The sequence below is a fragment of the Melanerpes formicivorus genome, unplaced genomic scaffold (genome assembly GCF_026170545.1).
Source record: "Melanerpes formicivorus ecotype bairdi unplaced genomic scaffold, bMelFor1.0.p_v2 SCAF_712, whole genome shotgun sequence".
NCBI classification, from domain to species: Eukaryota; Metazoa; Chordata; class Aves; order Piciformes; family Picidae; genus Melanerpes; species Melanerpes formicivorus.
Genome location: NW_027143064.1, coordinates 1 through 70,694, shown reverse-complemented (window position 1 = coordinate 70,694; position 70,694 = coordinate 1). Strand labels below are relative to the sequence as shown.

At 51.5% G+C, this 70,694-nt stretch overlaps 1 protein-coding gene across 1 annotated transcript; it reads right to left on the bottom strand.

Annotated features, from left to right (window-relative positions):
• Nucleotides 1-37,745: 37,745 nt before the first annotated feature.
• LOC137460693 (nectin-2-like) lies at nucleotides 37,746-65,187 on the bottom strand (the record flags this gene model as incomplete). Its single annotated transcript, XM_068170874.1, has 7 exons — nucleotides 37,746-37,887; nucleotides 43,455-43,499; nucleotides 45,852-45,961; nucleotides 50,667-50,777; nucleotides 51,300-51,387; nucleotides 53,633-53,780; nucleotides 65,130-65,187. Coding segments are annotated over 7 exons (609 nt in total), but the record flags the coding sequence as incomplete, so codon positions are not given.
• Nucleotides 65,188-70,694: the final 5,507 nt, after the last annotated feature.

Below are 70,694 nucleotides of genomic sequence, written 5' to 3'. Positions count from 1 at the left end.
ATCAGTGCTGGAGGCAGCTTGCTTTCCAACAGGCCTCTAAGCAGCAAGGAGAGAAGAGGAGGGAACTGAGGTCTTTGAAGCCTTCCACCTCTCTTCTTCCCTGCCCCCTGGAGTCTGAGTTGCAGGCCCAGCAACACTGCAGGGAGATCATAATATCATAGTATCAGTATAATATCACAGTATCAGTCAGGGTTGGAAGGGACCACAAGGATCATCTAGGTCCAACCCCGTGCCATGGGCAGGGACACCCCACACTAGATCAGCCTGGCCAGAGCCTCATCCAACCTGGGCTTAAACACCTCCAGGGACAGGGCCCCAACCACCTCCCTGGACAACCCATTCCAGGGCTGCACCACTCTCATGGGGAAGAACTTCCTCCTCCCCTCCAGCCTGAATCTCCCCACCTCCAGCTTCATTCCATTCCCCCTAGTCCTATCACTACCTGAGATCCTGAGCAGTCCTTCCCCAGCCTCCTCAGCTAAACATAGCTCTGCCCCAGCTCTTGCCCTAAAGCCTTCAGGAGTCACAATAGCAGAGTTTGAAAAGAAGAACCACTGAAACTGGGTCACTGTTAGACATGCAAGGGAGGATTTTCAGAGCTGTTGGAAAGATCTGGGGGCCCTGTTCCAGTTCAGGAGGGAGCCAACCTCCCCCTTTGCCTGCCCACCCAGGTTCCTGGGCCCCACCAGATGCCATTAGCTCAGCTTTGATGCTGCACTCCTCAGGGGGCTGTTTTCCTGGCTCTGGAGGGAACAAGGGGCTGTATTTTGATGCAACCTGCTAAGTGCCCTGCAACACTTAGGCTGGAAGGCTCTGTGCAAAATGCCAGCCATTAGCATTAATCTTTCCTCTGTGTTGCTGCTGCCTTTTATGTGGCAGGCAGTGCACTCTACAGAAAGCTGCTGTCGCTGGGAAAAACATTCCTGTACATTTGTGGCTGAGCTGGAGGGCAGATCAGGAGAAGGGAAAAGAAGAATTCTATAGAATCATAGAATTAGAGAATGCATTGGGTTAGGAGGGACCCTCAAAGGTCATCTTGTCCAGCCCCCCCCCTTGCAGTGAGCAGTGATATCTCTAACTAGATCAGGTTGTTCAGAGCCTCATCAAGTTTGACCTCGAGTGTCTCCTGGGATGGGGCCTCCACCACATCTCTGGACAACCTGCTCCAGTATTTCACTACCCCCATTGTGAAGAACTTCCTCCTGATGTCCAAGGTGCTGAGCTGCAGATGCTCCTCAGGGAACCAGCAGGCAGGAATCTCTCCCAGGGGCGGTGGGTTGGCCTCTTCTCCCTAGTGCCAGATGATAGAAGGAGAGGAAAGGGCCTGAAATTGTCCAGGGGAGGGTTGGGTTGGAGAGGAGGAACAATTTCTTTGCTGCAGGAGTGGTCAGGGATTGGCACAGGCTGCCCAGGGAGGTGGTGGAGTCCCCATCCCTGGAGGTGTTCCAGGAACCTGTGGCCATGGCACTTGTGGCTGTGGTGGTGTTGGGTTGATGTTGGGCTGGATGATCTCAGAGGGCTTTTCCAACCCAAACACTTCTGTGTGTCTAGGAAACAGGCTGTGGTGTGTTCCATAGGCACTGATGGTGTTATTCATCCTGTGGTAATAAACTCTGCCTTCCCTATCCTGTGACTCCACAATCAAATAAAGAGCAGACAACAATAAATTAATATCTTTTACTAGGGGCTAGACAAGGCTCTCATTCTAATGCTGTTGTCAGTCTTGTAGGCAGTGAGATGAAGGAGGGAGAGGAGGAGGAGGGAGAGGAGGAGGAGGGAGAGGAGGAGAAGGAGGGAGAGGAGGAGAAGGAGGGAGAGGAGGAGGAGGAGAAGGAGGGAGAGGAGGAGAAGGAGGGAGAGGAGGAGGAGGAGGAGGGAGAGGAGGAGGAGGAGGGAGAGGAGGAGGAGGGAGAGGAGGAGGAGGAGGGAGAGGAGGAGGAGGAGAGGAGGAGGAGGGAGAGGAGGAGGAGGAGGGAGAGGAGGAGGAGGAGGGAGAGGAGGAGGAGGAGAGGAGGAGGTGAAGGGAGAGGAGGAGGAGGAGAAGGAGGGAGAGGAGGAGGAGGAGAAGGAGGGAGAGGAGGAGAAGGAGGGAGAGGAGGAGGAGGAGAAGGAGGGAGAGGAGGAGAAGGAGGGAGAGGAGGAGGAGGAGGGGAGGAGGAGGAGATGAAGGGAGAGGAGGAGGAGATGAAGGGAGAGGAGGAGGAGGAGAATGAGGGAGAGGAGGAGGAGGAGAAGGAGGGAGAGGAGGAGAAGGAGGGAGAGGAGGAGAAGGAGGGAGAGGAGGAGAAGGAGGGAGAGGAGGAGAAGGAACTTTTGAGGGGAAGGGGGGGAGGGGGAGAAGGAAAAAAAAGAGAAAGAAAGCATTTAACCTTGCTTGTTAGACATGCGAATCCCGTGTCTCATTTCCTGTGGCCTTACCCCATGTGTAAGCACTGATAAGGGCTGTGTGAAATTGACAGCTGGGGCCGCGGCGTCTCCCTGCCATCAGCCGCTGCTTTATTGCGGCGATAAGGCGGCGAGGCTGGCGGAGCAGCACCGAGCCCCGCAGCCGCCAGCCAGCAGGGAGAGGTGAGGAGAGCAGCACGCCGCTGGGAAGGCTGCTATTAGTTAATGAGCAAGTGTGTCGCCCGTCTGTGTGCTGCTGCTGGGTTTGCACGCCCAGCCGCGCTGCTGCCGGGCTGTGTGCGAGAGCAGAGCAGAGGGCGGGGGGGAAGGTGGAGGGGGCAGGGGAGGTGTGAGTGTGCAAGAAACTCTGCCTGTGTGAGGAGCAGCCAAGGAGGCAGCAGTCCAAGGGCAAAACACATTTGGGCACGTTCATAAATTGCTGGAATGGTTTGGGTTGGAAGAGACCATCCACTTCCAAGCCCCTGCCGCGGGCAGGGACACCTCCCACCAGCCCAGGTTGCTCAAGGCAGCACCTGCAGGGAGGGGACATCCACAGCCTCCCTGGGCAACCTGTGCCAGTGTCTCCCCACCCTCACTGGTGAGAATTTCTTCCTAATTTCCAGTCTCAATCTGCCCTCCTCAAGCTTTAATCCATTCCCTCTCACCCTCTCCCAACCAGCCCTTGTCCAAAGTCTCTCCCCAGCTCTCCTGTAGCTCCCTTCAGGTACTGGAAGGCTGCTCTGAGATCTCCTTGGAGCCTTCTCTTCTCCAGGCTGAACAGCCTCGACTCCCTCAGCCTGTCCCCATAAGAGAGCTGCTGTGTTTGTGAGGACAAACACGAGGAATGCTTAGAGGAGCAGGCCATGCAGCAGCTGGGTAAGAGCACAGTGCTGCTGCTGCCTGCTGGAGGGGCTGGATGATCTCAGTGACTCTCTGAGCCCAGCTGTGAAGATTTTCTGCTTTGGGTATTGAAACTCTGACAGCTTTGCTGGGTGGGGTTACAGTGCCTGGCATGTGTCCCTGAGGGTGTTCCCTGCACTTCTGATGCTGCTTTGCAGACATCTCTATCCCTGGTGTGCTCCTCAGCTAAGATCACTGGTGATGAGTTGAAAGGGGAGAGATGTGCATCCCTTGGGCTCTTCCAGCTATGGATTCCTCTTCTCCATTCCCCAGCCAGGGGAGGTCCCATCTCAGTGATGGAGAGTGGACTAACACAGCACTATCTGGCAGGCAGCAGTGTGCCCCTGCCCTGTCCTCACTGCTAGTGGAAGCCAATGTGCTAGGCAGGAGGGAATGAGTGGCCCAGAGGGCTTCCAAACACTTGGACCAGAGCAGGCCTGTTAAATCAGAGCAGATGGCCACATTAGCCCTGCAAAAGAGCAGCAACTCTCCCTGCTCATCTCTGGGCCCCCCCACAACCCAGTCCTCAGCCTTCCAATTTTCTCTACAAGCTTCTGACAGCTGCTCCTCAGGAAATTGCACTTGTGTGGTGAGCCAGGGCGAGAGAATCCTAGCCCTCACCTCCTTTTCATTACCAATAAGCACACAATCCCTTTGTCTTCTAAAGCAATTTCATAGCCAGTGCACAAATAGGGATCCATCAAAGGAGCCTTTCAGTGGGCTGGCACGAGAGACAATGGGAAGCAGAGACACCTCCACCAACAAAGAGCTGCATTTCCATTTTGATAACCAGCGTCCCTGGCTCCCTGTTCAGCACCAGCACCTTGTTTTCTCTCTCCCCTTCCCCAAGCCAGGGAGAAGAGCCTGCCAAGCAGAATGGTGGCTACAATAGCATCTCCCCTTCCCTCCCCTTGCCAGTTGTCCTGCTGACAGATCTGATGGGCCTGCCTGCCACCAGCTGCCTTTTCTTCTACACAGGACACAGAGAGAGAGAAAAGGAGGCCTCATAGCCCTCCCTTCAGAGCTATCTTCCTCTTTCATGCTCTTGTTACGTTGCCACCAGGGTGAACCATGGGTTGATAGAGTGGTTTGTGTTGGAAGGGACCTCAAAGATCATCCAGTTCCAACCCCCTGCCATGGGCAGGGACACCTCCCACCAGCCCAGGTTGCTCAAGGCCTCATCCTGCCTGGCCTTGGACACCTCCAGGGGAAGGACATCCACAGCCTCCCTGGGCAAGCTGTGCCAGTGTCTCCCCATCCTCACTCTAAAGAATTTCTTCCTTATCTCCAGTCCCAGCCTCCCTTCCTCAAGCTTCAATCCATTCCCTCTCCTCCTATCACTACAAGTCCTTGTCAGAAGTCCCTCCCCATCTCCCTTCCAGTACTGGAAGGCTGCTCTGAGGTCTCCTTGGAGCCTTCTTTTCTCCACTAGACTTGATGACCATGGCCCTAACAATGCAAAGGCAAGCAAACCCCTATCATCACTAGAGGGCTTCAGCCATGTCTGACTTATTTACCTGTTTAATCTCCTTCCTAAAAATGATTATCTGGAGCCACTGCAGAGCAGCTCTCAGGCTGTGTTGCAGAAGGTGCACAACATTGGTTCCTCTTGCTGTTACCAAACTGAAAAAGCAGGACACTGAGTTTCTGAACCACCTCCCCACCTTGGCCTGATGCTGTCCTGTGCTTAAGGTGCTTTCAACACTGCCTGAGCAAGGTCAGCAGCTTGTGGCTTGTCTGCACTGCTGACAAGTTGGTAGGCATTGTGTCACAGAGGGAAATTAGCATAGACAGCCCTTCTGGTTTGTCTGCTGCCTCCCAGGCCTTGCAATATTCATGTCCCCACAGCCAGAGGAAATGTAAGCAGGTTCCCCTATGAGCAGCTCCCAACTGGGCAACTCCTGCCAGAGGAATACATCAGAGGCAGAGTCAAAGCCACTGGGCACAGGAGGAGGTGAACTGGGAGAGATTCTGATCTGAGAATTCAGACTCCAAAACCACCCTACCCTGATGTCACCACCGTGGAACACAGCAACTGAGCTCAGCCACTGGGGGCTCTGGGAAAGGCAGGCGAGGAAATGAGGAGCTCCAGCTCGCTGCCCTCAGAGGGTCTGTGATGGAGCAGTAGCTGAGCACAGCAAGGCCGAATTGCTCCTTCCAGACCTCTGGGAGAGGATCCTGAAAGGTGGCTGAACAGATGCAGAGTGCTTTAGAGGTTCCTCTCTTTGCTGCTGTCCAGCGTCAATGCAGAGCAGGGCGCTGGTGCAGGAGCTGGCCAGAGTGCTGCTCACTCCATCTCCTTCTCTCAGGAGCAGGAGCAACTCCCTCTTGTGATGGTGAAGACCACACGCATGCACTTACTGCTGGTCCTCGGAAGAGGGCTGGGCTTTGTCCCCCGGAGGTTGGTTTTATGGTCGTTATCTCACCAACCAGCATTGCTTGCTCTGGCCAAAGCTCCAGCCTCAGCAGAGGAGCATTGTGTGTACTGGGCTCACCCTCAGAGGATGAAGAGATGCCTTCTTTCACTGCAGTGCCTCGTGGTGACAGGACATGGTGCCTGGACTGAGAGAGAAGCAGGGGTGAAAGGGGAAGCCGATTTGGAAGGCAGAGAGGGAGAAAGAATGGGTGACAGGCAGCCTGGAGTGGGCAAGGAAAGATGGAGGAGATCTTTTTAAAGGTGGGAGGGAAGGAAAGAGTGGGGAAGTGATGAAAACAGAGAGGCAAAGCAGTGTAGCATAGGATGGATTGTGCACCAGGAACCCAGGATCAAAATGCCAACTAAATCAGGATATTACAGGTCACTGAACACAAACTGCACAATGGCTGAGTCTCTAACAAAGGTTAAAACATGAAACAGAGGAAAACAGTGACACAATGCAGAGGCAGTGACCACAAGCTCCAGCCAAAAGGGAGGGTGTTGCAGAGCTGCTGGGAAATCAGAGGAAAGCACTGCTTGGAATCAGTGCCTGAAATGCAAAGGTGCTTTGCACAGCTAGCAGCCTGGGTGCCAGCACAGACACAGCCTGGGCAATGCCTCTCCATGAAAGTCATGCACTTGAGACACTTGGTAGGCATCAGAAGCCAACATAGCTTAGGGCAGGCAGAAACATGCTTAAAATGAAGGAAGGGATTGGGAAGGAAGGAAGGGAAGGAACGGAAGGAAGGGAAGGGGGGGAAGGGGAGGAGGGAAGGGAGGGAGGGGGGAGGAAGGGAAGGGGGAAGGGGGGGAGGGAGGGAGGAAGGGAGGGAGGGAGGAAGGGAGGAAGGGAGGAAGGGAGGGAGGAAGGGAGGAAGGGAGGAAGGGAGGAAGGGAGGAAGGGAGGAAGGGAGGAAGGGAGGAAGGGAGGAAGGGAGGAAGGGAGGAAGGGAGGAAGGGAGGAAGGGAGGAAGGGAGGAAGGGAGGAAGGGAGGAAGGGAGGAAGGAAGGAAGGAAGGAAGGAAGGAAGGAAGGAAGGAAGGAAGGAAGGAAGGAAGGAAGGAAGGAAGGAAGGAAGGAAGGAAGGAAGGAAGGAAGGAAGGAAGATGACTCTGTTCTGATGAGGAAAGAGCCTTGGAATCTCTCTGGCACACATACTCCTCACTGCCCAGTGAAACCCAGCCTGCTCCAGCTGTAGTCCCTGTGGTCTCACACCCTCCAGCCTGGGCCCAGGGACCCAGAAATCTTGACTCCCCCTAATCTTATCCATAAACCACCTCTGATCTCCCAGACAGGCTGTCCTCTAGGTGACTTTTGGGGTTGCTATGGCAGCAAAATTGATAACTCCCATCTAAGAAGGCAATTCAGTGTTGCACAGGCAGAACAACAGCATCCATCATGCCTGCACCCCATAGGTGCTGCAGTGTGTGACCACCAGATCTGCTTCAGCTGTGATTTCCAGAAGTCCCTGTAGCCACATGCTGTTAGCTGGACCATCTCAGGAAGGGAAAGCTGCTGCCCAGGCTGTGGAAGGTAAGCAAAGCCATGCAGCACTCTGGCTTGTCTGCAGCTGCTTTGCTTCACCTGAGATAGGTCCCAGCAGAGGGTGGCTGTGCTTGTTGGATGTTCAGTGGTGCAGTGCTCTTGGAAGGGATGCTTTGAGTTCTGCTCATGGGGATAGATGCTCCTTCAGCTTCACATTTTTGTTCTGCTGGGAGTCTGAGCTCTGCTGGATTTCTTCAGAGTATTCCTTTTTCCATGCCTCAGATGGGCCCAGCAGCCAATGGAGTTGTAGAAACAGAAGGAATCTGGGGATGCAGAGGATGGAAATGTAAGCCAGGTGGTCTGTGACAGAAACTCAGGCTATTATCTGTCTCTCCAGACTGAGGGCAGAGCTGGGAGTAATCCATCCTGCAGCTATCTTCCAGCACAGGCTTCAGATCTCAACCTGACAACTCTGTCTGCAGATGCAGGGCCAGAGAGGTGGTGTCTGAAGCTGCTCATTTTCCTTGCCTCTTCCCACAGATGCTGAATTTGGCTCAGGGAATTCAGGAGACAAAGACATGAACTTCTTGGACAGACCCAGAGAGGAGACAGAGCCCTGCACCCTGGCTCCATGGAGGGCAGCTGCAGTTCACAGTAGCTCAGCAGCACACAAAACAGCTACACTGAGTGGGGAGGAAAGAAGTGGAACGAGGAAAGACACATGGCAACGCTGAGAGCACAGTCTGGAGGGAAAACCTCCTGGCTGCAAGAAAAATCGGGTAACAAGAGGATGTGTGAGATCCCATGGCTGGTTTAGACATTTCTAGGATCACCATTCCTCACCTTTATTCACTTTTGGTTTGGTTTTGACACAGTTGTGTGTCTGGGAAATAACATTGAGAGGGAACCCTGAGAAATGACACTGAGAGGAAACCCTGCTTGTCCTCCCCTCCCTAACCCCCAGCAGCCCAGGCAACAAGACAGTGGATGAGATCCAGCTGCCTGTGCTACAGCACTCGAAAAAAATGCTGACATTTGTACAAAGAGAACTCCCTGAGTGTTTTATTGGCCTTAATGAGATCTCCCCAGGATGAACAGGATCTCCAAACCTGCATATGTGCCCTTTTGGACTCGGTTATACCTCCTCTTCCCCTTGATGCCGAGATGGTGCAGCAGGGAAGGGGTTCAACCCCTCACCTGGCACCTCCTAGCCCCCTCCTTGGCAGCAGGGGGATGCTGCCCTGCTCCCGTGCTGAAGCAGGCGCTGTGCCGCTCGGCTCTGCTCTCCCTCCTTTCCCTGCCGTATTCTCAGCTGCTTCTCGCAGCTCTCTGAGCTGCCTGTCTCTGCGGCTGTGATTGTAACAGCCGAGGTAGCAATTGCAAGTGCAATTTGCAGGCAGTGTTTCATGGACAGTTTAGAATCAGCCCCTCAGCGTTATCCTGAGCAGCCTTCACAAAGCCCCTGCTCATCAGGCACACTGACTGCACTCTGCCTTCTCCCCCTCGCCTGCAGCACTCACTCACACCCTTAGCTGCGCCACACCGCCAGGCATTAATGCTTCCTGCAAACAAACCTCCCCCTCGGTGGCCCTCCAGAGGAAGAGAACCATTGCTTTGTGGATCACTTTCTACAGCTGCCTAAAAGGAAGTTGTAGTCAGGTTGGGGGTCAGGCTCTCCTCCCAGGCAATGTGTGACAGGACAAGAGGGAGGTTTAGGTTGGACATTAGAGAGCACTTCCTCACAGAAAGGCTGATAAGGCACTGGGATGGACTGCCCAGGGAGGTGGTGGAGCTGCCATCACTGGAGGGCTTTAAGAAAGGATTGGAGGTGGCTTTGGTGGCATGGTTTAGCTGATGTCATGGTGTTAGGTCATAGGCTGGGACTTGATGATCTCAGAGGTCTTTTCCAGCCTCAATAATTCTGTTGGTCTGGTTCAGCATCTCTCACCAGCAATGCTGCTGAAGGCTTCTCCTCTCCAAAGTAGCTGGTCATCCTCCATCCCACAGGGATACCACACATCAAGGTCCTGTCTGCCAGAGGCTGTGCTACCTGCTAGACTGCTCTTCTCCACACTCAGGGACAGGCACCCAGGCGTTCCTCTGGCAGCCGTCCCTGCTTTGTGAGAAGGCAGCAATCAGCTCAATCAAGCCCAGCTGTGCACCAAGCCTGCTGCCGGGTAGAGAGGCTCCAGCTGAGGGCATGAACTCTAAATCATCCCTTACACCTCCGAGCACCTTCCAGCCTGCACCTCCGCTCTGCTCCCTGCACCTCCGCCCTGCTCCCTGCCTCTTTTCAACAAATGATCGCCACAAGACACCGGATGCTGAGGGCAGGTCCTCATTCCCTCCTCCCAAGACCCATCCCTGGTGCGGATGCAGTCAGCTCTCTCTCCATTAATCCCACTGCAGCTCTGCAAACTGCTGCTCAGCAGCCCCATCAAGGGTAAATCTCTCTCGCTCGCAGCTGTTTATTCCCGGGCTGGAGCAGCTGGGATTCGCAGCTCTCTGAAAGTCTCTGAGCACCACTGGGGCCCCCCAGGCACCCTCATGAATAACACTACTCAGTATGGAAATGATCTGTCTGAGGAGGAGATCAGGCAGAGCCCCTGGGCTGCCATTGTCGTCTCTCTGCTGAGAGGACCTCCTCGCTCTGGTGTCCCAGCCTGAAGCCTGCTGCCTCCACCATGGTTTTGTGCATAAAGCTTTCTCCCAGCTCACAGGGATGAAGGAGGCTTCCCCCGCAGCCTCCTGGCTTCTGTGCAAGCCTTCTCCTTCCCACCTCACTGCGTGCAAAGGTCCCAGCACCCTGCACCTGGAGGCAGAGAGTTCAATCTACTCAGCAGCATCGTTTTCAGGAAATTGCACCTCCAGCTGAGTGCTTCAGGGTCCCCCTGGCAACTGCTGCAACCCTGGGGTGAGGTCTGCACTGCCAAAAGCCCTGCTGATGGCATGCTGAGGCACAGGGAGCTCATGTAAGCGTGCAGGTGGAGACGACAGCACAGGTTGCAGTCCTTCCCTGACCACCTGCCTCCATCTCTGCACGACCACACCACCTTCCTTTGTCATCCACTGCCAGCCCTGCTCAGTGCACAACTCCTGTAATTCTCAGCAGATATCTGTTAAGTGCCCAAAAAAGAGAGGTCTTGCTTCCCCAGGTCACCCAGAGCCCGAGGGAAAGCTCTGGGAGAGCAAATTCCAGCCCCCTTGCTCCGACACCTCCTTTCCTGGCCAGCCAACATGCCAGCCACCTCCCTGAGCTGAGTTTAGCAACCAGCTATTCTCAAGTGGGTGAGCAGGGAAGGTTTTAGTCCAGAGCCTATCAAAGCTGGAGTCAGAGAAACAGTGAGATCTGCACCTTGTTAAGTGGGGCTAGGAAGTGTGATGGTGAGCTCCAGGCTGCTGGACACTCGTGTCCTGCAGGAGAAGTCTTGCAAGCCTTGAAAGCAGGGAGAGGGGGGAAGAGAGGGGCTTTGTGTTGAGGAGTGGAAAGAGAACACAGATAAAGAGCAAAGGCAGCTCCATCCCTGCTTTCTAAGGAGCTCTGTGCAATTCAGGCAGCCTAGGGGCTTGCAGCTCTCTCTGCTAAGGGTGGCTCTGGCACCCAACCACCTCTATGGTCATACAGCTTGTCCCCAGAGCAGTGCAGCTGTCCCAGAGGGCTTCCTTAGTACTGCTGCTGTGTTGCTGCATCTGTACTGCTCCAGATCCCAGGGTCAGAATGGTTTCTGCTTGCTCAGGAATCTCTGCCTGCCCCAGGGACCTGTCTCAGGGTCAGGCTGATGAGCCCTCAGAGCAGCTGCCCCCAGGGCTCCTGAGGCCTCTAGCAACACCTTTGCCATCACAGGAATAGAGGTCCTGCCTCAGAGAGGTTGTTCTGTGCAGCTCCAGTGCCTGAGACATTGGGGCACAGAGGCTGCTGGGTGTGCAAAAGGGAACCTACCAGCTGGCAAGGGGTTTGGGCCAGATGGTGAGCAGGATTAGAGGCATTTGATTTTTCAGAATGCAGCAGAAACCTAGAAGATCTAATAGTGCTCCAGATGTGAAATGCCTTAATCCACAGGAAGGAGATCTCTGGGTTATTTTTGGGGGGGTGGGGAGGGGAATGGACAGTGTCTGCCAAGTCCCTTCCTGGAGAGCCATTCTCTTGCCTTGGGGGGGGGTGGTGGTCTGGGAGAATGTTAAAGAAATGACAGCATTTAGCTGGCTCACCTTCCTTCACTGCAAGCCCCACAGGGAGCCTGCCTGCACAGCAGCTCCCATACCCCTCCATGCAGTCATCTGGGCTAGGAGATTTTTTTTTAACTGCCTTTATTACAGGGATTATTGCAGTAAGTAGGTTAAACCATCATTGACAATGCCAGCGATGCTGAGGAGAGGAAAAAAAAGCCCAGGGACTCGGAGAGTGGTGGTTTCAGGCAGCTGCCCACCTCCCCTCCCAGCCCCATTCTGACTAATCCAGACCTCAGGCAGATGCCTCTTGGCTGTGATCTGCAATGCACAAAAAAAAGGCCTTATAAATAACCACTACTGTTCCAAGAGTGCCAGCTCTGCCTCTCACTCCTTCACCCACTCCCTAAGGCAGACTCTGAGGCCTCCAGCGAGAGATTAGGCTGGAGAAACATCCCTGGGTTGTAGGTGCTTCCCTCTCACAGGCAATAAACCCTAGCAGCCCCATGTCCAAATTAACTTCATCCCTCCTGGCCTGCACCTCAGGGGAGAAGTGGGGAAGGCATGGAACACACCAACACCCACAGAGCCCTGGAGCACGCTGCCCGGAGAGGTTGTGGAGTCTCCTGCTCTGGAGGCCTTCCAAACCCAGCTGGATGCTTTCCTGTGTGACCTGTTCTAGGTGATCCTGCTCTGACAAGGGGGTTGGACTGGATGATCTTTCAAGGTCCCTTCCAACCCCTGTCCTCCTGGGGTTCTGTGACAGCCTTGTTTCTTCATGGTTGATCATGGCACAGGGAGAGCAAAGCAGTTTCCTCCAGCCTGCTTTCTCTGATGGGGGCAAATTCAGAGCCAGGGGTTATTTTCCAGGGAGGCTTTCCAGAGAAGGGAAGAAGCAGAGCGTTCCCTGGGGCTGCTTTATGGTAGTTCTCACACTTAACAGCTGTTTCCACATGAAATTGTTTCATGTGATTGGGCAGGTAACAGCACCTCTAAGCCCTGTGTCAAATATTATTATGCAATAAAGTAAGAACCCTGAAGGAAATTGCCTTGACACCCTCCCTGATTTACACCCTGCACCCTGGAGATAATTACATCTCAGCTTGAGATACAAAAGGCAGCACAGGAAGCTTGGGAAGAAGGGGCAGCTTTCTGCAGTGCCTGCTAAGTCAGAACTGTCCTGGTAGTCGTTGCTCTGGGTCCAGTTCTGGGCCCTTCAAGTTAAGAAGGTCATTGAGACTCTTGAACGTGGCCAGAGAAGGGCAATGAGGCTGGGGAGGGGTCTGGAGCACAGCCCTGTGAGGAGAGGCTGAGGGAGCTGGGGTTGCTTAGCCTGGAGAAGAGGAGGCTCAGGGGAGACCTTCTTGCTCTCTCCAACTCCCTGAAGGGAGGTTGTAGCCAGGAGGGGGTTGGTCTCTTCTCCCAGGCAAGCAGCAGCAGAACAAGAGGACACAGTCTCAAGCTGTGCCAGGGGAGGTTTAGGCTGGAGGTGAGGAGAAAGTTCTTCCCAGAGAGAGCTGTTAGCCACTGGAATGTGCTGCCCAGGGAGGTGGTGGAGTCACCATTCCTGGAGGTGTTCAAGAGGGGATTGGATGTGGCACTTGGTGCCATGGTTTAGTAGTCAGGAGGTGTTGGGTGAGAGGTTGGACTTGATGATCTTTGAGGTCTTTTCCAACCTTATTGATTCTATGATTCTATCTTCAATTCTATGATTGAGACTGGAGATTAGGAAGAAATTCTTGACAGAGATGGTGGGGAGACACAGGAACAGGTTGCCCAGGGAGGCTGTGGATGCCTCCTCCCTGGAGTTAGTGTCACAGTGTCCACATAGTGGAAGCGACCTCCATAGCTCATCCAGTCCAACTCCCTTTGCAGCCAGCAGGGACATCCTTCACTGGATCAAGCTGCCCAGAGCCCTGTCAAGCCTCACCTTTAATATCTCCAGGGATGAGGCCCCAACCACTTCCCTCACCAACCTGTTTCAGTGTTGCACCTCCCTCACGGTGCAGAACTTGTTCCTGAAGGTGTGTTTTCAAAGTGCAGCTCTGTGGTCTCTAAGCTGAGCTCGAGAGGGTGATCAGGACCCCCACAGCCTGCAGCGAGCTGTGCAGGGTATGGAGCACTCCAATTCTCAGTGGTTCATAACCCTTCAGCCTTGGCAGCCCCTGCAATTCATCACTTCATGCAACAGAATATGTATTAGGAATGACAGGCAGATTACACTCTGGGCAGTGCTAAACCTTCTTCGTTTGGCTCTGGAATTGGGTTTGGGCTGCAGGGGACCTTGACATTGATAAATAGTTGGCGTGGTGGCCACTGCTGCCTGCGCTTGCAGCTCCTGGAGTGGAGTGGGTATTTCATTAACATTATCTTATTAACTTCCCAGTGATGAGAGGCATCAGCCATCAGCTTGCATTTTGACCACAAAGACAAGCCTGAGACAGGGCTGAAGGTTCACAAGGTGCCTCCTCCAAGCTGCCTTCGCTGGCGCGCACTCAGCGTGGCAAGTGTGGCATTCGGGAGAGGGATCAGCGGTGGGGGGGAGGTGAGGGGGTGGGGGGAGAAATGTAAAGCAAGAGAGTGTTGGTTGGGAGGAGAAGGAGAGCCAGAGCCTGGAGCTGCACTAGCAGGTCTGTGAGCTTTGCAAGTGAAGCCTGGGATGGGAGGCAGGCACGGGATGGGGACAGGGAGGCTGTGACAGCTGCCGGTGGTGGCTGAGGAGAGCAGGCTGAACTCTGGGGTTAAATGGATGGTGCAGCTTTGAGCTGAGTTCTGTTCTGCTCTCACATCTTTGCTCCTTTTATTTTGTATTTTGCCTGTGTGAGCAGAGGCAAAATCAGCACTGTGATTAGAAAGAGAAGAGAGGAGAGGGGAAAGAAATTAATTACTCATAAGAAACTTTTAAGATCATGGCTTCTTAAAAGTCTCCAAATCCCCACGAAAAGCCAGGTCCATGCAGTGCACTTTACATACTAACAGAGTCTAATTCCCTGACTGATAACAGCAGAAAGGAAGATAAAAAAGCCTGAAGGCAAACAGGATTAATTGTGTGTCAGAGGTGTCTAATTAGAAGGAATGATGGATTGAAAGGCAACATGCAGGAGGCACGAGCCAGCCTCAGCTGCTCCTCCTGGCCTCCTCTATATCCAGCAGCATCAGCTGGATGCAACAGAGAGGTTCTAGCATCAATGAGTTCCCTTTTGGGGGGGCTGTCCCTTCACTCAGGGAGCTGGGAAGCCCTTCTCTAGTAACTCTCCTGTGTCAGTGTGGCCCTGGGAAGATGCTCTTCAACCACAAGTTTATTGACTCCGTTGACATTTCCCCTGGAAACTCAATGTGTTAAAAGAACTCTGATTCCTCCTTCCCTATCCCTCTACATTTCATTGTCTGCCCTTCCTAGCCTTTTATCCTGCAGGTCTTTTGAGCATCTTGTTGATGCCTCCTCCCTGGGGGTGTTCAAGATGAGGCTGGATGAAGCCTTGAGCAGCTGAGTCTAGTTTAGAGATGTCTCTGCCCATGGCAGGGAGGTTGGAGTAGGTGATCTCTGAGGTCCCTTCCAACCTGAGCCATTCTATGATCTTCAGTTTCTGGTTCAAATATTCCTCCTCACTCTCCACCTCAAGGGACTTCTGAATCTTGAGTCCCCTGTGAGGACAGAGTTGGCTATGTTAGATTTGCCCCAATCCAGCAGAAAACCCAAGCTGCTCAAGGGAGCACATAGTCCATGGGCAGGTGACAGAGATGTGGAGAAAAGCCTTCACCACTGGGATTCTTCCTCTAGTGTGGAGCAGGCAATGCTGCTGCTCTGACTCTCTTGGCTCCACAGCCCTACCTACACCATTCTTGCTGGTCTAAGAGAAAAAGAGGAGTCCAGCTGACACAGCCAGCAGAGATATCAATTGGTGGCTGCACCAGAGATGCCTCCTGGCAGGGTCCCATGGCCCATTAGGAGAGATGCTGGCCAGGGAGAGAGAGTCAGTTGCCACAGTGAATGGAAATAAATGGCCAGCAGGGTTGCACTGGCATCTCCCATAAAGGAGAGCAGCTGGAGAGGACCTGACTATTAGAAGTAGTGGGCAGGTTCCTGCTTGAGGGCTCAGAGAGAGTGAGTGGGACTAATTTCATTTCACCTAAAGCGTTCAGCGAATCCCTTTCACCATGTAAAATCCATCGTGGTTTTCTCATTAATCCTCCAAAGTACAGACACTTACTCCAGGCCTAATCCCACTCTGCTATTGTGTTTCTCTGCTGCTGCCTTCCCTCATCAGCTTAGCAAATTCCCTCTCCTTCAATAGAATATCCAAAGCTGAACATGCCGGGCATTAAACTGAAACCTTCTCCCAAGGGCTGCTGCAGCTTCTTCATTTCCCCAGCAGCTCCATTTTCCTGGCCTGGGCAGGGAAGAATCCTGAAAGCAAACAGGAGAGGTGGAGGTCATGAGCTGTGACATTAAAAAATTGCTTTTCTGAGCCTGAGTCAGCTGAGACAAAAAAAAAAAAGTCTCATGGCCCAGGCAAATTAGAATTGATCACAGATTGGTTTGGGTTTGAGTCTGTTGTGTGGGTTTTTTTCCCCCCCTCTTTGTCTCTCATCTGGGGCTGACTCCAGCTCAGGTGGGGAAATTTATTGAAAGTCCATGCAGGTGATAAGGCACAGAATCTAATTAAAGACTTTGTCAAGGAGCTTTGTTCCAGAGGCTCAGCTCTGCCTGCAAACAAACCTCTCCATCCATCAATTTCAAGCAGGCCCTTGCTGTGCACAGATACTGCAGCCCGAAGGGGCAATGTGCTGGGGACCTCTTAAACCCTCTGCAACTGGCCCTCAGCCATTCTGCTCTCAGACTAGCAATGACCTCAGCACAGAGCTGCTCTTGGGAAAGTTCCTCCAAGGACTTCAGTTTCTTCTAGCCTGGGTGCCTCTTGGCCTTCCTCTGTGTTCATTTGGCTTCCCTTTCCTGTTTCCATGCAGAAGCAAGACTTCAGCTTCCTCCTTTGCCTTGGCTGTTGACTCAGGGTTAAGCTTTTCTGTCACCTCTGAAATGAAGGATGCCAATCCTTCCATATCTGTGGAGACCATAGAGTCATAGAGTGATAGAATGGGTTGGGTTGGGTTGGAAGGGACCTATGAATGCAGCTCTTGCTAATCCCAGGTTAACCAGGGAGCACTTCCCACCAGCTGCTGCAGGGCACCTCTGGCAGAGGTGAGGAAGCATCCAGGACACCAACACTTGCCTACTCCCTGCACCCTGAGTCATGGGGTTTAGTGGAGTGTGTGATGAAGCAGGCTTCATAGATTGATAGAATGGTTTGGGTTGAGACCTTAAAGATCATCTAGTTTCAACCCCTTGCCATGGGCAGGGACACCTCTCACCAGCCCAGCTTGCTCAAGGCCTCATCCAGCCTGGCCCTGAACACTTCCAGGGGGAGGACATCCACAACCTCCCTGGGCAACCTGTGCCAGTGTCTTTGTGGCCTCCTCTGGAACCTTTCCAGAAGTTTGATGTCCCTTTTATGTTGGGGGTACCAGAATTTGATGCAATGCTCCAGGTGGGGGTCTCAGGAGAGCAGAGAATCACCTCCCTGGCTCTTGATGACACATATCCTGAAGGAAGGGCTGAAAGCTGGCTGGACCAGTGTTCTCAGTTCCAACTGCTGGTGCTTTCTTCACCCATGTAATTTGAGCAGCTCTTTTCTTACCTTACAGCCTAAATTTGTGGTGTTTCATCCTAGTCCAGCCCATGGCTCTCTTTCTACCCCGTGGGCACAGGGAGGTGCAGCACAGCAGTGTTGCTTTACCTCTTAGGCAGTTCCCCAGATGGGGTGGTGATCACACAAAGGATTGCAAGCCAGGAAATGACACAAATCTCCCTGACCCAGCATCTGTCAAGTTCTAGGCCACAAAGGGCCTTCTCTAGATTCTTCAGATGGAGACCAGCTACGTAAATAACCAACAATAATGATTCAGGTGCAAGCTGCCATTTCTCAGCTCTCCACTCCCACTGCACTGGAGGCCTGAGGTGACCCCACACAGCTCAGCCTTCCCGCTCTACCTGGCCCTGCTTTAGCTCTCAGGGTGCACATAACACCCAAAGAACTTCCAGAGGCACATCTGACCTTAGACCACTTGCCAATAGCACAGGCTCAACCTATTTGCTGTGTTTCCATTTGTGAGGCATAATTCCCATGTAAATGTTTCATTTGCTTCTGAAATGGCTTTGATCTCTTCTGAATTTTTTATCTCTTTTTATTGCATTCTGGGGATCATAATCCTGCTTTATTTCCTCCTCTCTTTTGGGTAGGCCAAATGACTGCCTGCATTTGTTGGGGTTTGGTTTTTTTTTTCCCCTTTCATTCCAGGCTGGCATTTTCACCATGCAGTTGCTATCTGAGAGCACACTTCTGAGAGGAAGATCCACAGTGGAAATTAAGCACAAAAGACAAAAGGCTGCTGCTGGAGCTAGGAGCTGTTGTGGGCTTTTGTTAAAATTTTAAGAGTATTTTCATTTGTTGCTGCTTTAGTTCTCATGAATCTCCTCTGAGGAACCACAGCAGCATTCTGGGATGTGCAGGAAAGACTTCTCTGTTCTTCTTGTTTTTTAGTAACAGTGAGAAGGGGGAAAAACAAATTAAACCCAGAAACAGCTTCATATCCCAGCAGCACCACAGGCATCCTGTCAGAAGTAGCTTGGGAAATGGAGCCAACAAGAGGGATGTGGAGGTGCTGGAAGGTGTCCAGAGAAGGGCCAGGAGGATGAGCAGAGGGCTGGAGCTGCTCTGCTATGAGGACAGACTGAAGGAGTTGGGGCTGTTCAGTCTGCAGAAGAGAAGGCTCTGAGGTGACCTCATTGTGGCCTCCCAGTATCTGAAGGAGGCTACAGGAAGGCTGGGGAGGGACTGCTCAGGATCTCAGGTAGTGATAGGACTAGGGGGAATGGAATGATGCTGGAGGTGGGGAGATTCAGGCTGGACATCAGGAGGAAGTTCTTCACCATGAGAGTGGTGAAGCCCTGGAATGGGTTGTGCAGAGAGGTGGTTGAGGCCCCGTCCCTGGAGGTGTTTTAGGCCAGGCTGGATGAGGCTCTGGCCAGGCTGATCTAGTGTGGGGTGTCCCTGCCCCTGGCAGGGGGGGTGGAACTGGCTGATCCTTGTGGTCCCTTCCAACCCTCACTGATTCTATGATTCTATGATGGTGGAGCATGCACAGGAATGGAGGAGAGGCTTTGTGTGTGAGCAGACATGCTCCAGTGACACTGTTGGGTTGAAAGCTGATCAAACAAAGTCCCAGGCAACCAGAACAAGAGGACACAGTCTCAAGCTGCACAGGGGGAAGTTTAGGCTGGAGGTGAGGAGAAAGTTCTTCCCAGAAAGAGGAACTGCCCATTGGAATGTGCTGCCCAGGGAGGTGGTGGAGTCACCATCAGTGGAGGTGTTCAAAGGAGGGTTGGATGTGGCACTTGGAGCCATGGTTTAGTTAGTCAGGAGGTGTTGGGTGACAGGTTGGTCTTGATGATCTCTGAGGTCTTTTCCAATCATATTGATTCTATGCTGTGATCTCATAGTTTTTTTCTGCCAGCACAGCATTGAAGTGCTGAACCCATGCAGTAGGGGGAAAATGAGGATCATTGGTGTGAGGCTTTATCTGAGAGAAAATACAAGGATTAAGGGGGGAAGGAAGGAATATGGCTGAAAAACAGGTATGGATGAGATGGTGGAGTCACTATCCCTGCAGGTGCACAAGAAATGTGTGGCTATGGCACTTGGGGCCATGGCTTAATGGCTATGGTGGTGCTGGGCTGGTGCTTCGACTGGATGATCTTAGAGGGCTTTTCCAACCCAAACAATTCTGAGCTTCTGTGACTACAGTGCAGAAGGGAGAAGGATCATTTGGCATACTTTGTGTGGCTGGGCTGGGAGAGAACAAGGCCTTGTTTTCCATCTTTATCATAGTAGGAGTCATAAAGTAAACTCACCCAATTAAGAGGTAAAAAAAGAATCCAAATAAACCAAACCAAACCAAAACCAAAGCAAAGCAAAGCAAAGCAAAACAAAGCAAACCAAACCAAAGCGAACCAAAGCCCAACAAACCAAACAAAATACCAACAAACCCCAGGTCTAAAGATTCCAATATTAACTTGACTCACATTGCCATGCAGGATTTCCTGTGCTTTGTTTGCTTGCATCAATCAGCCACTTCTGCTGCCTTACACCCAAGGGGGATTTAACCTGCACATGCATGAGTGCTTGGTGTAAGGCCAGCTGAGGTGTCTCATCTGCCCATTACTCATGCATCTGATCTCAGTCTGTGCCCTGAATGGGTGCTGAATTTATACAGTCAGCCTCTGATCAGACGGCCCTCGGGCATTACTAAAACATAAAGAGCAGGACAGGTCCTAGGGACTCCTAACAGCACAGGCTTGGCATGATCAAACCCACCTGTCCCTGCCACACTTCAATCCAGCCTTCCCGCAGCTCTTTCAAAGCAAGGCGCCGGCAGCTCAGGCAAAGCAAGGCACAGACGATCATGTTCTTAGACAGACAAAGCTCTCTGTGAATAAAGCATTTGATGCTGATTGCAATATTTAAAGAGAAACCACTCTTCCCAGCCCTGCCTGCAGCCTGCTGGCTCTCCCCTCTGGCAGAGGAGGCTGGATGCCTCTGATTCTCCTTCACCTCCCTCCCTGTCGCTGCAGCAAGGGGAACGTTTCCAGGGCTGTTTGTCTGAGCTGGTTACAGACTTATGGTTGCTATTAAGTTGGGATATTTTTATAGACTCCCCCACTTGCAATACACAAGGTTGCATACACAGATGACTTTTTTCTCCCCCCTCCCCTTCCTTGCTTTAATTTAGCTCTCTCCTTTCCTGCAGCCCATCAAAGGACTTCCAACAAATGACTGAATAAATGCATTCAGATAGTGCAGTAATGGAGAAAAATTCAGCCTTGAATGAAGAGATTGTTTGTACCCCGAGACTGTAAAGATGAATGGTGGTGCCTACAGTTTGAAAACTCCTTTTAGTTTAAAATATTGCTGCTTGGTGAAGGGAAAAAAAAAAAAAAAGAAGAGAGAGAAAGCACAAAAGGATGAAACAAAACAAACCAACAAGCCTGTGTAGTTTTCACCGGGAAGGAGCTGAGAGCACGCAGAACAGAAGCCTCGCAGCCAGAATTGCTTCATATATCACAGCCACCAGCACCAGGCTGATAATGGCAAACAAGTCCTGATCAGGGAGTGATTATTGCTCTGTGCTCCAAGCCCTGATGTGTAGGCAACTGACTGCAGCTTGATTTTCTTTAACTGAGCTGACCTTTTGAGGTTGAAATTAAGAATGTGATCACAGTGGCTGGCTAGATGAGGTGTCAAGCTGAAGGAAAAGTCTTCAAAGGAGCCAGCCCTGCCTCTCTCACACTTCCATTTTCTGAGTGAAATGGGGATTGTCTCTTCCCACCTTGTAGCTGTGTGTGCTTGTGCTTAAAGGAAGAACATGAAAAAACACCCTGACCGGCTCTTCTCTTCCTGACCTGTTACTGGCAGGTATCAAATCATCCCCAAATCATCTTCCATCTGATAGAAACCTGTGGCTGGATGAGTTATCAGATTTCAGAGCCCGGCAGAAATAAGAAGCAGAGTGGGGGGAATGACGATGAGATCGTTTAGTTCGGAATCAGTCTGCTCTCCCCAAGCTCTGCTGATGCGGTGCTCAAGCACCCATCATCTCCAGTGCACTTGCAGCTTGTGTGTGTTTGTTTTGCCAATGCGGGAGGAGAGTTGTTCACACAGAACAAAAGGCAGGCTGCTAGGAGTGATTTCGGGCTGGAGGGTCATGCCAGGGGATGGAATTGCAGCCAAGGCACAAGGCCTGTTAGTGCTGTGTCCACTGGCTGGGAACATGTAAGCCGTGCTCGTCCTTCTGGCCAGCCTTGCTCTGCCCCACAGGTGCTTTGGAGGAGATATAAACCTCAGCAGACACCAATGGACATCTGCTCGATGCCATCTGCTCTGTTACACCCCTCTGGTCATTAGCTCTATTTCCCTGGGCACCACTTTGTGCTCTTTGCTTTGATTTGCCCTGGCTGCACTGCTGGTGCTTACAAACACAGACTCACAAAGGGGACCATGATTAAATGCTCTGGCACTGGAGCAGGGGAGATGCAATGGCAGGTCCTGCTCCATGCCACCATGATCACTTGGGATCATCAATCAGCCCATTTGGCCAGGCTCAAAACTCTTCCCTTCTCCCAACATTTTGATGTGCCAGGGGCTTTGGGTTGAAGTGCTGGGCTGCAGCTTGGCTGTGTGGTCCAGCCTGGTGCTTCTGCAGGGCCTGGAGGGGACACAATGTCTCAGCCTGGGTAATGATGAGGTCAAGCTGTGCAGCTTTACTGCCTGGCTGTGAGTGGCAGAACAGGCTGAGCTGTGAGCTGTGGGTGAAGGGAAGCTGCCTGAGTCTGCCCATCCTGGTATCACTGGAGCTTGAGACTCTGGTGCTAATCTTTTGGTCAATACTCCAAGGGAAGAAGTCAAGCTGACCAGGACTTTTCAAAGGTTCCAGGCTGTGTGTCACTGTATTTGGCTGAGCAGTCCCAAGAGGGGAGTTCAAAGGAGCAAGCAAATAATACAACAAGAAAGGAGTCAAACTTTCACCTTTCATGCCTGAGAGCACATTAAAATTAATTGAATGAGCCCCCACTTTGATGGAGTAAATGCTCTATGCTTGCTCACCTGAATCTTTGCTTCCCTCAAGGATGCTTTTGTACCATCAATCCAAGCTTGCTGCACATATTCTTTCTGGTTAAGCACAGTGAGAGACACACAGAGACACACACACAAAGCTCAGGATCTGTCACAGTTTGTTATTGAGTTTGTAATATGCAATTGTAGAAGGATTATAATATCACCAACTGCATTTCATCTGTCCCCACACATTCAAACATGCAAGCTGAAATGAACAGTGACAGCCAAAATGCTCCTGTTTGCACACAAATGCTTTAATAACCAGCAATTTCAGGAGGGGGGGAAAGCAGGAGAGGAAAAGCTGAAGGACAAAGAATTCACTTCTTCAATTCCACAGACAAGTTAACTCTTAGTATCAGTAAGTCTGCTGAGGTTAGGGAAGCCTGGCTAAGAGCAACTGAAAGGGTTCGTTAGAATCATAGAATCAATAAGGTTGGGAAAGACCTCAGAGATCATCAAGTCCAAGCTGTCACTCAACACCTCATGGCTACTAAACCATGGCTCCAAGTGCCGCCTCCAATCCCCTCTTGAACAACTCCAGGGACTCCACCACCTCCCTGGGCAGCACATTCCCATGGCCAATCTCTCTCTCTGTGAAGAACTTTCTTCTCACTTCCAGCCTGAACCTCCCCTGACACAGCTTGAGACTGTGTCCTCTTGTTCTGGTGCTGCTTGCCTGGGAGAAGAGACCAACCCCCACCTGGCTACAACCTCCCTTTAGGGAGTTGTAGGGAGCAAGAAGGTCTCCCCTGAGCCTCCTCGTCTCCAGCCTAAGCAACCCCAGCTCCCTCAGCCTCTCCTCACAGGGCTGTGCTCCAGACCCCTCCCCAGCCTCATTGCCCTTCTCTGGCCACGTTCAAGAGGCTCAATGCACTTCCTAAATTGAGGGGCCCAGAACTGAGGCTGAGGGAGCTGGGATTGTTTAGCCTGGAGAAGAGGAGGCTCAGGGGTGACCTCATTGCCCTCTACAACTACTTGAAGGGAGGTTGTAGCCAGGAAGGGGTTGGTCTCTTCTCCCAGGCAACCAGCACCAGAACAAGAGGACACAGTCTCAAGCTGTGCCAGGGGAGGTTTAGGCTGGAAGTGAGGAGAAAGTTCTTCACCGATTGAGTCATTTGTCCTTGGAATGTGCTGCCCAGGGAGGTGGTGGTGTCCCCATCCCTTGAGGTGTTCAAGAGGAGATTGGATGTGGCACTTGGTGCCATGGTCTAGTCATGAGGTCTGTGGCTACAGGTTGGACTCGATCATCCTCGAGGTCTCTCCCAGCCTTGGCGATACTGTGATACTCTGTCTCCCCCTCCACCCCCCAAAATCTCTTACCTACCAACTGCTACCTTCAATGCCTTTTAAGGCAGCTAGGAAATGAGATTAATTCCTCTAATGTGTGCAATGCCATCAGTTCTTGCTCGAATTATGATGATCAAAATATTGCTTAAAATGAAAGGCAGCTGCGAGCGCTCCTGACGGATATCCTAATTGCAATTGTAAATGGGGGGAAGGTAACGTTTCCTGCTGCTGCTGTGAGTAATGGCTCTGGAAGCAGCACAGAGAGGGAGATATAAATAAACCAGGAGATCTGTGGAAAATAGAGCAAAAGCAATGTAAAAGGCTAATTAGCAGAGCGGATGGGAAGAGAAGAATCCAGGGCTGTAATAATAATAATAATAATAATAATAATAATAATAATAATAATAATAATAATAATAATAAAGAAAATGAAATAAATCTGAAGTTTCTGTGGAGTTCTGTGGCTGTAGAATAGAATAGAATAGAATAGAATAGAATAGAATAGAATAGAATAGAATAGAATAGAATAGAATAGAATAAGACTACACTAGAATAAGACTTGACTAGACTAGAATAGAACAACACGAGACTAGAATTAGATTAGACTAGAATAAGATTAGACTAGAATAAGACTAGACTAGAATAGAATAAGACTAGACTAGACTAGACTAGAATTAACCAGGTTGGAAAAGACCTTTGAGATCATCAAGTCCAACCTCTCACCCAACACCATCTAATCAACTAAACCATGGCACCAAGCTCCCCATCCAGTCTCTTCCTAAACACTTCCAGTGATGGTGACTCCACCACCTCCCTGGGCAGCACATTCCCATGGCCAATCTCTCTTGCTGGGAAAAATTTCTTCCTAACATCCAGCCTGAACCTCCCCTGACACAGCTTGAGACTGTGTCCTCTTGTTCTGGTGCTGCTTGCCTGGGAGAAGAGACCAATCCCCAGCTGGCTACAACCTCCCTTCAGGGAGTTGGAGAGAGCAATGAGGTCTCCCCTCAGCCTCCTCTTCTCCAGGCTAAGCAACCCCAGCTCCCTCAGCCTCTCCTCACAGGGCTGTGCTCCAGACCCCTCCCCCCCAGCTTTGTTGCCCTTCTCTGGACACCTTCCAGCATCTCAACATCTTTCTTACACTGAGGGGCCCAGAACTGGACACAGGACTCAAGGTGTGGCCTAACCAGTGCTGAGTACAGGGCAGAATGACCTCCCTGCTCCTGCTGACCACACTGTTCCTGATGCAGGCCAGGATGCCATTGACCTTCTTGGCCACCTGGGCACACAGCAGGCTCATGTTCAGCTGCTGTCAACCAGTACCCCCAGGTCTCTTTCTGCCTGGCTGCTCTCTTTTCATAGCCTTCAGAGGAAGCAATTCCTCCCCTGGAGATATTCAAATGCAAATGCCACAGGTAGTGCTCTCTTCCTCTTGGATTGCTCTGCCCCTGAGCAATGCCTGCACATGGTGCTGACTGCCCTGCTTCTCCCCGGGGATCAGCAGGTGGAAAGGAAGTGGTCCTGGGGCTCTGTAGTTGCCGGTGGTGAAAGAGTTAGGTCAGCTCTTACAAAGCAGCAGAGAGGATGATCACAGAGTCACAGGATGTTAGGGTTTGGAAGGGACCTCTGGAGATCATCCAGACCAACCTGCCTGCCAGAGCAGGATCACCCAGGGCAGGTCACACAGGGAAGCATCCAGGTGGGTTTTGAAAGCCTCCACAGAAAGAGACTCAACAACCTCTTTGGGCAGCCTGCTCCAGGGCTCCAGCACCCTCACACCAAAGGCTATTGAGGTAGATCAGCTCCCACTTTTCACCCTCTGCTCCCGAAGAGCAAACATGAAGCCAGGCTTGGGCTCCTTATACATAGATTCATAGAAGGGTTTGGGTTGAAAGGGATCTTGAAGATCATCCAATTCCAACTCCCCACTGTGGGCAGGGACACCTCCCACCAGCCCAGGTTGCTCTAGGTCTCATCCAGCCTGGCCTTGAACACCTCCAGGGAGGGAACATCCACAGCCTCCCTGGGCAATTTGTTCCAATGTCTACTCCAGAAGGCTGTCACTCTCTGAGGGAGGGGTGGAATGGCTCTGCACCCTGGAAGCATTTCTATGCCATACAGCTACAGAAGAGCTGAAAGTATTGAGAGAAGCCCTGAAACACCCAGCAAGGTGCTGCTGAGCTCTTTTTGTGTACCTGAACGACCTCCCAGAACACAATGAGGCAGCCTGCCTGGCTGTAACTCCAGAGACTTCACTATACATCACTCTGAGCCATGGGGGAGAAGGCAAAGAACAGCAGAAACAGCTGTAAAAAGTGTGCCTTGTGTTTGCCCTACCCAACACCTATTCATCTGGACTGTGAAGGAAAGAGAGGAAAAGGTAAACCTGATCTTTATTTTGAAGTCTTAGGTTCTATTTTTTTTTAACATGTTTTTTTTTACAGGACCAGGGAAAAAAAATGAAGGTTTTCTGACATTGTGGCCCTGACAGCTGGCAAATGGCCCTCTTAGCACTGACATCTATCAGCAGCCTCTGAGATCTGACAAGCAATCACACTTCAGCAGGTTTGTCATCAATAAGCAGGGGCGGAATGGTAGTGACAACCCTGCAGGGTTTAGAAGGTGAATCCTGGGGGTGGGGGAAGAGTAGCTGCAAATGGGAGATCTCAGCCTGGATTTCCTGGTCTGCTAATCTCACTCCTTGGACAGCTGCAGGTGGTGCTGCTGTGTAATTGCATCACAAAAGCGTGGAGTTCTAGAATGGTTTGGGTGGGAAGGGACCTCCAAAGGCCAGCCAGTCCAACCCCTGCACTCAGCAGGGACATCCTCCACTACAGCAGGTTGCTCACAGCCTTGATCTTGAATATCTCCAGGGATGGGACTTCAACTACCTCCCTGGGCAACCTGTTACAGTGTTCCAGCATCCTCATGGTGCAGAACTTGTTCCTCACATCCAATCCAAATCTGCTCTGCTCTCATTTCAAACCATTGCCCTTCATCCTGTCCCTGCAGAGCTTTGGGAGCAGTCCCTCTGCAGCCTTCTTGTAGCTCTCTTCAGGTACTGGAAGGCTGCTATTTGATCTCTGTGGAGCCTTCTCTTCTTGCTTCCTTCTGGAGCTAAACCCTCCCATCATGAGAACCACCCTGGCAACTGCAGACTGAACTTGTGTCTCATTGAGCAGAGAAACAGATGGAAATGGGAAAGCAGTCAGCAGCTTGTGCAAGCAAGCCCCTGGAACATCCCCAGATGGAAAGAAACCATTGCTGGACCATGACCACAGGGCTAGAATTGCTCCTAGCACAGGCAGAAAGAGCAGGCTGCAGAGACCTCACCCAGTCTTGAAGACATTTGCTGCAGATAAAATTAGAGGCATAGGAAACTGCCAAAAAGCTAAACCAAATCAAACAACAAAACCAAACTAAACAACAAACCAAACCAAAGTAAACCAAACCAAACTAAACCAAACCAAACCAAACAACAAAACCAAACCAAACTAGTCCAAACTAAAACAAACCAAACCAATCCAAACCAAACCAAACAACAAAACCAAATCAAACTAAACCAATCCAATCCAAACCAAATAACAAAACCAAACCAATCCAATCCAAACTAAACCAACCCAAACTAAACCAAACCAAACAACAAAACCAAATCAAACTAAACCAATCCAAACCAAACCAAACCAAACAACAAAACCAAACCAAATCAAAAAAACCAATCCAATCCAAACCAAACCAAACTAAACCAATCCAAACCAAACAACAAAACCAAACCAATCCAAACTAAATAAAACCAAACCAAACCAAACAACAAAACCAAATCAAACTAAACCAATCCAAACCAAACCAAACAACAAAACCAAATCAAACTAAACCTCCAAACCAAACCAAACAACAAAACCAACACAACCCAACCCAAATTAAACCAAACCAAACAACAAAACCAAATCAAACCAAACCAATCCAAACAACAAAACCAAATCAAACTAAACCAATCCAAACCAAACCAAACCAAACAACAAAACCAAACCAATCCAAACTAAACCAAACCAAACCAAACAACAAAACCAAATCAAACTAAACCAATCCAAACCAGACCAAACAACAAAACCAAACCAAATCAAACTAAACCAATCCAAACCAAACCAAACCAAACTAAACCAATTCAAACCAAACCAAACCAAACAACAAAACCAAACCAATCCAAACTAAATAAAACCAAACCAAACCAAACAAAACCAAATCAAACTAAACCAATCCAAACCAAACCAAACAACAAAACCAAACCAACCCAACCCAAACTAAACCAAACCAAACAACAAAACCAAATCAAACTAAATCAATCCAAACCAAACCAAACAACAAAACCAACCCAACCCAACCCAAACTAAACCAAACCAAACCAAACCAAACCAAACAATAAAACCAAAGCAAACTAAACCAATCCAAACCAAACAACAAAACCAAATCAAATCAAACTAAACCAATCTAAACCAAACCAAACAACAAAACCAAACCAAATCAACCCAAACTAAACCAAACCAAACAACAAAAGCAAACCAAAGCAAGCCAAACCAAACAACAAAACCAACCCAACCCAACCCGAACAACAAAACAAGAACCCAACCCAAGCAACTAACCAAACCGAAGAAAAAACCAAACCAACCAAACCCCCAAACCACCCTTGTAGAGCTGTGATGCTCTGGGCCAGACCAGGCTTGGCTTTTATTGTCATGCCCACAAAACTTGCAAGCACAAGTAGAGCTGAAATGATTTGGCATCTGCTGAAGAGCTGCATGTTCTTGCATGTGGAAGAAGCCACTTTGACCTTAACTGGAGGAAAATCAACCCCCAGAATTTGCCTAGCCAGTCAAAATTCCAGTCCATGCCATGAAGCTGATTAGCAAGAAACACTTTCCATCTACTGGAGGCAGAGTGAGAAGCCTGAAGGCTTCTCAGGGTTCATTAGAGAAATGGGGATCATTATTTTCCCCCTCTCCAACTCCTAGAATCTCACCCTGAAAGGATCTTTTGGCAGCCTGAAACGAACTTAACGAGGACACTGAGCGATTGGAGAGCCTTTGTGGGCTCTGTAAACTGTATTGATTTCCACATTCACCAAGCAATGAATTAGATGCCAATTGTATCAGCACTGAGCCCTTGTCTCTCGTACACTCTGGGTCTCACTAAGTGTGGGAATAGAGAAGGAGCTGCAAAACACTGGGTGCCCTCACGGGGAAGGAGAGAAGATTGGTTGAGGAGGGAGGGAGTGCAGCTCTGGGATAAAGAAGGCTGCCTCCAGTTTAGCCCTCTGCCATTTCTCAGCTAATCAGGCTGCTGTCTGAAGCCTTAGGGAAATAGATTTGAATTCCATGATTACTGTGGTGCTGACGTAGGGAATAACCTCGGGAGGGAGAGGAAATGGTGGCTATCAAGTGAATAATGAGGAACCTGACTCCCTTCTGCTCCACAGGACTTTCAGCTTGCAGAAATGCAGCTGGGTGTTTATTCTCACACTTGACAAATAACAAAATAAATCTGGAAGCATCAAGCAGAGCTCTCCTCTTTCATGCCAGCCACAACAGCCTTTCCCTTCCAGAGCTTCAAATGTCTTCAGGATATGGGACCCCCAACACAAGAGAGACACAGACAGGCTGGAGTGGGTCCAGAGGATGGCCACAGAGATATGAGGGGGCTGGAGAACCTCCCCTGTGAGGACAGGGTGAAGGAATTGGGGCTGTTCAGCCTGGAGAGAAGAAAGCTTCAAGGGAGACCTTAGAACAGCCTCCTGGTACCTGAAGGGGACCTACAGGAAGGCTGGGGAGGGACTCTTTAGAAGGGCTTGTGGTGACAAGATGAGGGACAATGATTTGAAACTGGAGCAGGGGAGGTTTAGGTTGGACATCAGGAGGAAGTTCTGCACAAGGAGAGTGGTGAGACACTGGAACAGGCTGCACAGGGATGTGGTTGAGGCTCCCTCCCTGGAGACATTCGAGATCAGCCTGGATGTGGCCCTGGGCAGCCTGATCTAGTTGGAAGTGTCCCTGCTGCTTGCAAGGGGGCTGGACAGGATGACCTTTGAGGGTCCCTTCCAGCCCACTGCAATCTGTGAAGCTGTGATAATTGTCCACCCTTGGGAGACAGCAGGAGGCAGAGGCCCCTGGGAGTAGATGAGATATGAGTGCTGTGTCCTCCCCTGTGCTGGCCATATGTGACAAGGGCAGACCTGGGAGCCATGACAAATTACATGACCTCATGTCATAAAGCTCTGTCTCCTACTCTAATCTTCATCAGGAAGAAGAGCTCAGACACTGAGAGCTGGAGCTGGTTTAATCTTCTGCAGTCCTGTAATGACTCTGAACCCTCTGTCTAACATCACTCAGCATGACTGCTTAATTACAGTAATTAGGGAGTACAGTGGAAACCTGCCCAGTGTGAAGGAGGCATTGCACTCGGGAAATCTGTGCTCTGTCACCTGGGTCCACAAGGAGGTCACCTTGCCTGGCACTTCCAGCACCACTGGCAGCCCATACTCAAGTCTGGAAGCTTGGGAGGCCTGACCCAAACATGTTGGGCTGGACCCTGTCCCCCTAGGCAGGGGATGTGCAGCTTCTCATCATTCTTCCTTTCCTCCCTTTCCCAGGAGTCCTTTTACACTCCAAGACCAGGCTCAGTGAAAGACCTCTCCTGGATACCCCTTAGAAGAGGACAAGGGCAGTGCTGGTGAGTTAAAGAGCTATGCCTGGGTGACTGTGAGGGCTCCTCTCTTACCATCACCCCCCATGAGTGTGGAAGTGCTCCTCATGGCCTCAGCACCGAGCCACAGGCAGTCTAGGTGGGATTCTACAGCTGGCTTAGCCTCCCCCCCAAGAAAAGGCATCTGGAGAACTGACATGAAGGAGGGAGCACTGCAGTGCAATTGCTCTCATCCCAAATGCCTAAGCCAGGATCCAGTCCATGGCATTAGAGCTTGCCCTCAAAGGAGGTGGTGTGTCTTTCTGGAGAACTCCTGGTTCTGTCCAGCCACCTAACCAGTTTGTCTCAGGTCAGCCAGCATAAATCCTGCCTGCCCTGTGCTATGAGTGGCTCCTTCAGGCTCCCAGCAGCTCTGTACCAGGCTTAGAGCACTGGTACAACCCTTTTCCCACACCACCAAACATGTGCTTTTCAGAGCCACCCTGGCATGTAGCCCACCTGCAAGGATTCCCTGGGCTGTCCTCAGGCTGCTAGTCACACCTGAGCTTCTCTGACCTGGAACAAAACACACTTCACACTGGGCCTGCACCAGGGCTGTTGACATCTCCAGTCCTCCTGTGGTTCAGAAACACCTTCCCTGCTGCTGTGGTGGTGCCCCTGTACAAGCACACAGAGCTTTGCTCACACTGGTGTGGCCAAGGGACATGGATTGGAACCTGCCCCTCTACAAGCACACAGAGCTTTGCTCACACTGGTGTGGCCAAGGGACATGGATTGGAACCTGCCCCTCTACAAGCACACAGAGCTTTGCTCACACTGGTGTGGCCAAGGGACAAGGACTGGAACCTGCCCCTCTACAAGCACACAGAGCTTTGCTCACACTGGAGTGGCCAAGGGACAAGAATTGGAACCTGCCCCCACCCAGGACAGAAATAATCCTGGCCCCACAACACCACCACCAAGAAAGAACTCTGGCTCTGAGTTAATGAACCACAAATTCCAGCTTAATGAGTTTTATACTGAGGAGAATAATTAATGTAATTAGTAGTGATATGAAAATGATGGTACTCGAGCCTGGATTACAAGGAGGAGGGGAAGAGCTGGGGTGGGAGGAAGCTTGAAGAAAGTTCATTCTGTCTGTGGTGCTGTTCCCCAGAGGAAGAGGGCTGGATGCATTCTTGGCAGGCTTTAATACCTCACCTCCCAATCCACCACAAAAGGAATGAAAACAGAGCATGACAGTGGAGGAAAAAAAGGAGCTCAGCCATGCCAGGCTGCAGCAGAGGTGGACAATCTCTCATGCAGCTCTCTCCTGGGCTGTCCTTTAAACCTGCAGCTCCCTCATTCCACTCCACACTTGCAGTGCCCTCCACAGTACCTATTTCATGCTGCTGTATGAAGAGCTCTTTTAAAAGGTGCCTGGCTCGAAGGGTAAAACAACAGCTCTTTACCCAGAGAGGTATTTTGATATGCTTTATGTATTTGGTGCAGTCCAAGGGGCAGTGGCACTGATATTTTAGTGTTATACATAAGGACTGATACATAAATGTCTGTACAGGCATAAAGTGACCCAGCAGGAGCTACTCTGAGCCAGGCACTGATGACAGCACCAGAGAAAGACGCCTCAAAACCCATCATAAATGCTGACCCTGCTTGTAGACCTGAGAGCAGTGGGGAAATAAAGCAAGCAGCAGGAATGGATGTGTTCCATAGCGCATTTTTTTCACCTTCCCTGTGCAAAGTCCCTCTGGTAGCAGCCTGGGTGTTTGTGTGCCTTTTCAACTCGGATGAGCAAAGCTCTACCTGGGCACTGGCAGGAGCCTCTGAGCAAATGGCACTTGTGTTATATATAAAGTGCCACACAGGAGGTAAAGCCAGGTTCTTTTTTCCCCTGCTCTGAAAGTAAATACAGGCCTGGGGGGGAGCTAAATGCAGGCTAAACTTTTGTGTCTGTGCAAAGCAAGGGCAGCACTGCCAGCAGTTTGCTTTGGCTACCCTGTGCTAGGGCTGGGATCTGCAGCTGTGACTCTCCTTGAGCCATCCTGAGCAACCACCAAGAGCAAAGCTGAAGTTCTCAGCAAAATGTACTGTGGTCTTGGCAGTTCATCTCCTGCAATCCAATAAACACCGACCCAGCACTAACCAGCTGTGGCTGCTGCTGGGGCAGACGCTGCTCAACCCACTGCCTGCAAACCAGACACCTTTTCACCCTCCCTCCGTGCCCCCTCCCTGCTCAGCCCTCTGCCATTTGCCAGCCCAGATCTGTGGCTAAATTGTTCTGAAAGGTCTCTCTGCAGATGCAGAGGCCTCAGCCTTGGGCAGTGGAGCTTTTTTATTAAAAACATATCCCGGGGATTTTTCATTCTCAGAGCCAGTGGCTTGTGCTAAAAATTCTCTAATGGTGTATTGATCAAATCTGTCTGACAGGGCAGCTCCTAAGTAAGCACAAGCTTCACGTTCAGCTGGCCTGGGCTCCTTCCCCATCACTTCATGTGTGCTCGCCTCCAGTGTCTCTGCCTGCCTATGGCTACATTTACTCTGCTGCCTCTTTCTCCTATGAATGCAGCTCTTGCTGATCCCAGGTTAACCAGGGAGCACTTCCCACCAGCTGCTGCAGGGCGCCTCTGGCAGAGGTGAGGAAGCATCCAGGACACCAACACTTGCCCACTCCCTGCACCATGGGTCGTGGGGGTTAGTGGAGTGTGTGATGAAGCAGGCTTCATAGATTGATAGAATGGTTTGGGTTGAGACCTTAAAGATCAGCCAGTTCCAACCCCTTGCCATGGGCAGGGACACCTCCCACCAGCCCAGGTTGCTCAAGGCTTCATCCTAACTGGCCTTGAACACCTCCAGGGAGAGGGCATCCACAGCCTCCCTGGGCAACCTGTGCCAGTGTCTCCCCACCCTCATTATCAAGACTTTCTTCCAAATCTCCAGTCTCAGTCTGTCTTCCTCAAGCTTTAATCCATCCCCTCTCATCCTGTCACTCCCAGCCCTTATCAAAAGTCCCTCCCCAGCTTTCTTGTAGGCCTTTCAGGTACTGGAAGGCAGCTCTAAGCTCTCCCTGGAGCCTTCTCCTCTCCAGGCTCAATAACTCCAACTCCCTCAGCCTGTCCTCATAGCGGAGGTGCTCCAGTTCTCTGATCATCTTCGTGGCCTCCTCTGGACCTGCTCTCTCAGGTCCATGTCCTTCCTGTGCTGAGGGCTCCAGAGCTGGGCATAGCTCTCCAGGTGAGGTCTTACCAGAGCAGAGCAGAAGGCAGGAGTGTGTGTGCACGTGTTGGGGTGTGAATGTACAAGGGATGCTGGATGTAGTGAACAGCTTGGGAAGAAGGCAGCACTGGGAGCAAGGAAAAGGTGAATCACCTCACACCAGTTCCACAGCTGAGAGGATTTGGTACAACTCTTCAGTTCACTTTTATTGAGGTTCTGTGATCAGTCTTGCCCAGCTCATGTCGGTGCCACCAACACAAATCAGGACATGCCACCCCAGCTCCATGTCTCACACCAGGAAGACCCAGAAATAAACCACCAGCTCCTCCCCTGTGCTGCCAGCCCCCTGGAGGCATAACCCCACTCCACCAGCTGCCTGCTCAACTCATTCAGCACCCCACTCCCAGCACCACTGCAGGATGGCTCTCTTCTCAGAGATCTATTGAAACCACTTCTCACCATATCAGGAGGGGAACAGCTCTCCTTAGCACTGCTGGAGCAGGAGTTCTGTGCCTGCAAGGTCACTGCAGACAGGAGTGGCCTTATCATGGAGCAAAGCCCATGGCAGGCAGATGCAGCACAGTTTGGGAACAGCCATTAGGCAAACATTGTGCAGCTGGTTGGAAAGAGAGGGAGGAATGAAGAGCCCTGGATCTGAAGCTTTTCTGCATGCAGCTTTGTAAACCTGAAACAGTGGACTTAGAATCATAGAATCAATAAGGTTGGAAATGACCTCAGAGATCATCAAGTCCAACCTGTCACCCAACACCTCATGGCTAACTAAACCATGGCTCCAAGTGCCACATCCAATCCCCTCTTGAACACCTCCAGGAATGGTGACTCCACCACCTCCCTGGGCAGCACATCCCAATGGCCAATCTCTCTTTCTGGGAAGAACTTTCTCCTCACCTCCAGCCTAAACCTCCCCTGGCACAGCTTAAGACTGTGTCCTCTTGTTCTGGTGCTGCTTGCCTGGGAGAAGAGACCAACCCCCACCTGGCTACAACCTCCCTTCAGGGAGTTGTACAGTGCAACAAGGTCTGCCCTGAGCCTCCTCTTCTCCAGGCTAAGCAACCCCAGCTCCCTCAGCCCCTCCTCACAGGGCTGTGCTCCAGACCCCTCCCCTGCCTCATTGATCTTCTCTGGACTTGATCCTCATTATCTCTTTCTTTAGGTGTTTTAGTTTGGGTTTTGTTTGGTTTTCCTTAGGGGTTTCCCCCTTTCCCTAGGGTACAAAGGAATTTGGTGGAGTGTGGAGACTCTCCTTCACCTTGCCTTTATTTTTTGCAGACCAACCCAGTTCTTAAGGAGAAAGGAGAATGTGAAGAGGCAGAGGGAACCAAGACAGACATGAAGTTAACACGTGTGCTGGCAGAAGTGGAACTGCTGCTTTGAATGTAGGCTTTTCTTGATTTTTTTTGTTCCCCCCTTCCTAAGGAGGATTGGAATCCTTTTGTTTGGCTGCAAAGTACAGCAAACCCCTTTGTGCTGGTCTTCTGGGGACAGCTGAAATGCAAAGCCGCACAAGGCGAGCAGAGTTCCTTTGTAACGCCACAGTCTGCATCTCTCCTCCCTCCTCAAAGCTTCATCCTTCCAGCCACGGGCAGCAGAAAGAACCAACCACCTGCAACATCTTCTCCTCTGTCAAGCAACCATTTTGTCTGGCTTCTTTCCTGATGTATGGCAAGATCTGACTACCTTCTACTTTGCATTTAAATGCTCAGATCTGTCTGGAAGTGCATCAGGTGAGGGCTCCAAATCAAATCTGCTTTAATTGCCACTGTGCAGGCAGCATCCTGCTATTACAGGCATGCAAATGGGGAAGCAGGTAATGGGAGGTTTTTTTTTTGGCTTGCTTTTCCTCCATGGGAAGTAGAGCTGGGTTGATTCCACGATGACAGAGACCCTTGGGTTTTCCAGCCCCTGATCACCTTGCCAAACAGAGAGACCAAAGGCAGATTTGGCAGACTCCAAATCATGGTTCCTTTGCTGAGATGAATGTGTTGGCTGTGGCTTCAGTTCAGAGCACACCCAATCTCCAGCTCTGTGGTAGCCAGAAAGTACCCCAAGGTATACTGAGAAGAAAATAAGAGAGAGAAATACATGATCTGAATCAGGACACATGGCACTGGAGCTCGGTGCTGTAAAGGAAATAAGTGGCTGAATTCTGTGGAGGCTGGCAGAGGAAAGGTGAATCCAACTGGCTCCAAAAAGGGTTCCATCAGGTCTCAGCACAGGGATGAAATCTTGTCCTTGTGACCAGCTACCATGATGCCTCCACAAAGCACAAAGTGGCAACGAGCACCAGGGGAGAAGGGAAAGAGGAAGGGGAAGAGTTAGCTCTCCGAGGGTGCCCTGTGTGCTGTGTGAGGGCCCAGGGGGACCCATGTGTGTGGCATCACCCTCACAGGGTGTTCTGTTGCCTAACTGACTCAAGTACAACTTCTTTCTCATCTACAGATCTGTTTATTAGCCTGCAGGGAATCCACCAGGTAGTGTCACACAGATGTGCTGCTCTGTGGAGAGGAGGAGGGACAAGCAGGGTGAGTGTGGAGGCTGCTCTGGGTGATGGGAACACAGTGCACAGAACAACTACAGCAGCTGAGGTTTGGGTACACAAAACTGAACCAGTGGCTCAGTCTGTGTGGCAGGGCAGGAGCTGGGCTGGGAGCACACAACATGATATCCATCCCTCCTCTTACAGGGAGGCTTCCATCTTGATGCTTCTTTCACTTCTCCTTTGTACAAGTCTCACTGAGAGGCTGCTCGGTGCCTGGGCAGCAGGGTAACGGTGTGGTCCCCACCTCTCCCTCCCCACATGCCCTTTGCTCAAGCAGCCATCCTCAGGGTTTCCAGAGCGATGTTAAAGCTTGCAGGATGCTAAGCACCCAAGCCAAGCCAGAAGAAAGCAAATCCCCATTCCCCAAGAAGGCACATCCCCTTGTTCACAGCTCTCCCAGCCATCATCTCTTTTATTCCATACCTGGGTGAAACAGATGAAAGTTATCCATCAAACCAAGCCAATCAGGAGGCCCATTCTTTTCCCCCCCCCCCCTCCCTTTCTTCTTCCTCTTCTTTACATTTCTATGCTTTGAAGTGGCTATCTCTATTCAGTTTATTTGGTTTTGTTTTTCCTCTAATACAAGTGAACACAAATGTGATGTGGAGATAACTACCCTTCTCTGAAACACCTTGTGGCCACAGGAATGTGCACATTTGGACTGACACACCCACACACATTCATATATACATATATACACACACACACACACATATAAATATGTGCAGTCCCAAAACCAAGATGCTCTTTAAAAAGTTAAGAGGCCAAATTCCTTCTTGGCTTTGATCCTTCATTAAGAGCGAGAAGGTTACCTGAAATCATCAGTTATTCTTTATGTTCTGCCTGAGTTCCTTTTAAAAATCCCAATCAAGGAAGAGGGGGAGGGTGGGGAAAGGCTGGTGGGAGGTAGTGTTAAGCTTTGAAAGGGGAAATTAGAGAGAATGTTTTCCTTTCTCAGTTTCTCCCCTCTGAGTTTCAGGTTAGGAGGCAGCTGTTTGAAGGATGCTGTCTCCAGGTGAGTTGGCTTCAAAGTATGCCCCCATGCTGTCTGGGTTTAAGAGAGTCAATCCAAGAGACTGGGAGTGAGAGCAGGAGGGGGAAAAGGGCAGAAATAAACCCCCAAGCCCTTTACTCTACTCTTGGGTTGGTTTGGAGCATCTTTCATTGTAAGCATCTTATTATTTGGTTCAGCAATCTCAGTCGTTCAACTCTTCACAACAAGGATTTCCTATCCCCACTGCCAAGGGGGAAACAAATTTCTCCAAGGGATTTAACACCACCCCCCCCCCCCCCCCTACACACTACAGCCCCAGATTTGAGCACTGTCAGTGCTGTGAGACTTCACACGAGCTGAAAGAAGACCTGTGAAGGGTCCACCCCTGGCTGCTCTGCTGCAAACCGCTTAGAGATCAGAGACGAGGGAACATTTAATCAGGTTGGGCACATCCCATCCAACACAGGGCAGTTGTCACCCACAGACACATGCACACACATAGCCAGCTTGACACAGGCGGGCTGGGATGAGAAAAGAAAGTCACAGGTGCTGAATGAGACGTAGGCAGAGGGAAAGTGTTCCCTTGAGCATCAACAAGCCAGGCAGGTACTTAAGCTAATCGTGTCAGTTACAATTGCACCCCAAGTTAAAAATCAACCAATGAAATAAACAATGGCAAAGGTGGGGGGTGGGGAGGGGTGGTGGGGAGGGAGGGGGAGGGATCTAAAAGGCCTTGGTGGTTGTAGTGCCAGGGTCAAGAGGGGGGGGGGGGGGGGGGGAACCCAAACCAAACCAAACCAAACATTGAGCTTCTTCGTGTTGCTGTGTCGCCACTTTAAACATACTGTTCCTTAGGACAGATGTAAGGAGCCCGGGAACCAGGAGGTGGGCAGCAGAAGGAGATGTCAGAGTGGTGAGGATAAAGATCTTGAGGGAGGTCTGACAAGGGGGTATAGACATGAGGGATCTTCTCCAGATATCGATCTTCATGTGAGTAACAGCGGGTCAGGTAATCACTCGCATTCGATATCTCTGAGTGATACTTTCCAAAGTTCTGTAAGCAGAGACAAAAGTCAGGGGGTGAAAACTCTGGGAGCAAGGGCCACAGACCACCAAACCCTTCTCCAGCTCCTTGCTGAGGCACACATCTAGCAGGGAGGGAGGCAAATCAAACAGTTCCGCAGAGAAAAACCCCAGAAACCCAGGTGATAAATCACAGAGCCACAGAATCACCCAGCTTGGAAGGGACCTCTAAAGGTCATCTAGGCCCAGCCTCCCCCCTGCAGGGAGCAGGGACAACCTCATCACATTCCCAGATTTTGCTCTCATTTCCCAAAATGTCCATTCCCTGGTGAGTTTGCAGGGATTTCAGATGGCTTCCCCCTTGCCTGTACATGCTCTGCCCCTCTGTCAGTGAAGACAGGACAGCCTGGTTCCAAACTTTCTAAACCTTCCCTACCTGAGCTTACATCATTAATGCAACCCAGGCTCATGCTCTTTGACTTAAAGGCTCCATGTGTCTGACCAGGGACTTTGGAGGCAAAATATGGCTTTGTGCCTGCTGTTTAGCTAGCAGATAGGAGTGCCTGTGCTAAGCTTCACCTATGCCAGCAGCTCCACTGAGTGCCTTGAGGTCAGTTTTGTGACTCAAGTCAACTACAGAGAACATAAAGCACTCAGAAGATGGAGGCTGCTGTGTGCTCCCATGATCTCCCCTCTGCTCTTATGGATGCTCTGTAAAACCTGATTCTTCCTCTTGAAGTGTCAAATGAAATTGAGCCACCCCAGAGTCCAAAGTGATTGCTGTTGAGATAATTTTTGCAGATCTGTGGGGCAAGCAGTACTGAAGAAACCCTGCTTGTCTGAGCGTGAACATCACAGAGACCCTTCCCTCTCCCACAATGTTCCATGCAAAGAGCAGCAAGAGGAGACAGAACCCCCCCTGCTCTCCTGCTGAGCCAGCAGGGCTATGCCCAGAGCAGTGTGGAGCTTTCCCACAGCCCAGGATTCTGGCTCCCAGAGGGTGGCAGCAGATGGGAAGGATTCTTCCCTCTTCACAGACCCTACCTTCGGCTTGCAGCTCCTGCAAGATGACCCAAGGAGGAGGGACAGCTAGGGAGGAAGTGCTCTTGGTCTTCAAAACCAGCCCATGTTCATGGGCTCTCACCAAGGGCTAATCTCTTCTCTCACTCACATATTCATAGACTGGTTTGAGTTGGAAGGGACCTTAAAGATCCCACCAGGGACACCTCCCACCAGCCCAGCTTGCTCAAGGCCTCCTCCTAACTAGCCTTGAACACCTCCAGGGAGGGGACATCCACAACCTCCCTGGGCAACCTGTTCCAGAGTCTTCCCACCCTCACTGGAAAGAATTTCTTGGATAGGATAGGGTAGGATAGGGGAGTAGAGTAGAGTAGAGTAGAGTAGAGTAGAGTAGAGTAGAGTAGAGTAGAGTAGAATAGAATAGAATAGAATAGAATAGAATAGAATAGAATAGAATAGAATAGAATAGAATAGAATTAACTAGGTTGGAAAAGACCTTTGAGATCATTGAGTCCAACCTGTCACCCAGCACCATCTAATCAACTAAACCATGGCACCAAGCTCCCCATCCAGGCTCTTCCTAAACACCCCCAGGGATGGTGACTCCACCACCTCTCTGGGCAGCACATCCCAACGGCCAATCTCTCTTCCTGGGAAGAATTTCTTCCCAACATCCAGCCTGAACCTCCCCTGGCACAGCTTGAGACTGTGTCCTCTTGTTCTGGTGCTGGTTGCCTGGGAGAAGAGCCCAACCCCCACTGGGCTACAACCTCCCTTCAGGTGGTTGTAGAGAGCAAGAAGGTCTCCCCTGAGCCTCCTAATCTCCACTCTAAAGAGAAGTCTAAGAGAGAGCAAATGTCCTGGCAATCACCTTTCATGCCTGTGGTTTGACCTGGGGCTGACAGAAGCAAGCAACTTGCCCTTGAGTCCTTCCTTGCTCCCTTTCAGTACACCAGAAACAGTTGGTTTAGTGGAAGGGGCAAAGATCTGACCCCCAGGAGAAAATGCCTGAAGGAACAGAACAAACTCTTCTGCTCATCTGCTGCCAGTTCCTGGATAAATATTTCACCAGGACTCTTTAAAAAATCATCTAGGAAACAAAGTGTGACCATAATTTATTGATGGCTCAGACTGCTGGAAGAGGCAATGAGCTAGTTGAAGGTCTGCACACACTGAGAGCAGGAACAGCTCAGGAGCAGCCTCACTTAGAGCAGGGAAGGCTGCTAGAGGATGGAAAGTTTGTCTGAGCACTAGGAAAAGGGAGCAATGCTAAGGTCAATCTGATTTTCCTTTCCTTGGCAAAACTCCCTATCCCAGTGTTGGAAGTCAGTGATCTTGACCTGGCCAGACAGCAAATAACAACTGGCTGTAGGCTCCTTCCATTTAGAATTCCTGCCTTGCTGTCTGAATAGCAGCTGGGCCATTCCCACAGCTGCCTCAGGAGGGGTTTTTTTCTCCACTTCTGGCTTTTAATTGCTGAGTGAAAAGAGAGAGAGGTGCTGTGCAGCTGACCTGAAAGGGAAGTTGTCTCAGTGGTTGAAGTTTAGTAAGACATAGAAGGCAAGAGGGTCTCTGAGCAAGGCTGGCAGCCTGTTAGCAGCTAAACTGGAGGGTGGCTTTGGCTGTGCTTTGGGCATGCATAGGACTTCACACTAATATGTGCACTCAAAAGGTCTGCTAGACAGAGTGGTCTGGTAGCAACGAGGCTCTCAGTTAGCATAAACAGACATCCTGCATGAACTGAGCTGGGTGTTAGCATCTGACACTGGAAGAAGCAGAAGGGAGTTTATGGGCTGCCTGTTACCAATATACTGAGTCAGTAAAGCAAGTTTCTTTCTGCTTTCCTCTTAGTCAGTGTGGGCATGGAGCAAGCACTCCTGAATAAGGCTAAATAAGTGGATTTTCCCCCCCCCCCCCAGCACTTCTATTTGGCCAGGTGAGTACCAATGAGTCCTTTGCTCTCTGGCCAGCATTTTGTGCTCACTTTACACAGGCAGGAGTGGAGCAGCTGGAGAACACCAGCAGCAGGTCTGAAGGAAGAGACTTCCCTATCTCCTTTCACCTCCCTTCATCACATGAAGCCCAGAGTCACATTTCTGCAGCCTTGTTCCCTGATCTCATTTCTAAGCAGCAAGAAAAGGGAAGGGAACAAAATCAGCCTGATGTTTATTAACATATTTAGCAGCTGGTGCCCTTTGACTTCCTTCCCCAGTCCCACTGTGACTTTCCCCAAATCTAATTTATCTTTAAGAAAGTTTGCAATTAAATTAGGGATAATGAACTAATTAAATTGAACTGGCACACAATTCCACCACCTTCCCCCACCTGACTGCTCCCACTTGCTTTTGTTTCCAGCCTGACTCTCCATACAATTCCTCATTATCTGGGTTACATCCTCCCCTCTCAGTTTTGTTTTCAAGAGCTTGATTAAAGGGGATGTCAGCAATCTAACCATCCCAGACAGCCTGGCAGATTACCTTCACTTGATGGAATGAGAGAGCTTGCATTTCTGTCATGGCTTACTCTCAACCCTTCTCCATCCCCTCTACACTGGTCTCCAGCTTATTTTTTTGTTGTTGTTTGCAGATCATGTCTTGGGTGTGCTGCAGGCAGCTTGCTCTTTGATCTGACCATATCCTATACTTTTACTCATCTTCTTGGTCTAAAAGTAAAAACTCAAAGTCCTGAGGATTTCCCTGCTCTAGTCTCTGGAAAAATCTGAAGACTGCTACATGTAAGAACAGAACAGAACAGAACAGAACAGAACAGAATAGAATAGAATGGGATAGAATAGACTAGAATGGGATAGAATGGGATAGAATAGGATAGAATGGGATAGGATAGAATGGGATAGGATAGAATGGGATAGGATAGAATTAACCAGGTTGGAAGAGATCTTTGAGATCATCAAGTCCAACCTCTCACCCAGCACCATCTGATCAACTAAACCACGGCACCAAGTACCTCATCCAGTCTCTTCCTAAACACCTCCAGGGATGGTGACTCCACCACCTCCCTGGGCAGCACATCCCAAAGGCCAATCTCTCTTTCTGTGAAGAATTTCTTCCTAACATCCAGCCTGAACCACCCCTGACACAGCTTGAGACTGTGTCCTCTTGTTCTGGTGCTGCTTGCCTAGGAGAAGAGACCAACCCCCACCTGGCTACAACCTCCCTTCAGGTAGTTGTAGAGAGCAAGAAGGTCTCCCCTGAGCCTCCTCTTCTCCATGCTAGGCAATCCCAGCTCCCTCAGCCTCTCTGCCAAGTGTTGCCACAACCGTAGGTTCCTCCCAGCCTGCTCCTGCTCTGTTTGAGACCTTATCTAGGAGGCATAATCACTGTCTTTAGCAAAGAACAAACATCAATGTCTCTGGAATGAGCAGGAACCAGTGACCTTGAGCTTGCTCTTAGGAGTGGTGGACTTTTGTGAGGACAAAACTGAGGACAAGTGGGACAAAGGGGCTCTCCCCCTGGGTTCAGACAAGCCAAAGGCTGAAACTCCTGAAGGGCAAGGCCTGTGATGAGGGAATGCACCCACAGACACATGCAAGTGTTACTGATGCTCACCAAGTTGCATTCCTTCTTGCAGCATGCTTTTGACTCTTGTTGTCCACAGTACATACCTGTTCTGTGTTCCTATAGCACCTCAGACCATCAATAACCTTTAGCATTCCTTCCCTGTCCTTTCTCTCCCAAGTCTCTACCCTTCTGGAGTCAGAGCAGGGCTGTTTATCCTCATGGAGAAACTAGAAAAGGAGCCACCTTAGCTCTCTGCTTCATTTCTCCTGGGAATTGGGGATGGAGGACCTGGGGGAAGTATCCAGGTAGCCTTGGTGTTGATAGGAAGGGGATGTGACAACTGGGAACTGAGCCAAGGCTGCTACATTTGATGGCTCTCCCCAGCATCCCCAGCCCAGGCTGCACTGGTGCAGGTTTAATACTTTGATAGAGACATTCAGAAAGGAGATCTGGGGGATCTGCACCCTGGTCACTCATTTCTTGGGATTTTGGTGGCATTTTCACAGTTCTGAGCCAGTCTGGTGGTAAGAGGTACAAGAAATTGCCAAAGAAAACAGAGAGCAGGAGCGTGGGGAGGGGAAGGGGAAGAAATAATTAAGGAAGCATTAAAAACAGAGAGAGAGAGAAAGGAATTGCCCTGATCTGTGGTGTCTTAACAGGGAGATTACACCTTCAAAGCACCATGTGAGTGGTTTTATTCCTTACTTCAGAGAACCTGGCAGGATTTCCAACTTTGGATTTGGAGGATTACTGCCCTGTGGCTGACAATAAAATCCCCCAGCCCAGGGAGGACGAGGTGAGACCTCCCAGGATGGCTTAGGGAGGGCTTGCCTTGTTTTTTTAGCAGTGGGAACAGTCCTTCAGTGCAGCCCAGGGTGCTGTTGGGAATTGGGGGTGAAGGCACAAGGGAGAGTGGCTGCTTTCGACCCCATCCTCCTCTGGGCTGCCATCTCCATCCTCACTGCCCCTTGGTGACGGGCAGGCAGGTTCCTGGGAGCTGACAAAGGGACCCCACAACAGAATGGAGGGAAGGAAAAAGCCAAACTGATCCAAAACTTACTGTCCACTCTCACTTGTTACGTCTACGAAGACCTTGATCCTCATTCTGGGAGCAGAGGTGGATGAGACACCACAAGAGAGAGAGGTTACTCTTTAGGTCCGGGCCAGGCCTGCTGTAGGCACTTACCTAGGAAGGCTTTTGCTACAGCAAGGGAACTACAGGGCTGCTTCCAACACAGGAAAACCAAGGACCACAGGGAGAGCAGCAGACTGAACTAACCCATTGCACACCTTCCAGGCATGTTCCTGCTCCACCATCACCCACCCAGAGGCTCCTGGTCTGCAGGGAGGCACTAATCAACAGTGGGACCTCTTTAAACACACCATTTCCCTCCTGCTTATCCTGCACAGAGCTGTTCCTGTCCTTCCCAAGGATCCAATTCCCTCACCCTTTACCTTCTACAAACCATTGCCATGTCCTTCCTAAAGATCTGATTCCTTCATCCTTTATCTTCTTTTCCAAAGCATTCCCCAGTTCTTCCCAAGGATCCAATTCCCTCACCCTTTACCTTCCACAAACCATTCCTCGTCCCTCCTAAGGATCTGATTCCCTCATCCTTTATCTTCTGCAAACCATTCCCCTGTCCTTCCCAAGGATCCAATTCCCTCACCCTTTACCTTCCACAAACCATTCCTCTGTCCCTCCTAAGGATCTGATTCCCTCACCCTTTACCTTCCACAAACCATTCCTCTGTCCTTCCCAAGGATCCAATTCCCTCACCCTTTACCTTCCACAAACCATTCCTCTGTCCTTCCCAAGGATCCAATTCCCTCACCCTTTATCTTCTGCAAACCATTCCCCTGTCCTTCCTAAGGACCTGATTCCCTCACCCTCTGTCTTCTTCTCCAAACCATTCCCTCTCCATCCCCAGGCTATCCTGAACTGTTTGCCTCCTTTGATCTACACTGAGTGACCCAGCAGGGGTTCAGTGAGCTGCAACACAATTCCATTTCTCCCTTGGTCTCCTTCCTTATCTCCTCAGCCTCCTCTACAGCTCTTCATGGAGAACCCCAGTGGGGCTGTGGCCCATCAAACCCTTAGCCTCGTCCTTCCACTTAAAAGGCAGCAAATAGAAGGGAAGGAGCAAGGCAGAAGCTGCAGTCACTGCAACTCAGGGGATATACAGGAGACAGGGAGAGTCATAGCCAAGGAGGGGACTGCTAACAGCATCTCCTTGGCATCACCCAGCACATCTCCCAGGATGCAGCAAAGGAGAGTTCTCTCCCTTTCAGTCAGGGGTCTGATGGCCTTAATATCTGACAAAAGATAAGGGAATGCAAGAAGAGCTGAAGGTGCCTCTCTCCACTGCAAACACCCTTCCACCTGAAAGGGTCACTGGTAGCTGGAGATGGTCCCAAACAACCACTTGTAGGTTTAAACACAAACTGAGTTCTAATCACTCCCTGCTGCAGGACCTGAGCTTGAAGGATCCTGGTGACACTTAAAAGAAGTGATCAGAAAATCATAAGATCTGGGCAACAGTCAGCTCTGGTCTCTAATTTTGAGGAGAGCATCAAAGAGGAGACTCTTTCTCAAGCATCCAACCATGCTGCCTGCACCAACCTCCTGCAACACAGCGTCTTCCATTTTTTGGTTGCCTACTCCAGCTCTCTTTTATTCACTGCCTCTTTCAGATGCAGGAACCTTTGTGTGTTCCCATATTCTCTCACATACCCTCCCACCTTGTTCTTTCACACATGCAGATATACTCCACCTTAGCCAGAGTTGCTTCCATGCACACAAACTCTTTGTTATTTCCCCCTCCCAACCAGTCCCATTTTCCTTCTCTCCCCTTCTCACCCTGACTAGATTGGAGAGGACCTCTTAACATCTCCACGAGGCTGTTGGCTTCTGCTTCTGCTCTATGCTGCTTCATGCTACTAAGCCCTACAGGATTTCCCCTAAGCAAACCCCTCACCCAAAGATGCACTCTTCAAACCCACCTCATTTCTCCCTGTGTCTCCAGCCACACTGACTGCAGAGGGGGGCAGCCCCCTGTTCTGAAACAAAGCCATTAACCCCTTACCCCTCCCACATGCCTCACCTCACTGTAGAAAGCAAAGGAAAGCACTGCAAAGAGCATGCACAGAAGGCAAGACAAGGCAGAGGCATTCCTGTCAGCAGCCCCCGAAATCAGGGTAGCAGAGAGAGAGCAGAGAGAGAGAGCAGCGATCGTGGGCAGCATGCGGGAGATGGAGGGAGCGGGGAGGAGGACAGACTGGATGCACAGGGACCACGCCAGAGGAGAGGGAGGAGTTGCAAGGGGTGGGCAGCACTGACTTGAGAAGGGTGCAGTGAGGAAGGCAGAGTGCATTTGTGTACCTTGAGGCCAGAATCTGAGGGGAAAGGGCCTAGAGTGACATGCGCTAGCGTAAGCTGGGCTGGATGGTTGCATACTCGACTAGGTCTCCGCCAGCATGGATGGAGGTCCGAGGGCTGGGTGACGAGGCCAGAGCGGACGTGTCCAGCTCTGCATAGTGGACATCACAGTCCTTGTTGCCAGAGTTCTGGAGAGAAGAGAGCAGCAAGGCGGAGGGGACACGAGAGGAAGGAGTTGGAGTCGAAGGAGGGAGGTGGAGGAGTGGGGGAGTGAGAGCACAGGAACCGTGCGGGCAGTGAGTGAATGAGACAGGAGAGGGAGCGTGTGAAGGGTGGAGGGAGAAAGAAGAGAAGGGGGAGAGAGGGGGAGGAAGAAAACAACAGTTAAAAAGAAGGAGGTAGGGAGATAATGAACAAGTAGTCAGGTAAAACCCCAAATCAAAGCTCAGGTCCCAGAGGCACTGCTCCCCAGATCCACCAAGGTGCTGAGTGACTCAGCCCAGGCTGGCAGCACTCCCAGCAGCTGCCCCTTTTACTGGGGCTGCTCCCAGCAATATCTCGCTGCTTTCATCTTCCCATCAACTCCTCTGGGATAAGCATCCTCTTTAGCCTGTGGTAATTCAGTGAGGTGAAGCAGACAGGACAGGAATGAGGAGGTAAAGACTTGGTCTGCCTTTCTCTGGGACTAGAGGAGGTACTGAGATACAAAGTTCAGGAGGAAAGAGTTCTGCAGAGCACAGGTTTAGGTCTGAGACTGGAGCTGGCATTACTAATTTTCTTAGATGTCTACAGACACTCAGTCTGGGGCCAGACATGAAGCAAGAGAGGCCACAGGATGCACATCTTTCGTGCCAACAACTTGCCACTGCTACCTGGTCACCTCCCTAAAGGCAGGAGAGAAGGTGACCTCAAGCCTCCTGGGCTCCCAGCTTTGCTGAGCACCACAGGGAAACTGGAGGCTGGAAAGGTGGCTCCAGCAGTGCTTCCTTTTCACTGGAGGGGATCTCTCCATGGACTTTTCCCTGCTTTCTGACACTCTGGGGCTTGCTCCTGCTCCCTGTTGCTTGTTTGGTGCAGAATTTATTGCAATATCAATAATGTGACTTGTGTACAAGGTCTATAGCAGTGCCACATGCAAGCACTCTGTGTAAATCATCACCACTGGCACCCCAGTAATTGCCCTGTAAACTGAAAGGAATTATTTTGCTGTCTGCAGCAATAAGGCTTTCCCTTCTACCTGTGCAAATGGTTGTAGCTGACATAAACACTAATCATACCTCTGCTCCCACGTGCATTGTACCTGCTGCTGGCTCCTGCCCCCTCTCACACACAAAGCCACACAGCCCCATTGGCACAGGCACTGCCATGGGCGCCCAGGGCACACCTTTGCTTTCACCCACACACATCCCTCTGCACACAGGCACAGGTGGGTGCCAGCACCATGCACAGTCTTTGTGTCACCTGGAGCACACTCAGCTTTCCAGCCCATTCACTCTTCCTTGGACAGCCTCATAGAAACCAAAGCTTTTAGCCCACAAGAGCCTCAGAGACAACTGCTGCAGGCCACACCATAAGCCCTGTACCTACTTACCACAGGTCATCAAGTCCAACCCAACACCACCATGGCCACTAAACTATGCCCCCAGGTGCCATGGCCACAGGTTTCTTGGACACCTCCAGGCACAGTGATTCCATCACCTCCTTGGGCAGCCTGTTCCAACACCTTACCACTCTTGCAGGAAACAAATTGTTCCTGATCTCCAATGTCAACCTCCCCTGGCACAATTTCAGGCCACTTCTTCTCCTTCTATCACCTGATACTAGGGAGAAGAGACCAACTCCCACCTCACTGCAGCCTCCTTTCAGGGAGTTGTAGAGAGCAGTGAGGTCTCCCCCCAGCCTCCTCTTCTCCACACTAAACAGCCCCAGTGCCTTCAGCTGCTCCTCATGAGAGTTGTTCTCTAGACCCTTCACCAGCTTCTGTACCCTTGATTGTCCACTCCCCTGGCCTTGCACGTTTCTGTGCTGTCAGCTTCGTGTTCTCATTCCCACACAACAACAGAGAGATTCCTTTGCAGTCTCTGACACAGGGCCCAGCCCTGCTCCCTTCTGCAGGTATCCTGTCCCTGCAGACATGTCCCAGCCTCTCCCCTTCTCCTGGTCCCCTGCCAGCACAGACACAAACCTGCACACCCTCCTCCACCTGCCTCTTATTTTTCTCCTGGCACCTCTCCCATTTCCCTCTGCCTTGCTCTTTGCCATCTCTATTGACTTTCTGACTCCCATTCTAGTGCTGTGAAATTGTCAACCCCAGGCAGTGGCTTTCATGCTGCCCTGAGATGAATTTAGCTTAGCCCAAATTAGGAGGTTTTGCACAATTCATTTGAAGCTGAGTGCATCCACCCCATGCTCCTGCAGACTCCATTCCCTTCTACTCTCATCTTCTTCACTCCCCTCCCAAGGAAAATCTCCAGATGAAGTACAGGCAGAACAAGAATATCCTGCTTTGCTTTTCCCTTGCCCTCTGATGGGGCCTAGAGCCACACATAAAACAGAGCAGCTGCCTACATCTGCAACTGAACACACCTCAAAATGAGGTGGCAGAGACCCAGTGAAGCTGAAGGCAATGTGATTCCCTCCTCCTCCTCCTCCTCATACTGACCCTTCTCTCAGGTCAGGAGCTATGCAGGTCTAGCTTGCCTTGGTCAGTCCCTTAGCCTGCTGCTGGAGTCTGGTTGCTGAGTGTGCTGGTTTTGGTGACCACCACTACCCCTGCTGCAGCTCCCTGCAGGTTTCCACATGGGAGTTATCCCAGCCAGACACCCCACAGCATCCCCTAGCAGGGCAGGGCATGAGTGCAACGTGAGCAGGAGGCCTCTGCAATGATTAGGGGTGTAGAAAAGGGATGTCAGTGAGTGGTCCTTGCAAGGAGGAGGGCAAGAGCTGGTTCCTTTGCACAGTGTGGCTGGGCAACGTGCTGCACAGCAGGGCCTGGCTGCGCAGTGTGTGCTGCCTGGCTTATCTGGGAAGAATCCAGCAAAACCAGCACTCCTTGGCAGCAAAGTGACACCCTCCTTCCCCTTGCCAGTCACAAACTTGAATAGCCTGCTGCCTGCCCAAAGGAGATGAGAGATTTAGCAAGAAATGGGAGCAAGCCTCCTCTCGTTCCTGGGGAGAAAAGCCAAGGTGTGGGGGAGGGGGAGGTGTGGTGGGGGAGCCTGACACCACCTACAGACACTGCCAGCCAAGCTGAGCAGAGGACAGGTCCGCTTCACAGCTGTGCTAGACTCGTGCCAAGAGTGGGCAGAGCTGTGACAGTGGTGGTTGGGTCACCCAGAGATCACATCCTGGCTGCAGAGGGAGCTGCTTCATGGGCCAGATGAAACGAGGGCTCCAGAGCCAATCGCCTCTTGCCTCAAGCCAGGGGTGAGGAGTACTGAGTGCCAAACGTGGGGCACAGAAATGCATCTTCTCAGACCAGGATTGAGAGCAGCAAACTCAGTTCCCATGGTTACTGAGCAGCTCCACATCAGGCCCTATCTCACATCACTAACTCTGCCACTTAATTAACTGCCTGCTCGTTATTTCCCAAAATGAGCTCCTCTGGCCTCCTGCTCGCCTGAAATGCAGCTCTCAGATGCTCTGCACTGGCTCTAGCATCCTGTCCTTCATTTAAAACTCCCCTACCACTCAGCAAGCATTAGACAGAGCTGGAGAAAGCCCCCAGGACTGAGGGAGGGCTCCAAAGGGAAGTTTGCTCTCAGCCACGTCCAGCTGGGATGGAGCAAACAGGATCACATCCCCACAGCTCACTCAGAGCTCTGCATTTTGACTCCCAATGCCCTCAGCAGCTGCCTTGCTGTAGACTTCTGCTGGCTAAAGGTCACTGGGCCCTGTCCTCCCATTATCTGCACAGGAATATGCATTAAAGGGTCATAGCAGGATGAACTGGGGGGAGCTGTAATTAGTTCTGCTCATGAAATGCTACTCCAGTATGGGCTGATATTTCTGCTGCCTTCTCAAGCAGCTCTAGAAGCACCAGGCTTGGTGTGTGCCATTCTGAGCCACCCCTCAAGGAGGGAGGCTTGGAGAGAGACCTGCAGCATTTACATGGGAATCCTGTGCCTCCCATGGAGGATGGGGTGAGCAGGGAAAGCAGGCCTGGGAGGAGGAAGGTTTTCTGTTTTCTCCCCAAGAGAGGACTCTAATCCTGCCTATGCCTTTGCCCTTTGAATCTAACATTTCCTCCTTCAGCCTCAGTCCCTGCAAAGCAGCCTTTCCCTCGTGGCTCTTAGCATCCCTCCCTGACCCTTAATCTCACTGCTGCTGCTGCTGCCTCCCATGAGCATCTCCCTGTCTGAGGCTGCACAAATCCCCCTCCCCTTCCCCCCCAAATAAAAAGGGGGTTTAAAGAATGTGTAGTCAATTAGGAGTCAAACCCTGGCACACTCTGCCCTGCAGATAGCTGCACTGTGAAGCTCTCACTGCAGCTTCTGCTGCTTCCTTCAGCTGCAGACTCTGAAGGGGCTCAGTTGCAGGAGGGGAAGTGTCAGCAGGGTTAAGATAGCTGCCTTGTAGGCTTAGCTGTCACATGATGAGACTGCCAGGGTTTGTGCCAGTCCTCTGATGAAGGTTTGGCAGAAGCAGGGATGACCCAGGAAAGCACAGCACAAGGACCTCTGAATCAATCTGGTGTTTAGGAGGTGGGCTGAGACCAAAGTTGCCTTCCTCCAGGAGAGGGAAAGCTCCTGGACTGTGAAGGCTGCTTGTCCCCCCCTCTGTGCCTGGTGAGGTCTCTCATCACTCCATGGGGTGAGAGGACCTGGGTGAAAGCTGTCAGGCTGGGGATGAGGGTGAGGTCAGGTAGCACCATCAGCACCCTTCTCTCCTTACCATTTTGTCAGAGTAGGGAGAGGGCTCACTGGCTGCCATGTCATAGTATGGAGTCTGCAAAGCAAGCTTCTGGATTTCCTCCTCATGCTTCATGTTGTCTAAGTGAACAACCTGCAGCAAAGGGGAGAGAGAGAGGTGAGAAGATCCTTCTGTCACAGCTTGGGACAGCATCTGCTTCAGGAGACATCACCACAAGACATCCCCATGAAGGGCAATGCATCCTACCTTCTCCCTTGCTCCTACCTTCTCCCTTGCTCCTACCACATGCTTTGCCTCCTGATCTCTTTCTGTCGTCCTCACTGCCCTCACCACCACTCATGACATTCAAAATGGGCTTTGGGGATGCTCCAAGGTCCTCACACCTAAGAGCCCATCTGAGCACCACCTCCTTTAGAATTCAATCCCCACAAAAGGCAGCAGGCAGGACCCAAATACAGCTTTCCATTAGGCTCAGCCCTTTTTAATCAGACTTCTGGGCACACAAGCCCTTCCCTTCTGCCCCTCAAACCTAGGCTGGGCACTGCTTTGCCCTCAGAGACCTGGCTTCCCCAAATGTAGGCACTACAGATGCTGCTTGGCATCAGTTTTTCCTTGCCAGAGGAAGGAGCTCGCAGCTGGGCTGGGGAGCTGTACCTGGATGTCTTCTGCAGTCAGGTGGCTTTTCATCTCCTGTTTCCTCTTTGGTGGAGGGGCAGGTTTGTGGGATGGAGGCAAGTCAATTCTGCAGATAAAGAAGTGAGCAAGAGAAAAGCAAGGCTTCTTGCTTTGAGAGAACACAACAAGCTGGAGCCTGCCTGCACCAAAGGTTTGATTGTGTTTGTCACCTACCTGCCAATATAATCTTATAGATAATTCTCAGGAGCCACCCCCTCCATGCCCTCTTTCTCACCCCAATTAGAATTGTTAATAGAAATAAACTCCCTTCTAGCATTTTGTGCCTAATTCCAAGCCAATCCCCACGGCAGGCTGCAGCTCCTGAGGGTGCAGCTGGGATATCAGGCTCCAGGGACCCTTTTGGAATGGCTTCAGATCCTGCCATGGGAGAGGGCTCATTGCAGGGCTCTGGGCTGCTGGCAAGTGGTCACTGCAAAGCAACAAGGTGATTCCAGCCCCAGTTCAGGAGTTTAGCAGGAACAGCAGCCCCTGCCACAGCCTTCCCAGGAGGAGTTAGAATCCTCCTCTATGAATGTCCCCAGGGACATTTATCCCTGACCCCTGCCTGGGCGATCAGCCTTGGCCCCAGAGCACCAGGCTTGGCAGCCATCGTAATCCCAGCCTGGAGCCTGTCTCTGCTCATTCTGATCATATGCAGAGATGTCTCTAATCCTTTTGCAAAACTTATTAAAACTCTGCTGCACTAATGAGCTGCCTCTCCCTCCCTCCTCTCCCTCTGCAACCCCCTCCCAGCCCTCCTCATGGAGATGGGTGACTTCCCTGGGCAACCTAATGGATCTCAGCCTGGCACCAGAGTGTGTGGGGTGAGGGGAAGAGTAAAAAGGGTGCCTGAGGCTCTACACAACATTGACTTTATGGCTGCAAAGGAAAGAAAGGCTATTAACTTCCTGAGGCTTTGGAGTAGACTCCAAAGAGAGGCAGCAGCTCTGCAGACCAGGGCACCTTTGTGTTTCTGTTCTCATCTAAAGTGGCTCTTCCCTGTGCCTGCTTGGAGAGCCATTGTGGGAAGTGGATTGTCTGAATGCATCTCTAGCACAAGCCTGATGCTGTTGATGCAATTTCACCTTGTGGTGCTTGCTTTTTCTTTCAGCCTGTGTGTGCCTTTCTGTCTCTCCTCCTGCTTTCCCTGGGTCTCTTCCCTCCCTCTCCTCCTATCCTCCCATGCCCTCTCTCAAATGGGATTAAATGGAGCACAAAATGTGGCCAAGATACAACAACAATGAGGTAGAAGGGTTATGGAAGATAAAAGCAACTTCTAGCCCTTGGGCTTCCCATGCCTCCCCGATGAGGTGGGAAGGAAGCAGGGGTGGGGAGTGTGCTCTTGTGAAAAGGCAGTGACAAGAGAGAGCTCTTGGGGAAGAGGCCAGGGCAAACATCTCTCAAGAGGGCTTTGTTCATGCTTTATAGGCTGAACTCCACACCACTAAATTCCCTGCCTGGGATTTGTGCTGCACAGTGTTGGGCAGAGCCACACAAGTACCTGTCAGAGAGGAGCCCCTGGGGCATCTCCTCTCCCTGCTCCTGTAGCGCCAGAACTTCTGGCTGCAGGCTGCCTCCATGGCTGCACAAGTGGAAGGCTGAGTGGATGTTAATCCTTTCTTTACTCTTTGGGATACATTCAGAGGTGCTTAGGGTCTACCAGAGATTCCCCCCTCTCATGACACAGTTTGATTCAGTCTAATTCATAGAATGATTTGGGTTGGAAGGGATCTTCAAGACCATCCAGTTCCAAGCCCCTTCCATGGGCAGGGACACCTCCCACCAGCCCAGCTTGCTCCAGGCCTCATCCAGCCTGGCCTTGAACACCTCCAGGGAGAGGACACCCACAGCCTCCCTGGGCAGCCTGTTCCAGTGTCTTTCTGCCCTCACTCTACAGAACTTCTTCCTAATCTCCAGTCTCAATCTCCCCCCATTTTCATTTGTTCTTTTCATAATCCTGGAGCCCTTTCTCTGAAAAATGAATAGGATCTTCCCTAGTGCTGGAGGTGAGAGTGGCACTGAGCAGCTGCCCCACGTCCAAGGAAGTGCTGCAGCAAGAGCAGCACCTGGGTGAGCATCGTCGTGCTTCAGTTCCCACTTCAGGCTTGTGATGAGAGCTACACAAATTGGAAGGCAGGAGGATGGAAGGCACTAGGGGTGCCAAGGAGGGGGAAGAGAGTCAGAGGAAGGTGGCAGGCAGGAAGAAATGGCAGGGGAAATTTTGCTGTCGAGCTTGCAGGCAGGGGAAGAGCCAGCAGTGCTCTCTGTCTGCTGCCCCATCCAGCACCACCAGGCTCTGCAGGGTTACTCACAGGTCGCTGTCGGTCTCGGTGCGGTTCTTCTGCTGCCTCCTGTAGACAATAATGACAGTGACAACCACCCCGATGATGAGAGCTGCTGCAATGGCTCCTCCCACGATGCCAATGATGCCTCCTGGGGCGCCTTGAGGTAGTGGCTTGTCTGCAAACACACAGGGAAGCAGGGGAGAGAGGGTTAGAGCATCGGACAACACAACTGCTGAAGGCACAGCGAGCACAGGGGAGGCAGAGAATCCAAAAGCAAAGGTGCCAGAGCTCTCTGGAACTGTCTCAGGCAGCCAGGTGTGGGCAGCTTCACAGGGGGAGACAAGGTCACACTGAGATGTGGTAGTCAGAGCTCCAGAGGAACAGAAATCTGTGCCTACAATTGCAGCCCACTGTGTCTTCAAGGACCAATTGCTTCCTTGCTCTGTCCTGCAGCTTCTCCTCACATCAGGTGGTTACTCCTGGATCCATTTTTGCTGCCTTTCTTCTGCCCTCACAGGAAGAAGGGGTTAGGAAACCAAGGGGCTTCCAAGCAGCCAGCCCATGGAGAGGAGAGGAACTCCTGTGGACCTGCTACCTGATAGTATTTCTCTCTCTTGAAAGCCTCCTGCAGGGCTTTATCACTGTCAGTGCTGAGCTCCTGCTGCTGTTGGAACGAAGGAGAGCTTTGCTATCACTGTAGACCTTAAAAGAGCTAAGGACCAGCGCTCAATTTATTGAGGCCAGGCAGAGGTATGTGCACCCTGAACCTCACCAAAAAAAGATGATGTCCTGACTGTGCAGTTTAAGGGGGGGGAGAAACATCACATCTTGCATTTCATCTCCTGCTTGCCCCACGGCTGGAGGGCTCTGTGACTTGGGCCAGCTCCTCGGTGACTCACATGGACCTCATTCAAAGGGAACCCATCCCATGGGCCTGATGGGAAAGTGCTTTGAAATGTATGATAAAAGGATTTAATTTACTCTACCTTCCAACCTAATTAAACTTGAAAACTAGCTAATTGGTACTTTGTACTTACAGCTCTAGCAGTGATGAAAGAAGGAGATAATTGGAGTAGAGGAAGAAGGAGGAGGAGGAGGAAGAGAAGGAAAAGAAATTCACAGGAGGGGAAGGAGGCAGGGATGAGGGAACAGGGTGCTTTGTAGAACTTGCCTGTCACACCTAATCTCTGTGGGTTTCCACATGCACTGCCTACTGGCTGCTCTTACTGGCCAGGCCCTGGGCTGCACAGGAATTATGGCTTTGGGTATTGTAGTGGTGGTTGGGATCTCCACTAAGCTCCCCCTCCCCAAGGCTTCAAACTGATACCCACTTTACGTCTGTGCATGGCTGCAGCATGGCTGCACCCATCCCCACATCACTCAGGACAACTTCTGTGGCACTTTGCAGGCTGCAAATTTGCCACCTTCCAGCCATGGATCCAGCATCTGCCTAGCTCAAAGGCTGGGCACCAGTTGGAACTGACTGCCCTGAGCTGCTGCCAACAGCCTATTCCCAGCTCTCACCTCACAGCCAGCCTTCTTCACCTCTCAGATTTGCTGCTGTCAGCCAGGAGTGAACTGAGGTGTATAAACATTTCCCAGGGAAATCCTCTCTCTGGTCAATACCAACAAATTGCACAGCAGAGCTCTGGCATGTTTATTGTACCAGTACAAACCACCTGAGCTCCCAGCATCATGCTGAGACCTCGCTACCAAGGAAGCATTTGCCCTGGGAATTGTTTTGACACTGATCCCCCATCCCTTTCCTTGCTAACCTGCTTTGCTCTTGCCTTGCAAGGACACCCTGGAGCCTCCCACAGCCAGCATCCCACACCCTGATTTCCCCTGTTCCTTCATAAGAGCTCAGAGCTGTGTGTCTTCCAGTGGCAGGATGCTGTAGTCATCAGAATACGAGTCTCTGCTCCCCACTGTCCTCCTCAGTGGCAGTCACTTTTCTCTCTCTTCCCTTCTCTCTAAGCCACATTACCTTGTAAATAATATTTCTGCCCTGAGACAGCTCACTTGCAGCTATGCTCAGGCAGAAAGCTGACACTTTACAATCCAACCCCCTGGACAGCACTGGAGACTGTGGCAGGAAGAGTGACTGTAAAGAATCTCCCAGTCGCTTTGGCTGGGGCATTGCCATGATGGATTGGCCTCTAATGGCTCTCTGGATGGCAGGTGGTGAGCAGAGACCATCAGGCTCCTGCTCCTGCTGTAAATCAGGAGGTTTGTCTATGTGCAGTGGGGAAGAGGGTGGGAGGAGAATGAGGGGAAAGGAAATAAATAAATAAAGCTGGAATGGGTCTCCAGGAACAGGAGCAGGGCTGGGCCATAGCTGAAAGGGGCCAGGGAAATGTAAAGAGAGGAAAATGGAACCATCAGTTTGCAGGAGAGAGAGTGGACAACACAGGCCACTGGGTCAAGACAGTGAGGGGATGAGGAGTGGTGGAGAACAGAGGAGCACACAGAGAAATGCAGCTGTTCTGGAGTGCACATCACAATACCTCCTCCTTGCCAAGCTGTCAGGAGTGTGGTGTGAGCATGCTGCTGTCTGCACCCATCCCAGCTGCCTACCACAGAGCTGTGTGGCAGTGCAGGGCTTCCACAGAACAGCAAATACCAAACGGTGACAAAATCCTAGGACAACAAAGCCCTGCCCCTGCATGTGCAGATCTCTTTCCTGAGGACAGGCTGGGGCCATCCTGCAAGGGGTGTTGGCCACATCTCTGCAGGAGCCTTGCTAGGAAGCTGTGAGAGGCAACAGGGGTAATTGCTGACAATAAGAGGAAACACCAGGAGAAGAGGAATATAAATGAGAGCTGAAGATCCTGGGAGTGCAAGGAAGAGCAGAGGAAAACGGGAAGAGGTAGAGAGAGATCTTCCTTTCTGCTGGCTCTTCCCTCTTTCTTTTTCCTTCATTTCCCCCCTACTTGTTAGATTGTCACCTGCACCCCCAGCTCCTCCCTTGCTCAGTCTCCCCTTCCTGTGGGATTGCTGTGTCTGTACAGTTTGGAAGGCTCACCTGCAGCCCAGCCCTCTTCTTTCCCTCTTCTGGGTGCATTGATCTCTCCACCAAGCCAGTCAGAGGCACCAACAAGGTGTTTCTGGAGGGCAGGGTGGCTGCAATAAGGGGTGCTGGAAAGTCAAACAAAAGGGCACCGGGAAAGCCTCAGGAGAAGAGGACAAGAACAGGCAGATGAGGATTCAGTTACATTGGCAGGGCTTTTGGGTAGCCCTGGGAAGGTGCTTGTAAGGCTTCTGAATCAGGATAATCAGAATAAATGGGCAGGACAGCTCAGGGGCCCCCAAAGAGGAGTGGGAAAAGGCTTTGGCAATTAAGAATGCAAAAGCCTTTGCTCTGTGTCACGCTCAGATAATTTCAAGCTCTCCCTAAAGTTTGTGTGAAGCAGCTGGCAGTGAGGCAGGTAGCAGAGAGCCCAAAGGGGCTGAGCAAACAGCTCAGCTTTATCAGGACGTCTGAGGGCTGCTGGGAACTTCTTGTTCCTGCTGGAAAGTGAATTAATTCATGGTGTTACAATTAAGGAGAAAAGAAGGACACCCTGCCCCCCCCCCCCCCCCCCCCCCCAGTCTCTTTCAGAGAAGTTTCATTCATTGCTTTATTCTCCTGTGGCTCTTGTGGAGGTGGAAGCAGACACAGGAAAGGCAGGGATGTGGTTATCTACCCATAAAGCATCCTCCCAGGCACCTGGAGGTGTGGCTGCCTGGCTTTCCCAGGGTACCCGGTAACAGATGAAGACCTTTCCACCCTTTAGGTCAATTAAAACATTTGGTGAGGTGCTGATCCTGGAATTCAGCAGCCCCAGTGCTCAGTAAATCACACCCAGCTGCTCACACCTCCCAAGCAAGGGAGGAATGGCCACTAGACAAAAACGTCCATGCTGGAGAGGTGCATCAGGCAGACTCGCAGCATGGAACTGCTGCATGGTTTCATGGCAAAAAAAGCCTTGTCCAAACAGCCCCAGGGCTGATGGCTGACTGGGTCTGCACAGCCAGAGCCATGGCTCAGATTCGCTGCTAACAGCCAGGATCTGCTTCACGGCCCAGACAAAGGGACAGAGCTGTGCCCCGGGGGTGAAGTCCTGCAGCTGCAGAGCGCAATAGCAAATGACAACAGAGGGACGATGAAAGCTGTGGAGAACCAGCACGCAGAAGAGCAAGAGAGATGTGCCCAGAGGGATCCTGAATTGAAGCAAAGATGGCTAAAATGGAAAGCTTCCAGAGCAGGGGGAAGGACTCACTTGCTCTTGGTATGGAGGGGGTGATGTGGAGGACTTTGCAAAAGCAAAGGAAAGAAGAGAGAGAGTTTGACACACCTCAGGAAGGCCTTTTCCCCTAAGGCTACCTGTGTGGCTTGGCCATTTGCAGCATGAGGCAGCCTGGGACTCTAGCAATCAAGAGGGTAAGTTACCTGCCCAGCAAGGGGCTGGACCTGATTGTGTAAAGCTGGGCTCAGCCAGGCAGCTCTGCACTTGCTGCACTGTGTGCATGGTGACACCCAGCCTGAGCAGCTGGGCAGCAGCAGATCTGTGGAATGGAGTCCTGCAGGAGTTGCATGGTCAGCTGTAGGCTGGGACAGAGGGGCTGGCAGGCAGGCCTGGGGCTGTCCTCTTCCTTTCCTGCCTGACTGCCATGCACTCAGCTGTCCCAGGGTTGAGTTTGAGTCCCATTCCAGATACAGAAGCTGCATCAGTCTCTGGGCCTGGTTTCCTGCAGCCCTGAGTGAAGTTATTTTGCTCAGAGCTGCACACTCTTGTCTGTGCCTCCTCCTAGCTTCAATCTGATCCCTCAGTGCTTCACAGAAAACCAGCACCCCACCCCACCTCTGCTAAGCCACTTGCTCAGAGACCTGCCTGCACCTGCAAAGCAGGGTTCCCCTTCCATTTATCACCTCCCCACACAAAACAAATCCCCTTCTATTTCATGGCTGGCTAGCCAAAGCACTCAGCAACGTGCTGCCTTGCTCAAGACACATTGCAAATCCATGGGAAGGATTCCTAATCCTTCTCCTTTCTTTCTGCTGGCAGCTCTGTGGCTCTCCTAGCTGCCAGCCTCGCTGGAGTTAATGTTACCTTGGTGTTCAACTGCATCCCTGTTCGCTGCCTGCAGATCTAAAGCAGCCTGTCCTAGCAGAGTGCCAGCTCAAAGGGGGCCCTGTCTGTGCCCTGAGCTGTCCCCCTGGCCCAGAGAAAGGAGTGAGCACTTAACTGGACTCCCTCTGCCTGCTGAACCTTGGAGCAAGACAATGAGCTCAGATGATGCATATTTATAACACACCCCACCTGACACATTCCAGGGAGCCTGAGACACGACAAGTTCACAGAGCTAAATTAAACTGAGTGGAAAAGCTTGGCAGAACAAACACATCTCCAGTTTGTTTTGGAAGGCAGGAGCAGGATTGGCTAATTTGAGCCACGCTCCGATTGCATTCACGCCCCCAGGCACGAGTGTTAGCTCAGAGCCCCACCGTGCCTTCTGTTTGCAAAGGGTTAATGAAATGCTGCTCCCAGGAGGAGCAGAGATGTGAGCTGGCAGAGCTGCTGGGCCAAAGGGCAGGATAAACAGCAGGGCTTGCAAGGCACGGGGGATTTGAAAGGCTGGGGGAGGCTTCTCTGGGGGCTGTTCCCTTCACTGTGTACACGAAGTGAATCCCTTGCGGGGACAGCTACACATCCAGAGGAGAAAAGGGATTAAGAAGGGAAAGATAATGCTTGGAAAAGTGATCTGGTGGCACTGGGCCATCACTGTGTGAGGCTGCAGTGCCACCCTGCCCCTTCAGCAGCAGCAGCACATCCTTCATCCCTCAGAGCCAGGTCCAAAGCCCATGCCCCTTCCTCTTGTCCTGGCCTGAAGCAGAGAGCAGAGTCCCTTCACACCTAAGCCCTGCTCAGACAGACCCTGTTCCAGCTCAGATCCTTGCCTAACTGCAGGTGGAGGTGAGCAGGCTGCAAGAAATGCTTGTGAGAGCCCTTCACAGCCAGGAGAATCTGTCCCTGTGCAAACACCAAGCAGTGGTCCCAGGTCAGTTTGCTCTTTGCAGCACCACTTAACCCCTGCAGCATCCAGAACCAGCTCTGCTGCTTGTGTGGGGACAAACGATGAGAGAAAGACCTCAGCATGAGGAGCAATTTGGTTAGCAAAGGTGGCTGGCAGGGATTGCTGAGCAAGAGCAGTGTCTGGGCTTCACTTGGTTACAAAAGCATAGCAAAGACAGAGCTGATCCAAGAGCCCTTCCCCATCCCTGGCTCCCAGAGACTCCTTCAGCTCAGGAGCTCTCTTGCTAGCAAGAGGTGCTTCTGGTTTTGTGCCACCTCAGGGGCAGGAGGTGCAGCCAGCCAACAGTTAAACACCGAAGTGAAGGCAGAGCTGCTCTTCTGCCTCTGTGCCCTGATAGAAGACAGAAGGAATCTGAAAGCCTCCCAGCAGGGTGTTTGTTGCTGTAGCTGTCTGTCATTTACACCAGCACAGGAGCATTCCAGGCCACGGCTGCAGTCCTGACACAGCTGCCTCACAGGGCTTCAGCCTCCTTCCCCTGGAACTCCTTCCCCTGCTCTGCACCGCCCTGCCTCTGCTCCCAGTGAGTGGGTGCTGGGGAGGGGGAGCTCAGCTAGTTTATTTTGAGTGGGGCCAAAAGCTACTCAAGCATGGCCAAGGGTGGTGAAAAGAGCAAATGCTGCTGACTGCTTTCTGTGTTGTCCTTCCTCTCCCTCCCACAGGTGGGAATCTCCTACAACTGCCAAGGCCATCCACAAGCAATCTTCTCCACCCTCTCTCCAATTCCTCCCTGCTGAAGACCAGCAGGCTGGCCATCCCCTGGGTCTCTTTGGCTCATGGCTAGCCCACGGGCTAGGCATTAATCACAACATCCTTTTAAGATCCTTGCCCACTTTACTTTCCTCTGTCATTTTTTCACTAGCCCAGCAGGCACTTCAAGAGTTTGCAAACCACTTCCCTGCCTCTGATGAGGTTTGGGGAGAGCTTGGCCAGATCCAGCCCTCCCTGGGGTGCTTTGCTTTGCTTTGAAGATCTTGCCCAGCTGTGAGTGGACACGTGGATGGGCTTGATGTTAGCAGCTATTATTTCACACACATTCCAGCTCAGGCCATTGCTCTGCCACTCACCAAGGGTGGAGGCATCTCAGCTCTCTCCAGTACTGACCAGCTTTCTCCCTCAAGTCTCCTGCAGAGGAAGCAGCAGAGTCATCCTTGGTTAAGTAGCATCTGGTTAAGTAGTTGCTGGCAGCAAAAGCATGTCTGGAATGTGGCTTTAACCCCTGGTGACCTCCCCTTGCAAAGCTTCCCAGTGGCCACTAACCGGGATGGGGTTTGGGCAGCAGCAGTAGGAGGATTGTGTTAACCCCACTGGATCCAGCAGACACCAGGACAGGCCTCTGCAGAGCAGCTGCTGTAGTGGGAGCTCCTCTGCAGGTACCTCTTGCTGGGCTGGGTTTAATCCCACTCCTGGAGCATGGCTTTCCTCTGTGTGAAAGGACAGAGCCCAGCAGAGGCTCCGTGCAGGAAGGAGCTGCTTGCTCAGAGGGTGCAACAAGCAAGCAGTAACCTGCAGCATTGTCCACCCACAGGAACTCAGCTCCTCTGCATCCCCACACACAGGCTGCATCCCCACACCTTCCCTTCAGCCAATATCTGCATCACCTCTGGATTCTGGGATGTCCCTGGCCCTCTGCCACTCAGTGGCTCTGACACAGGGGCCAGACATGATCCCTCTCTCCAAACCCAGCACAAACCTCCCTCTGCCCTCTCTCCATCCTGCTTGGTCAACTCCACAGACCTCCTTGCTTGACTTCACAGCTTGGTGCAGCATTGTGGAGAGTGCCCCAGCCTGTTTGGGGAGAGATGATGAACCTTGCAGGAGATGGCAGATTTCCTGATGTTTCCTCTGCCTGCTAGCCCTTAATTTTAGTTCTGCTTCATTTCTTTGCAGCTCAGCAGAGTAATGAACAATCAAATCCCCTTAGTAATTTATTTCTTCTGCTGTAGTTTCAAGGAGGTGATGACATTTGAAATTGCCTCTCCTGGGGGGATGAAGGGGCTAGATCCTGAACCTCATTACACCAGAGTGGGTCTCTCTTGATCTTAGCAGCCTGCTATAGCTATCCAGGGCACAGCTTGGTCCCAAATCCATGTTTAGCCAGAGATACAGCCTTGCTCCTTTGATGAGTCCATTAAGGTCATGCTATTACAAGCAGCCACCAGATGAGTTCTGTCAGATAGAAGGTACAGGGGTTGCAGCTCAGACTTATCATCTGCCTTAATAGAGTTAATTTGCTCAGCAATCTTCAGCAGCACTCCTGGGACTGTCTCATTCTGCCTGGCCATGTGCCCTGGACTGGATTGGTCTCTGGCCTCTGGGATGCTTACAGCATGGAACAGGGGGCAGCTGTCTCTTGGATGTACCCAGAGGATGAGATCAAATCCCTGTTTGCATCCACACAGAGAGGCTGCTGAGAGTTAGGTGCAGACACAAGCTATGGGTGGCAAGGTAAGGAGGAGCTACTCTGCTTCTCTGTCTTCTAGTGACAAGTACAGGGACAGTTAGGCAAACGGACAGGGCTGCAGTTCTCTTGCTCAAGGGAAGGGAGGCCATCCAGAGGGACATTGACAGGCTGCAGAGCTGGGCCCATGACAATCTCATGAGGTTCAACAAGACCAAGGGCAAGGTCCTGCAGCTGAGGCAGGGCAATCCCAGGCACTGATAAAGGCTGGGCAGGGACTGGCTTGAGAGCAGCCCTGGAGAAAAGGTCTTGGGGTTGCTGGGGGAGGAGAAGCTCAACAGGAGCCAGCAGTGAGCACCTGCAGCCCAGAGAGCCAAGCAGAGCCTGGGCTGCAGCAAGAGAAGCAGAGCCAGCAGGGCAAGGGAGGGGATTCTGCCCCTCTGCTCCACTCTGAGACCACAGCTGGAGCTCTGTATCCAGTTCTGGAGCCTCTATTACAGGAAGGACCTGGACATGCTGGAAGGTGTCCAGAGAAGGGCCACAAGGATGATTGGAGGGCTGAAGCTGCACTGCTGTGAGGACAGACTGAGGGAACTGGGGTTGTTCAGTCTGGAGAAGAGAAGGCTCAGAGGAGACCTAATTGTGGCCTTCCAGTATCTGAAGGGGGCTACAAGAAAGCTGGGGAGGGACTTTTGAGGGTGTTAGGGAGGGATAGGACTGGGGGGGATGGAGCAGAACTAGAAGCGGGGAGATTCAGATTGGATGTTAGGAAGAGGTTCTTCCCCATGAGGGTGGTGAGAGACTGTGGTGGGTTCAAGTTTCCCCCCAGCATTAACTTTGCCAGACCAACTCACTTCAAAGCAAGTGAAGCTGTATTTACAAGCAAGAACCACACTCTACACTGGAATGCAGTGAACATGTACACAACAGACAGGATTGACAACATCATACAGATATTTACAAGTAGCAAACTACACAAACCCAAAACCCTGGTCAGAGACCAGGGAAGCTGTTCCACTGCCTCCCCCCCCCACCCCCCTGTCCCAAGAGAGGAAAGGAGCAGAGAGAAGGCAGTGGATTAGACTTAACTAAACAGCTCAGCTAAGGCCAGCTGACAAGCAGGTTAAGCTCTCCTGAGCACTGGTTAGGCCACACCTTGAGTGCTGTGTCCAGTTCTGGGCTCCTCAATTCAAGAGGAGACACTTGAAGGTGTCCAGAGAAGGGCAATGAGGCTGGGGAGGGGTCTGGAGCACAGCCCTGTGAGGAGAGGCTGAGGGAGCTGGGGTTGCTTAGCCTGCAGAAGAGGAGGCTCAGGGGAGACCTTCTTGCTCTCTCCAACTCCCTGAAGGGAGGTTGTAGCCAGGTGGGGGTTGGTCTCTTCTCCCAGGCAAGCAGCACCAGAACAAGAGGACACAGTCTCAAGCTGTGCCGGGGGAGGTTTAGGCTCAAAATGAAGAGAAAGCTCCCAGACAGAGAGATTGGCCATTGGGATGTGCTGCCCAGGGAGGTGGTGGAGTCTGTCCCTGGAGGTGTTCACAAAAGGCTTGGAAGTGGCACTTGGAGCCATGGTTTAGCTGTCAGCAGGTGTTAGGGATTAGATACTAGGTTGGACTTGATGAGCTCTGAGGTTTTTTTCCCAACCTGGCTGATTCTATGAGAAACAGCTGAGACCAGGAAAGAAGAGAGAGAGTTGTTATGGCACAGCTCATCTTCTTCTAGATCTTTACCCCATGAATGTGTTGAGGATAAAGTTTCCTTTTCACACCCAACAGTGATTCATTTGTAATTTTTCTACTTTTCTGCTCAAAATCTGTAACTAAGTTTTAAAGGCATAGCCCAAGCCCACCACAGTCCAGCCCTCCTAAGCAGTCCCTTTGGCTGCTAATGCTCTCCAGCTGATCTAAAGCAGTCTCTACAACAGTGAGTGAATAAAGGTCACAGTCCATTCTGGCTGTCTCAGATTTGGTTTGGGCCCTGAACAGACTTCCCAGCACATCTCAAGCTCCCTGGCAGGTGCCACTGGTACCAGATGGCTCCCAGATGTTCTCACAACTCCAAGAGCAGCTTGAAGGTCCAGTGGAAGCTACCAGTGGATTGCAGCTTTGAATCTTAGAATCAATAAGGTTGGAAAAGACCTCAGAGAGCATTATCAAGTCCAACCTGTCACTCAACACCTCCTGACTAACTAAACCATGGCTCTAAGTGCCACATCCAATCCCCTCTTGAACACCTCCCAGGGATGGGGACTCCACCACCTCCCTGGGCAGCACATTCTGATGGAAAATTCCTCTTTCTGGGAAGAACTTTCTCCTCACCTCCAGCCTAAACCTCCCCTGGCACAGCTTGAGACTGTGTCCTCTTGTTCTGGTGCTGCTTGCCTGGGAGAAGAGACCAACCCCCACCTGGCTACAACCTCCCTTCAGGGAGTTGTAAAGAGCAATAATTGAGAAGTCCAGAGACCAGCAGACAGTTTGTCTCTCTGTAGATGAGGTGAAGCAAAGCAGCAGGGACCCTCAGGTGGCTCAGGGCTCTCAGGGTTCCTTGCACTGTAGATTCCTCATGGATTCTTCCTTTGGGCACGATGTTGTACCTGCACAACACTCTGAATGTAAACTCTCCCAGCCAAAGTTAGCCTCCTTTGGTGAAATTCAGTGTGTTCCCCATTCTCTTGCATTACCCAGCAAGTGTGACCAGGGCCTGCAGCAGAAGCCACCCCTTGGACAGGTTTGGCCTCTCCTACAGGAGAAGATACCCAAACAGTTTTGCCTAACAGATTCTTTTCTCTGCCAACAGAAACTCTGTCACCTTCTACCTATCATAGCCTAAACCCACCACAGACACTGGAACAGGGTGCCCAAGGAGGTGTCCCTAGCCATGGCAGTGGGGCTGGAACTGAATGAGCCTTAAGGTCCCTTCCCACCCTGACAATTCTGTGAGTCTACAGTGGAGCAGACATCAAATCTCTTCCTACCTAACCGGGGGGCCACCAGGCCCCCCGGCCTTTGTTGTCACCACCACCAACACCCAGTGTGCACCATGGGTACTCACCAGTGATGAGAGGAGGATCCTCAGCCCAGATGGGCTCAGCTTGGGGCTGCTGCCTTTCCTGGCAGGGATTAAATGGGGGAGAGGGTGGGGTGGCCAAAGTGACCACACCTGGGGTGGGAGGAGACTCTCCCTCTACTCGTCTCTGGTGTGACCCCACCTGAAGGTACTGCATCCAATTCTAGGGCCCCTGGCAAGGGGGTTGAAACTGGCTGATCCCTGAGATCCCTTCCAACCCTAACAATTCTATGATTCTAAGGCTGGTGTGCCTCTTCCCAAGCCCCCTTCCCAGGGAGAAGGGAAGCAGGGAGGCAGCTGACAGCCATTCTGCAGTGATGTGTGACAATGAAGCTGTTGGATGCTCCTGTAGCTCTGACCTTGGCTTTAGCACCACTGCCTCCTCTTCTGCTCCTCACAGACATCTTCCTGACCCACAGTGCCAAGGCTCACATCCCTTCTCCCAAGCCTGAGTGGGCAACAGCAGCTGCAGCATGTCCCCAGCTGCTCCCATTCAATGCTGCTCCAGGAGAGGGACAATGATGCAGAAAGTGACTCAGACTTTGTGTTCCTGACCCTTTTCCTCATTTCTCCCTCCTGTTCCTGGCAATGAAAGGCTCCTAACACACCTTCCCTCCCAGCTTCTCAAATGCATGGCAAGCTCTGCCAAACAGCCTCTGCCTTTAGCATGGAACCACCAATATTCAGCCATGGAGCTGGGCATTTGTAAGGCTGCACGTGGGGAGGTTCCCTCATCTCCAGCAGAGAGTAAATGGAGGGGCTGGAAAGAGAGTGATCAGTCAGCATGAAAGAGAAGCTGTGGAGGCCAAGCAATTGAAACAAAGCCAGAGGTACCCTGGGGACTACAAGAGGAATAAACACAATCTCTGCAGTGCTCTGCAGGCACTTCCAGAGATGGATGTGGTCAAGAGGGCAGCAAAGATTCAGAAAAGGCAGAAGATTTGAATAACTCTTCATGATCTCTCTCTGGAGAACAACAGACATTTGTTTGTGGCTTCTGAGATGGCAAAACAATTTCTGCAGGTCTGGGGATGACAAGACTGAGGAGCTTGCTGGACACCATCTCCTTGGATACTCCTCTTGTTATAAACAAAACAGATAGGTTCCAATCAGAGGATCATGGAATGATGAAGGCTGGAAAAGAGCTTTCAGATCATCAAACCATAAACTATGTCCTGACAGACTCTCTAGAGGAGACCCCAGTGCTTGTCACCCTTTAACTCTTTGTTAAAACAGCTCTGCAAGGTTAGATCCTAGCAGGCTGGGAGAGGACACAGAGAAGGACTTGAACACCATCAAATGATTTGCTGGCACCAAAGGGAAAACTGCCACAGGTTCCAGTTAATAAGGAATTAAAAAGAGAGGAATCCAATCCATGCCAGCCTTCTCCTCACCTCCAGCCTAAACTTCCCCTGGCACAGCTTGAGACTGTGTCCTCTTGTTCTGGTGCTGCTTGCCTGGGAGAAGAGACCAACCCCCAGCTGGCTCTAACCTCCCTTCAGGGAGTTGTAGACAGCAAGAAGGTCTCCCCTGAGCCTCCTCTTCTCCAGGCTAAGCAACCCCAGCTCCCTCAGCCTCTCCTCACAGGGCTGTGCTCCAGACCCCTCCCCAGCTTCATTGCCCTTCTCTGGACACCTTCAAGTGCTCAATGTCCTTCCTAAACTGAGGGACCCAGAACTGGACACAGGACTCAAGGGGTGGCCTAACCAGTGCTGAGCACAGGGCACAAGGACTTCCCTGCTCCTTCTGGCCACACTATTCTTGATGCAGTCCAGGATGCCCTTGGTCTTCTTGGCCCCCTGAGCACACTGCTGGCTCTTGTTCAGCCAGCTGTCAGTCAGCACCCCCAGAAGATCAATAAGATCCCCTCTCAGCCTTCTCTTCTCCAGGCTGAACAACCCCAGGTCTCAGCCTTCCCTCCTCAGGCAGATTTCCCTTCATTATCTTTGCAGCCTCCACTGGACACTCTCAAGTCTATCCCTGTCCCACTTGATGTGGGGAGCCCAGCACTGGCCACAACACTCCAGCTGTGCTCTCAGCAGGGCACATGCTCCTCTGAGCTCCACACATCAGCTCCCTTCCTTCTGTTGCTCAGGTAACACTTCCAAGGCAGGGCCCTGCAGCAGGTTTTTTAGGTCAGTTCTAATTGGGAAACCTCGACTGGAGCTATAAAACACCAGCTAATATGCTGGAACTATCTAGTTAAATGCCAATTATGAAACTCCACAAGCTCCTCAAGTCCAATATATTAATAACATAATTAAACATTTATTGCTTATGCAAATTAGAGTGAAGTTAATCGGACAGCCACGGAACCCCAGGAAGTGACCAGTTAAGTAACTAATTTCTGTTTAATTAGGCTTCCTTCCCATCACAAAGCCCCCATGCCATTATTGCTGGGCTGCTCTGCAGTGTTTACTCAGAGCCATTCAGACTTGGCACTCCCCCTCTGCCATCCATTCATAACCCCAGACAGCTGCAGCATTCACATCAGCAGCCGTGGAGCTCGCACAGCTGGCAGCAGCTGGACTGGGTGCCCCTCCCGCTTGTTGTTCCCTCTCCTACCTCCTCCTCGGTGGTTAAGCTACTAGGAAGAGCACAGCTGAATGAAGTCTTCTTCAGATTCTGCTCATGCAGGGGGGGCAGACCTGTGGAAAGGCACCTGCTGGGGATGGTGACAGTGAGCATGTGTCCTGCCCCCAGGCAGAGGAGTGCTCTGATGAGCAGGACAAGGATTTAGATCTCCTGAGCCCACCCCATAGAATACAGAATACATCAGGTTGGAAAAGACCTCAGAGATCATCAACTCCAACCTGTCACCCAACACCGTGTAATCAACTCAACCATGGCACCAAGTGCCTCACCCAGGCTCTTTCTAAACACCTCCAGTGATGGTGACTCCACCACCTCCCTGGGCAGCACATCCCGATGGCCAATCTCTCTTTCTGGGAAGAATTTCTTCCTAACATCCAGCCTGAACCTCCCCTGCCACAGCTTGAGACTGTGTCTTCTTGTTCTGATGCTGGTTGTCTGGGAGAAGAGATTGACCCCCACCTGGCTGCAACCTCCTCGGGGAGTTGTAGATGACAATGAGGTCTCCCCTGAGCCTTCTCCCTGGTTCCCTTCACACCTTTACTGAAGTCATCTCACTTCTCTGTATCACACCCTCCCCACCCCCCCAAAGAGGACACTCACTGCCCAGCTGGGAAGTTATGAACCTCAGGGGCTAAGTGTTTCATGATGGGATCAGCTCCCTGGGTGGACAAAGCTGTGTGCCAGCAGAAAGCTACTGGTCATGATTACTGTAAAGTGGTAATTGAAAGGGCTGGGAGCTACAGCAAGACAATGAGATGAGGCCAGGAGTTGGGAAATGAAATGCTTTGTCCCTCAAGGGATGGAGATATTTCTCCTAGCAAGCAGAGCCTGTGCAGCCAGGGCCATATGGATGGGTGCCCTCTCTCCAAGAGACAGGCAATCAGTTAAACCTGACAAGTGTGAAGCTGGCAATTTTCTTTTTGAAACTGGGAGATAAAGAGGCTGGCAGGAGTTTGAGAGGTAAGGGAGAAATGGCCATGTTCAGGTACCCTCTGTCCATGGGGCTGGCTGTGGCTCACAGGCAGGAGGGATGGAGGAAGTTGTTCACTTTGCAGAGCCCAGCAGGGACTCAGGGGTGAGGCTTCACAAGCAGGCACTGATGAAAAAGAGAAACCCCTTCCTCTCACGGCTCCTCAAAGGCTCCTCCCTTTGATCTCTTCAGATTTGATCCATATTTATCTCCTGGGATTTAACCAGCACTGAAAGGCTGGGGAGGGACTTCTCAGGCTCTCAGGTAGTGATAGGACTAGGGGCAATGGAATGAAGCTGGAGGTGGGGAGATTCAGGCTGGAGGTGAGGAGGAAGTTCTTCCCCATGAGAGTGGTGAAGCCCTGGAATGGGTTGTCCAGGGAGGTGGTTGAGGCCCCAGCCCTGGAGGTGTTTAAGAGCAGGCTGGATGAGGCTCTGGCCAGGCTGATCTAGTGTGGGGTGTCCCTGCCCATGGCAGGAGGGTTGGAACTAGCTGATCCTTGTGGTCCCTTCCAACCCTGACTGATTCTGTGATCCTGTGAATTGCTCCTCCTGAGGTCACCAGCAAACTACAGAAGAGTGCTCTCCTCAACCAGGCAGAAGGCACATTTCATCTTCTTGCCATGCACACCATTTTTCTTCCCCAAATCCTGTACACCCAGGCAAAAAGCTCTACCTGTCTGCTGCAAGGGCCTGGGCTTGGTTCAGCAATTCTGGACCCCATGGAGGAGGGACTGTCCCTAACTCACCTTGCCCTGGGCTTAGGCAGGTGAAGCCATGACACCATTACCCTCAGCTGCTGAGGCAAAGGGAGCAGCTCCAATGGGTGGTACCCATAAATGCTCACCCTTCAAACCTTAGGGGGTGAGACCACGTTTGGAACCTCTCTTTCCATCGTGCACACGTTTATCTTGCTGTGCCCCTGCCTGGCCACGGCTCCTGCCAGCTACTCTGTGGCATTTTAGCAATGCAACACACATCCAGTTTTGTTTTGCTATTTTCCAGGCTGCTCTTTGTTTTGCAAACACTCTGGAAGAGACAGCCTGCATCTGAACACGTCTGGGAAGGCTGTGAAATGCCTCGCTGGGAGGAGGGGGAGGAGGGAACCAGCCTCCCCCCTCCTCCCTCACCTTCTCCCAGGCACCACCGAGGGTGTCTGAGGCTCAACAGCACTTCTCAGTGTCACAGGTTCCCCCCAGCTGGAGTACATTTACATAAAGCCATTTCCTCTACCAAATACTTTGGTCCAAAGCAAACTCAAGGTTGCAAATAATCTTTCAAAGCACAAAAGAAAAGTGAACTAAAAGCCTTTGTCACCACGGATCTGCCATTGCTAATTCACCTGCTGCTGTTCTCAACTGGCAGCTTGCTTTCAGCTCCGTTTTTTCCAGCCCTGGCTTTAGGGGACAATGGCATGGGGGACCTTGGGTGCTCCTCAAGGATGGATTGCCTCTCACCTCAACGAATTTTGGACTGAAGGTTACATATTTTCAGGCTGATGCTCGGGGGTCTGTCACTGGTGCCCCTCAAGCTGCCATCCCTTCACAGCCAGCCTGGTCTAACATCTCCCAGTTACTCTGCCTTGTCCTCTGTCTGTTAGAGCTCTTTGGCTTTTGCATGTCCAGATCCTGGAGTCTGCCATGAATGTGGTTCCCTGGGAGGTCCATCTGCTTTGGATCCCATCAGCATGGGAGGGACACCTCCTTCGCTGGTGCCTGTGCCCAGGGATACTGAGCAGGTTGCACTGGGCTCTCTCTCTCTCCCTCTCATTCACTACAAGCCCTGCTTAGGCCACATTTATTTGCTCATCAGAATATTTGGGTGTTCTTGCACCAACCAGGAACGTGGCTCTGTGTCTTCATCATGGGTGTTTCAACCCTCAGCCCTGAGTACATCTGGCATTTGCAGGGAGGTAAATCTCATGGTGTTTGCTCTGCTCTGGACCGGCTTTCAGCTGCTGGCCCACGCTCAGCAGTGGATATCCAG